The sequence below is a fragment of the Lontra canadensis genome, unplaced genomic scaffold, assembly GCF_010015895.1.
Source record: "Lontra canadensis isolate GAN:19392208 unplaced genomic scaffold, GSC_riverotter_1.0 scaffold502, whole genome shotgun sequence".
Taxonomy (NCBI): domain Eukaryota; kingdom Metazoa; phylum Chordata; class Mammalia; order Carnivora; family Mustelidae; genus Lontra; species Lontra canadensis.
The window spans coordinates 1-64,570 of NW_022631493.1; the positions used below are offsets into that span (position 1 = coordinate 1).

The 64,570-nt window shown below is 51.0% G+C and overlaps 2 protein-coding genes and 1 long non-coding RNA gene across 4 annotated transcripts; 2 read left to right on the forward strand and 1 right to left on the reverse strand.

The window, feature by feature from the left end:
- Positions 1-13,907: 13,907 nt before the first annotated feature.
- LOC116863068 lies at positions 13,908-42,763 on the reverse strand. Of its 2 annotated transcripts, XR_004381760.1 has the most exons (6): positions 42,555-42,763; positions 34,791-34,864; positions 33,699-33,805; positions 24,397-24,560; positions 16,621-16,708; positions 13,908-13,926 (listed from the first exon to the last, which is right to left on the reverse strand). It is a non-coding gene; the product is annotated as an uncharacterized LOC116863068 (long non-coding RNA). The 2 variants fall into 2 exon arrangements; XR_004381759.1 differs by lacking the exons at positions 34,791-34,864; positions 42,555-42,763 and having other exon boundaries at positions 33,699-33,915.
- A 1,417-nt stretch (positions 42,764-44,180) lies between these two features.
- Positions 44,181-50,600, forward strand: LOC116863069 (LIM/homeobox protein Lhx1). The gene is made up of 5 exons (XM_032850565.1): positions 44,181-44,383; positions 46,177-46,403; positions 46,500-46,777; positions 48,217-48,382; positions 48,725-50,600. Exons 1-5 carry the CDS (start codon positions 44,214-44,216, stop codon positions 49,102-49,104), a joined length of 1,221 nt encoding a protein of 406 aa, XP_032706456.1. The 5' UTR covers positions 44,181-44,213; the 3' UTR covers positions 49,105-50,600.
- A 4,263-nt stretch (positions 50,601-54,863) lies between these two features.
- Positions 54,864-59,494, forward strand: LOC116863070 (protein AATF-like; the record flags this gene model as incomplete). Its single annotated transcript, XM_032850566.1, has 4 exons — positions 54,864-55,109; positions 56,102-56,293; positions 58,355-58,786; positions 59,241-59,494. Coding segments are annotated over exons 1-4 (963 nt in total), but the record flags the coding sequence as incomplete, so codon positions are not given.
- Between the last annotated feature and the right edge of the window lie 5,076 nt (positions 59,495-64,570).

Here is a 64,570-nt window from a genome sequence, read left to right on the forward strand (position 1 = left end):
TTGCTCTCCTCTTCACTATCAGTAGAATATGGATTTTTTTTTTTTTTTAAATGAGAGAGAGCTCTGGAATTTTGTGAGGGCCCTACTTCATGAGGGACGCTGCCTGTGGTGGATTTGGGGAAAGGGAGCGTCTCAGCCGCATTTGCTGTATGCGGGGGTGCTCATGGGTGTGTGAACTTAAGAGCCATCTCCCTGGGCTGGAGGGAAGAGAGGGGGAAGGAAAGACTTGCTATGAAGTACTGCGGGCTCTATGTGCCGGGTCGCATTGGCTGCTCCCGTCTATATTCTTGCCTTTAATCTGCACAGGAAACCAGAAAAGTAGGTGTTCTTATCCCCACTTGAAAGATGAGGAAACTGGGGTGCCTGTGTGGCTCAGTGGGTTAAGCCTCTGCCTTCGGCTCAGGTCATGATCTCAGGGTCCTGGGATCGAGCCCCGCATCAGGCTCTCTGCTCAGCAGGGAGCCTGCTTCCCTCTCTCTCTCTCTCTGCCTGCCTCTCTGCCCACTTGTGAACTCTCTCTCTCTCTCTCTGTCAAATAAATAAAATCTTAAAAAAAAAAAAAGATGAGGAAACTGAGGTATTTGGTGAAGTCCTGGATTCCAACAAATGACTCCAGAGTCTCTCCTCTTTCCAGCATGCTTCCAACTTCATTAGGCTCTCTTCACCTGACTGATGGCCATAGAGCTAGACTGAAGTCATTGGGAGTGGAAGAGTGGGGTGAGAGATGCAGAAAGGTGGGTCAGTCTTTGACCATGAATCCTGAAGGGGAATTGGGGTCTTCACATGGAGGCTGATGGCAGGAAGAGAAAGAAAAACAGAGACCCTAACCATTAGCGCAAAAACTGACACACAATAGATGTAGCAAATGAATAACTGATGGAATGAATGGACCAAAGCCCTAAAATAAAAATCAGTGTCTTTATTCAGGTTTGGGTCGTAGAAAATATCCAGATACTGAGAGTGGAGAATCAATCAATGTCCCAATGTGGGATCAATGCCTCAGTGCAGAGTTGGATGGGAAAGGAGTGCACATTCCAAAGTAGGGATCAATATCCCAGTGAAGATTTGGTTGATCAGTGTAATCTGGTAATCAGGGTCCACTTCGGGAATCAGTGTCCCAATAGAATTGGTTGAGAGGAATCGATGTTCCACCATAGGAATGGGTAAGGGAATCGACATCCCAGTGTCTAGATCAATGTCCCAATTCAGAGTTGGTTAAATGGAATCAATGTCCCAGTTTGAGGATCAATGGCAGGCAGTGATATACGACAATGGGTGTGACAGTCAATGTCCCAATTGAGATCAATGATAGCCCAAGTCCTGCTGTAGGAATGGATGAGGGTTCGTGTCCCAGTGGGCATACCAGCTTGCCAGTATGGAAAACAGTACCTGTTCAAGCCCCCTACACTTTTCTAGGCGGCTTTTCCTTCTCTTATTTGATTGGCACTTACAGTTCCCAGAACTCCCTGGCCCCTTCACCATCCTATCTAAGTCCTCCACTGCAGAAAAATTGGGGATGGGGTCGGTGTTCTGTCTGCAACCTGGCCCAGTCTGGTTATCCACAGCAGTTCTCCTTGGAGGACTCCTGTTCCCCAACCTGTCTCCAGAGCCAGCTTGCAAGTACGTCCAGAGCTTTCCAGCCCAGAAGAGGATTATTTCCCACAGGGAGACCAGGCCTTGGGCTCCCCAGGGCTGAGCCCAAACTCATAGCAGTGAGATGCAGTCACAACCAGTCGGTTCTGGCCTCATCGGTCAGACATGTGTGGAAAAACCTGTATCCATGTTATTTAACATTATATCTGTCATTTGAATGATTGCTTCCCCCATTTAACAGATGAGAAAAGTAAGGCCACAGAGAAGTGGCAGAGACAGAACTAGAAGCCTGATTTCCTGCCTGCCAGCCCAGCCCTTTTCCAGCTACATCCCCTGCCAGCACCACCACCCCCTGCCATAGGTGGGCTCTGGGAGTTTATCACACAATTTGGGCAAAGGGTTTGAAAACATCCCCAGCCCAACCCTTCACTTTCCTACATCTTCCCCATTACCCTTCAATTCCCAGAAGCTGGGGGGGGGCGGGGGGCACAGGATGAAGGCCCCTGTTGCTTTCCAGAGTTGGAGATGGAGCCAGAGGGTGAGATGGGTAAGCCCCCCAGCCTCAGCCGCCGCAGGGGCTTAAGGGGAGGGTGTGATTTTTCTCTCGCTCAGACAAAAGCCTGGCCGTGGCATCTGTCGGCTGACTCTTGTGTCTAGCAGCTGCTCAACAGTCAGACCCAAGGCAGGTGCCAGTTTGGGGAGGGAGGGGACACGGACACAGGCACTCACACCCCACTTCCTCCTCTCCCACACTCCCCTACACGTGCAGTCCCTCCTGTTGCCCATCCCACCCTAGGAAACTCACCAGGCACCTCTAAGACCCAGGGCTTACTGGGTCTTAGACAAACTCCCATCCTTCATGGCCCCACTGCCCTTCCCCCATGTATGTGTCCTGCCAAGCCTGCTGCCAGCGCCCTTGGGCACCTTTGCCCAGCCAAGGAGGAGCTCAGAGGAGGGGGTGTCTGGCAGAATACGGGACCCTTGTGCCTGGTGGGATGTCTCTCACTTAAGCTACTCTTCCTGGGGCCAGAGGGCTTCCCAGAGACCTCCAAGGAGGCTGGAGGCTCCAGGTCTTCAGAGCAGGGAAGGTGGAGGCCTGATACAGGGGCTCACTGAGAAGGGCAGACACTGATGGTGGCAGGGAGAGAGGGAGGGTGTGGTATATTGACAGACAAAGCAAAAAGAGAAAAGAGTTATGTGTGTCTGCGTGTGCAGCAGTTACCCCTGTGAGAGAGCTCACCCAGACAAACATGTAGATGTGTTCAACACTTCTTTGCACCCATACATATGTGTGCGTGTGCATACACACACACAGCCGTGTGACAAGTTGGAAAAGTGTTTCAAATGCCCAAACGCTCAGAACTCTGCACTCTCCCTGTTTTCCAAAACATTTATTTATTTGTGTACTTATTTATGTAAATTGCGTTACCACCCATGCCCCCTCTGGAAAGAAAAAATGTGAAGGTATAAATGAGACCCCTCCAGTGAGGCAGCTAATTGTAAAATCTATTTTTTTGTCCACATATATATATTTTTTTTTAATTCTGCAGGCAGAGGAGAGTGTGGTAAGGGCAGTGGGGAATGGGGGTGGTGAGGGGTTGCCCTATTAAGAAGATGATACAGGAGGAGAAGAATATTTCCGTGAAAGCCACTCAGAGGGGGAAAAATATATAAATTTTATATGGAGATGCTTCTGGACCCCTCCCTGGTGCAGTCCTCTTGACCTCTTCCTCCCCACTCCCAATCTCCCGGCTGCCTCCCTCTTCTCCTCCCTGCCTGCCCAGGCTTTGCCTTCCTCCCCCTCTCCCCCCCCCTCCAATGCGGCCCCCACCCCTCCCCAGGGCCCCCTCCTCAGATGCAATCCCCCTGCTGTAATTTCTGGGGGAATTGCTTCATCTCGGGTGCAGATATATTTGTGTCAAGGTGCAGCTGCACAGATAGCCTTCCTCTATGCATAGTAAGAGGGTTTCAGAGAGAGAGGTTGTGCCCAGAGCAAGGCCTTATCAGAGCAAGCTGCCTGCCATTTATCTGATTCCCCATCAAATAGGAAAACGGGCCTCAGGCTGCTGCTTCCACTTTCCTTGGGAAAGCCATGGGGGGAATAATAATTTACTCCAATCTTTTTGTTTCCAGCACTCACCTTCAGCCTGACACAGCCCGGGGTCTCTCTAGCACCCCTTGCACCCAGCAAGGCTAGCCTGGGAGTCCGGGGTTGGGCCCTGGGCCCCAAGGGCCCACCTCGGGATGCCCCCCCAGAAATGCCCTTGCTGGTTGAGTGGACCTTCATAATGGATTGGCACGAGCTGGAGAAAATAGCCTTTGGCATCAGGGAGTGTAGATGCAGGAGCAGAGAGGCGGGGACCCAGTGGGGAGTGGGGGAGGCTTGGCCTGGCTGCGGGGGGCCTGGATCCCTTCCCAGCCCCCACACATATGCAGATCCCCCACGAACACTCCGTGTGTGTGTGTGTGTGTGTGTGTGTGTGTGTGTGTTTACACGTGCATGTGTCAGACTTGACCCTCTGAGCGTCCCCGTAGGAGGACCTACCGATGCCTTGCCTTCATCTGTGCGTGTCTGTCCATCTGGCTCTCTGTGTCTGGGGCGGAGAGGCCGGGAAGACCACGGGCAGTTTCTGTTCTGTGTCACAGACTCTGACCTCCCACCTCGGTTCACAATTCCAATAGCCAAGAACAAGCCCAAGATAGGATGACGGACATTTGCCCGCAAGCGGGTGGGCAATGGGCGAGGGACGGGTCGAGTGGCGCCCGGCGGCAGGCCTCTTGCCTCTCCCTCCCCGGCGGAGCTTCTCCGGGGGCAGCAGGCCTCCCATCTGGTGCAGGAGCTGCGAAGAGGTGGGCAATGGGGTGGGGGCCTCTCCCCACAGGCTGGCCATAAATCACAGTTATGTGGCCAGGGAGCAGGGGGTGGGCAGAGGCCAAGGGGCAGCCGCAGCAGCACACACGGGATAGGGCAGAGAGGCCAGGGTCAGGTGCAGCTGTAAATTGTCACCTAAATGCTTGCAAGCAAAGGCTAATCAGGGCGCTGTGACGGAACGCACCTGGCCCTACCCAGACCCAGTGGCCATCATGCTCCTGTCTGGGCAAGCACACACACATACTCGCAGATACAAAAACACACCTGGACATGTCCCGCATGCAGAGCTGGGTGCGCAAAGGGGTCACACCTATACCTGGAATCACAAACACGCATGCGCACACCAAACTTACCGCTGCCGCGTGCGTATGCATACGTGCGCGCGCACACATGCTCACACAGCCAGGCAGCTCTGCTCATACTCTTTCAGACCCAGGGATGCAAAGATCTAGCTAAGATGCCTCAGCGTATGCATACACACACAGGGCCGGGCGTGCCCAGCGCTGGGCAGCTGGACAGCACAGAGAGCAAGTACAGCTTGGAGGGCAAGCCCCCTGCAGGAAAGACACACGAGAGAAGAGAGGGAGACCTGCCTAGTGGGGCCGTGCCACCCCCAGCCCTGCACCCCGTGCCTGGATTCACTCTCCTCCCAGCCTTCGGAAGTTCAGCCCTTATCTGTCAAGAGCGCACACCCTTGTTGGCACTCTCCCAGCACCCCTCCTCTACCAGTATTTATTAAGCACCAACTGTGTCCGGCAGAGCGTACCATGCTAGGCTCTGGCAATAGGATCCCTGCCATCCAACCTAAAACCCAGCAGAGAAGCAAGGTAAATGGGCAGACGATGACAGCACACGGGGATACTTGGCTACAAGAGAGGCTAGCACCGGGCAGTGGGGGTGTGGAGTGAGGGCATCCAATCCAGTGCACAGGGGGAGAAGGAAGGCTTTCTGGAGGAGGCCGCATCCCAGCTGAGGCCTGATGACAAGGAGGAGCTGGCCAGGTAGAGAAGCAGAGCAGAGGAAAGGATGTGCCCAACCCCCGCCAGAGAAGAGCAGTGGCAGTGGGTAAATGCTGGAGGGGACAGAATGGACTCTTGACCATGGGGTGGTGGGGCACCCCATAAAGCACTTTCTCCAGAGTCTTCCTGCCAACAGTGAGACCTACTGCACTCTGTCACCTGAACTCAGGAGAGAACTAGAAGCTGGACCCAGCCGTCCCAGCGGGTGCTGCAGTCAACATGTACATGGGATGAGGGCGCGGGGGCTCACAAGGAGGGCTGAGGATGAGGACACTGAGCCCTCCCTCCCACTCTCCTTGCTCAGGCCTTCTGGTTCTACTCAGATTCATTCTCCACTGTGGAGGCTCAGAACTTCTCAATGTTGCTCCGTGGGTTCCATGGAGCCCTTCCTAGGTCCTAGGGGGTGATACAGACAGAGGTTGAAAAGCAGGACCCTGGAACCTCCCATTCTCAATCTAACCAATTATCTGCTTACCCTATTAGATAGACTTCCAGACAGGACCTCATTTGAACAAAGGACTCCAAGTGTGAAGACAGTTAATCCCTAAGACAAAGTCCAAAGTTAGCTTGGGATTCAGAGCCCTCCTCAACCTCTCCCTGCCCAGCCCCACTCCCCAGATGCAGCCTCCTGCTCCCCCAGCCCACCAGCCCACCCCAACACTATACTCTTTCCTCAACTGACTCCTCCCTGAATACCAGCTCTGTTCTCTCTCCTGTCCAGCCACCCTCCAACTCACCATTTTTATTTTCAAACCTTCCTTGAGTGTGGGCAACATAGCCATAGACACATGACCTCATTTCATCTCCTTTATAAAATTCTGCAAGGTGGAGCCTCATTTTACAAGTAAGGAAACAGAGAGCTTCAGTGATCTGCTCAAGGTCACTGTCACCTTGAGAAAGATAAGGGAAAGGTCATTCTAGGTCCAACCTTAGCCTCCAGTCACAGGATCCCTGCCCCTCTCTTCCCTCCCACCCTACAATGACAACGGAACAGGGGGCCTTCTGTCCTCAGTCTTATACCAAGACCACAGCAGAAAAAAAAAAATGGCTTTCTGGGGGATAAAGTGGCCAGAAGGAGAGGAAGAGGAAGAAGAGGACCCAGGCATCCTTAGAAGCAGAGAGAAGGATAGGCAGTCCTGGCCGAGGACTGTTGTGGGCAGAGGGTGCTTGAGGATCCCACGCTTATAACTGGAGGCTATGTCTGGTTACATCTTCAGGTGTGTCTTGTCTCCTTCCTTGATGGGGTGGCCTCCTGAGGTCAGGCATCAGTGCTTTAGGGCCGCAGAATAGAAGAGAAAAGAGCCGAAGCTCTGGGCTTTGGCCATGCTTCTGAACTTCTTAGACCCTCAGCTTTCCCATCTCCTAAATGGGGATGATAGTGTCTGCCCAAGATTGTTGCAAGAATTAAATGTGACTCTGCCAGGAGCCTGCCCATGGTAGATCTTCCCCAAAGGCCGACAGCTTCTCCTACCCCAAAAATCACAGGGTGGGCTGCATGCTGACTGATGGATGGATGTGGCTGGAGGGGGAGCACCACATCTCAGCGTTGCTGGGACTGTAAAGAGCCTCTGATCTGGGCCTGACTTGCAGGTGACATGGTGGGGTGAGGGGACAGTAACTCATTTTCCCTCTTTTTTCCCCACTGGCCAGCCTCTCTTGCTCTAGGAAAGTACCAGGTCCCTTAGAGCTGAAGCAGATTAATAGATCAAGAACACTGGGGCAGACCTCTCCTGGAGGAGTTCATCTGGTTAAATGCCTATCCCCCCATGTCAAGCTGTTCCTCTGCCCATCCCACAGCTGTACAGTGGCCTCTAGGGCCTGGGACTTGGGCCCCACCCCTTTATCAGCTTCTTTACTAAAGAAGCCAGTTCGGCCAGCAGCCAGTGGACACCCAGGTAGGGGCTGTAGCCTCAATCTTCTGCCTTACCCTGCTTCAGAGCCCTGAAGGGTTGAGGGCACCGATGTGTAGGGGAGGCAAAAGAAAGCAAGGAGGGGTGGGGGAGTGGGGGGGGCTCGCAGCTCAGCCTCAAGCCCAACTGGCTTCACCCCATCTCCAGCCCAGCGAGTTTTCTTAGTGTTGAGAAAATGGTCAGCAGCTTGTCACAGTCCACTGGCTCCAAACAGCTCTCTGGAAACATTGTTGAATTTAAATCCAAACACTCAGATAGCCGCATACATGCCTGTCACTTCTCCTGCTCCTTCCTCAAACACAAACATAGTTATCTCATGGCTACACACACACACCGGGGGATTCAATTCCATCCAAAAGCATTTATTGAGTACCTGTATGTGCCAGGCACTGCAATGACAAACAGATTCAAGCCCTAAAGGAACATTAAGAGGAGGGACAAATGTGGAAAAAGGTCACTCACTATAGGGCAGGGGAACAGGTGCACTTAAGGAGTACAAGCCAGGTACAGAGGAAACAGCAATTAACTCCAGGGTCAATGGAGGGCACTTTCTCAGCAGGGTTTTTAAGGATGAATAGGAGTTTGCCAAGTGGCCAGAAGGGCACAGAGATTGTCATGATTGCCTGCCTCCTGCCATCTCTGGCCACGCATTGCACTTCTCATCATTTTGCTGATTACGCACTTTCCGTTAGGAGTTTCTGTTACCCCAGCACTCTCTGTGCTGTTCCAATGGCCTGAAATGTTCTTCCCCTCCTCCCCATGACTGTTCTTTATTCAACCCTTAAGACTTGCCTTAAAGAACTATCCCTTCCTCCGTGAGACCTACAGCCCCCTTCTAGATGCTGCCATACTGTCCTATGTCTCCCCTTTCCTAGTTCTCAACACAGTGTTCACTTGTTTTCTTCATGAGGGCAAGGACTTGTGGTCCCTCTAGCATCAGAGATGGTGCCTGACATATTTCAGGAGTTCATTGGATGGGTGGGTGGATTGATAATATAGCTGGCTGGCTGGCTGGCTGGATGGATGGATGGACAGATGGATGGATGGACGGGCGGATGGATGGATAGATGTGTGGATGGATGGGTGGATGGATGGATGGATGGATGGATGGACTGACAGAGAAATGAATGGATGGACAGATGGATGGATGGATAGGCAGATGGACGGATAGGTGGATGGATGGATGGTTGGATGATTTGTTCCAGGAGCTACAAGTAAATGAGAATGTAGGACTGCAGAGGTGTATGGAGTACAAGGGGTAAAGTGGGCGGGGGAAGAATTGTGGGAGATAGAAGGGGAGAGGCTGGCAGGAGTGTGCACGTGGAAGACCTTGCGGCCCATGCCTAGTGCACATGAGCATACAGAGTGAATTCTAGAGCATTTTCAGTGCAAGACCCCTTTGAGATAATATAGTCCTAGCCTTCGTTTGACAAATGAGGAAGCTGAGGTCCAGAGAAGTGGGGCTTGCTCCAAACCACCCAGAGGATAAATCTGTGGTTCGGCTGCAGTTACACACGATCCCTGATCCAGGGTGCACCCAGTCTCCTATACCCCTGGAGGGGTCGGGAGGTGATGAGACCATGTCACTGGGGCCACTGCTAAAGGACATGTACTGAGTGCATGCACATACAGCACCTGGGCCCATCAGAGTGAGTGACTGAAACCCACGTCCCTCTCACTCAATCCCAAAGGGCAGGTGGAAGTCTCACTGAGCCTTTATCCTCCGCTTCTCTCTAGGTGCTGACCACATGCTCCCTCCTCCTGACAGGCTTCCTCCATGTTGTGGGGGGCAGCGTGAAGTGTGGCCCCCTTGCCCAACTGGTAAGGGAGGGAGGGGGGGAATCCTGGCCTGTCTGTGTGTCTTGGTGGAAAATCCCAGCTCAGCATTGTGATGGCTCAGGTCTGAACCCTGGGGTCAGAAGGCGGGCGCAGTAGGGCTGAGTAAGTCTGGACCTCACGTCCCTGCCGGGGAGCAGAAGAGGGCATGGCACAGGGACTGACAGCTCATCAGGAGACATGGAAAGGAGGGGCCGTACTCCAAAGGCGAGGGGTGCTGTTACCAGCAAACAGGGAAGGGATGCTGAGCAGTCGAAAGTGACAGATGGCCACAGCAGTACTACCACAGGACCGGACAGCTGGGGCCTATTAGAAAGAGTACTTAGAAATAATAATAACAGCGACAAGAGTAATAATAGTTTCGAGTATGCCACGCAAGTACTCAGCATATATTGTCCCATTTACGCCCAGAATCGGAAGACTCGGGTTTGAGACTCAACTTGACGATTTACCAGCCCAGAGTAACCCCCCGAACCCTCTGACTCTGTTTCCCATCTCTAAATGGGGAAGAACATAGCCCCTCTTCCAGGAGCTGTTGGGGGCTTCTCTGTCAACTCGGAAAGACAGAGAGGTAGAAGTTCTCGGTCCTGTTTGCACACTGGTTCCAAGTGGAGACAAGGAACAGGGAGATGCTTGGAGCGAACCAGAAGGTGTTCAAGGCCAAGGAAGCAGCAGGCTGGCTTCCAGTCTAACTTGGCAGCAGGAAAAGGCCCCCCTGGGGCACAGGAAGCCCTGTTCTGGGACCACCCCCCTCCCTGGCATGGCCACTCTCCCCGCTCCCCTCTGGAAAAGAAGGTGAAAAGAGGAGTTAATGGATTACAGGGCCAGGCAGGAAGAAGAGAGGATTTTTCATCTTAAAATGTTCTGAAATAATTCATATTTGCTTTGTAGGACGGCGTTGTGTGCTTGTCAGCGCTGTAATAACTTCTGGGCCTTTATTTATTGTTTTGCCTTAATGATTTCGTGTTGCTCTGGTGTGGAGAATTTGCAGTGTCTTGTAACACATAATGGCAGAGAAAGCCCAGCCCGGGGAAGGCCCTGGTGGGAGGGGGTTATGCTCCCACCCCCACCCCCAGCCCAGCTCCTCCCCCTCCCCCTGGAGATGGCAGAGTCTCCTGCGGGAGACAGCCATGGTCAAGGTCTATGGAAGGTGCTTTGTCGTGGAGAGACAATTCTCAAACCCCCTGTGGAGTTGATCCTGTAATCCCATTTTACAGAAGTGAAAACTGAGCTCTAGAGAGATTGCAAGGGTTGCCGCCTGACTTCGCGCGATCAAGCTAGGATTTATACACGGGGTTGGGAGGCTTCTGGCCGGCTCAGTCCATGGAGCGGGCGACTCCTGATCTGGGCGTTGACAGTTTGAGCCCCAAGCTGAGTGCAGAGATTACTTAAAAATAAAATCTTTTTTTTTTTTTTTTAAATAATAATAAAACAGGGTTGCCTGGGTGGCTCAGTGGATTAAAGCCTCTGCCTTTGGCTGGGTCATGGTCCCACGGTCCTGGGATCGAGCCCCACATCGGGCTCTCTGCTCCATGGAGAACCTGCTTCCTCCTCTCTGCCCACTTCTCTGCCTACTCGTGATCTCTGTCTGTCAAATAAATAAATAAAATCTTAAATAATAATAATAATAATAATAAAACACAGGTCTGTTGTTTTCCAACCTTGTGGACGGATCCTGGTGGGTCTTCAACGGTGGGATGTGTAGGAGTCGCCTGGGGAGGATTTCTAAAATACAGGTTCCTAGGACCCAACTCTGGAGATTGGGCTTGAGTAGATCTCGCATGGTGCCAGAGGCTCTGTATTTACCCAGCTGCCCAGATGAAGCTGGAGGACTCTACTGGTGGCTGAGGACACACTAGTCACACAGTTGGCCCCTTTTCCTCAGGAGTTGTAGTCCCACCCTCGTCCGGCTCTCTCACAAACATTCCCATCAGCCGCTCCAGTTTGCCTGTCATTCTCCATCCTGTATCACTGAGAGCTCAGACTCCCCACCAGACCCCTAGCCCCTTCAGTGAAGCCAGGAAAGGAAGGGGAGGGGAGGGAGGATAGGCTTTCTTGGTTGCCATGGTGATTCTCCTCCTCCCAGTCTGTGGGGGGAGGCAGTTTCATTGTGAGCCTCCAGCCAAGGCCTGGAGGGAAGCAAGCTGTCCTGGGCAGGGAGGAGGCAGAGGGGTGGGAAGAAGGCTCCAGTCACTGGGGAGAGGACAAGAGGGGAAGGAGGGGTAGGGAGCAGGGTTGGGGACCCTGGGCCCAGGGCAGCCAGAGCAGAGAGCCAGCCCCTCCAGATTCTGGGGCCTCCAGACTTCAGCTGGGGGTGGGGGTGTGTGCAGGAGCCGAGGCTGACAGGGCCTGATGCTTCCTGAGCCCAGAGCTGGCAGGAGCCCCCAGGCAGGTGGTGACAGAGATGCAGGGATGGACGAGACAGCCAGAGGCTGGCACAGACCAGAGTCCGAGCCGCAGGGCTGGGGAAGACCGGGGCTCTGAAAGCAAAGAGGGGATACGGAAAAACCAAACGAAGTGGCAGAGCCCTTCGCAGACCCCAGGCTGCAGCCTGCTCCTACCCCTAGGCGGGCCAGGGCTGGCACAGCCTGGGATCCCAGGCTGCTGGGCAGGGCTGGGCTGGGCTGGGCTGGCAAGCAGGATGGCACAGGCTGTGGCTGAGGCAGATGGAGCGAGGAGGGGGCCTGACCCCAAGCCCACCAGGGAATAGCTGGGATTGTCTGTTCTTTGGAGCCCTCCCTCTACCCCCCACCCCCAAACCTCCCAAGCCTCTGGGAGCGTGGCTAGGGAAACGGGAAAGAAAGAAGCCACATTTCAGAGCCAGCGTCTCTACCTCCTCCTGCTCCCTTTGGCTTTCTTTCCCTGCCCATGGCACGCACTGCCTGCTCCCAGCCTGGCTCTGGCAAAGACCAGGATGCTGTGAGGTGCGGAGGGAGCACAATGGGGCGGAGAGGGAGGAGGAGGGACAGAAGCCTGGAGCAGAGGAAAGAGGCCCGGGGCGGGGGGGTGGGGGGCGCCAGGCCCCTCACCACCACGTGGTCATGCCAGGCTCCATGGAGCACTTTACCTGTATTCACTTACTCAGTCCTCACAACGGTCCCAATGAGTGGTGCTGGTCTTCTCAGCCCCGTCTTACAGATGAGCAACTGAGGCAGAGATATGGGGAGTGACCACCCTGAGTTAGTGAGCTGGGAATCGGCAGCGGGAGGGTTCAACCCATGAGGGGTTCAAGTTCATGCTTAGCCCCCTCACTCTGTCGCCTTTTACCCCTCCCTCACATTTTTAGTCTTTACATGTCTTTTTCCGTTTTTCCCTATCTTTTCTGGTTGTCTCTCTACCCAGCCGTTCTTCTCTGTGACAGCACGTTCTCGTCGACCAAGGTCACCACGCCGATGCTACCATATGAATGGCCTTAGGCAGAGACATCCGTGTATGAGTACATGGACAGTCACGGGGACGCTTACATGTGTGACCACTGGGGAATGCGCTGGCATGTGAGTGGATGTGCACGCCTCTCCATGGTAAGCACACACCTCCATGGGTCTGTGTACACACGCACAGTCCGTTTGCATGTGTATCCATCATATGCCCCACACCCTGGGTAGGTCTCGAGTGTTCTCACCAACAGAGCATTAAGTGTGGCAAAATAATCCCAAACAATAGTTGGGCCAAAAAAAATCTGTTTGGCTTTGCAGTAAAGAGCTGCTTGGCATATGGGGTTTTTGGCAATACATTTACCTTTCTAGGTTTAGCTAGGGCTGATGTGACTTCCCGAATGTCTGCGGCTTGGCAGGCCCGGGTTCTGGGTAATCAGCCCCGGAGAACTTGCCAGATGCCAGGTCCACAGCAAGGCACCTACCAGACCTTCTCGCCCATCCTCAGAGCGACATTTGAGGCAGGTCTAGCTGTTCCCCTGTCATAGGTGAGGGCCTGACGCTCAGGGACTTGCCATTTGCGCGGTCACACAGCAAAAGGGAGGACTCGAACCCCAGGTCAGCCTGAGGGTCTGTAAAGCTTGAGTGCCTGCAGGTGGGTTGGTGAGCCAGACATGTGACTTCCCAGGCGTGCCTCATCCGTCTGGAATGCGGCTGCCTCACCGTCTGGTCACGTCTGGGCCCCTCTTCTGCGGCCAGGCTGGTGGGCGTGGATGGGCTGCCGTGGGCTCGTGCAGAGAGCCACTCTCCAGAAGGCCCCACACAGGCTATGCGCAAGTAGAGCTGCGGAAGTCTTTCCCCCCCGCTGATGATGAGGGTAAAAATGATGGCTTAGATGATACAAACACTGGACAGACTTACCCACCACCTAGACTTAGGCCTATGTATTCCTTTAGCATTTCTTGAATACCTAGTATGTGTCTGACACTTCCCCAGGGCTCTGAGGACAATACAAACAGGAATCAAGCGTGAACCCTGCCTTCCTTCCAATAGCTTAGGAGAAGAGTTTTCAAGTATGGAAATGGCTTTACTATCAGGTTCAAAGAACCTATGTGCTGTAAAAGAATTGCAGATAAAAAGTGAGAGACCACTTCCAGCTCGAGACATCAAGGACGCCCTCCTGGAGGAAGAGGTGTGTGATGAGGCTTAAAGAGTGCCAATGACTTGTGGCCGTGGAGGAGAGCGGTTCTTGATTTCCCAGGAAGCACAGTCCCGGGCACATCGGGATAGCGGCATGCAGGAAAGCGAGTAGTTCCATTTTCCTGTGGGGAAGACCAGGAGCAGGGAGGGGTGGGAGGTAGATCGGGGTCAGAAAATAGGAGATCCTGAGACCAGGCCAGGGAGTTTGGACTTTAGAGACAATAGGGAGCCATCAAAGATTATTGAGTGGGGGCGGGGGACGCGGGGGAAGGCCTCAGGAACTAGGTTCATCTGGGAAAACAAAACGGCAATTGTGAGCAAAGTAAATCGGAATCGTCCATGTATGTTGGCCTATGCATACGTGGGCATCCCAGGACATGTAATGATACGTGTGTACGCAAGTGGACAGGCCCAAAAGACTTCTATTTTTTTTTAAAGATTTTATTTATTTGAGAGAGAGACAGAGATAACAACAGAGATAGCAAGAGAAGAAGGATCCCCACTGAGCGGGGAGCCTGATGTGGGGCTCCATCCCAGGACCCTCGGATGGTGACCTGAGCTGAACGCAGGCACTTAACCCACTGAGCCACCCAGGTGCCCCCAGCTCCTTTTAAATTGTGAATTGTATTTGTTTATTTGAATAGGTAGTAACTTCGTCTGACCTACAATTAAAGGAATCTAAGAGAATACACAGAAAAGTAAAGCTACTCCTAACACCATCCTCCACGATCCCAGTTCCTCTACTGAGAAGCAAGCATGGTGGCTGCCTTGGGAGCTTCCTTCCAGAGATGTTCTTAGAGAGACAAGCAAATATCTAGATGTGCTCTTTATTATGCACACTTTTCTACACCCTGCTTTTCTCACTTAATAAGATTAATATCTTGGAGGTTCTTACTGATCGGTACATGGAGAGCTGCCCTGATCTTCTTAACACCGATACACTATTCCATGGTAGTTAGACATCTACATTATTTCTGGGTTTTGGCTCTTACCAAAAATTTTGCAACAAATAATCTTGGATATGTGTCCTTTTCCATATTCATTCATTCATTCATTCATTCAGTAGACATTTTTTGAATATCTACTATGTCCTGGGCAGCAATCCAGGTGCCAGAGAGAGAGAAGTGAACAAAATAGGAGAAAGTTTCTGCCCTTGTTGAGCACATCTTCTGAACTGCGTGCGTAAGTCAGTCTTCAGGATACATTCCTAGAGGTGGAATCCCAAATCAAAACATCTCTGCATGTTTAAATTTTAGCAGATAAAGCCACATTTCCCCCCAGAGAGATTTCTCCAGTTTGCCCCTGCAATATAGGAGAGTGTCTGTTTCCTCTCCCTTGACTGACAGAACGTTATCACACTTTTTGATCTTTGCCAATGTAATTTGACAGGTGAAAAATTTTGCATTACTCTTATGATGAATGAAGTTAAACATCTTTTCATATATTTAAGAACAATTTTCAGGTCCTTCTCTGTCAATTTCCTGCTATCCTTTGCTCCTATTTCTTTCAGGTTGTAGATCTTTCTCATATTGATTTGTGGATTCTCTTTATCTATTAAGGAAATTAGCCCATGATATGAGTTACAAATAATTTTTCCCTAGCTTGTCATTTGTGTTTGGACTTTGTTTATGGTAGGGTTTTTTTTTTTTTTCAAAGATTTTATTTATTTATTTGACAGAGAGAGATTACAAGTAGACAGAGAGGCAGGCAGAGAGAGGGAAGCAGGCTCCCTGCTGAGCAGAGAGCCCGATGCGGGGCTCGATCCCAGGACCCTGAGATCATGACCTGAGCCGAAGGCAGCGGCTTAACCCACTGAGCCACCCAGGTGCCCCTATGGTAGGGTTTTTTGAACAGACTTTTTTCCCCTTATTTTAGAGAGAGAGTGCAAGCAGGGGGAGGGGCAGAAGGAAAAGGAAAGAGAATCCCAAACAGGCACCACGCTCAGCACAGACCCCAACTCAGGACTCGATCTCATGACCCAGATCATAACCTGAGCTGGAATCAAGAGTCGGATACACCAGACTGAGCCACCCAGGTGCCCCTTGGCAGACTTTTTTTAAATGTAAAACAGAATTTAAGAAGAATTTTGCTCATTCCCAGCTTTGTCTCCCATGGTGAAATGTTTCCTAGGGTTGAGATATGGGCCCCAATAACTTGGTCTTGGATTCCAACCCGGATTCTAGGTTCTAGGCAAAGGAAGGTGATAGTCTTATCCTGTTCCAATACCCCATCTCAAGAGGTCTTTGGACAAAGGGGAACAAGCGCAGAGGAGGGCAAGAAAGAGAGTGAAGAGGGTTGAAATTAAGTCACATGAGGGATGGTGACGGGAGGGTGTCTTTGTGCCTGAAGCAGATTATCTATGAATATCGTCTTGGGCAATAGGCCTGGCCGCATGATACAGAACCTGGGTGGCTCAGTCAGTTAAGCATCCAACTCTTGATTTCAGCTCAGGTCATGATCTCGGTGTTGTGAGATGGAGCCCCGCATCAGGCTTACTGGAGGCAGGTGAAGATTCTCTCTCTCTCTCTGCTCCTCCCCACAACTTGAGCATGTACACATGCATGCTCGCCACTCTGCCTCTAAAAAAAAAGAAAGAAAGAAAGAAAATTTCCAGGCTGATGATAAGGGAGAGTTGGGAGAGAGGGAAAGGTGTTCCAAGCAAAGAGAATGGTATGTGTCAAGTTTTTGAGTCTTGAAAGATCTTCCTGTCTTCAGATGCCCAAAGCAGATGTAAAAGGCTTGAGGGTAAAATGCCAGGGTGGTGGGCAGCCAGGCAGGAGGTGAAACTGACAGCCAGTCTTTTAGGCAGGACCTACCGGGTTTCCAGATGAATGGGGTGTTGGTGTGCACTAGGATTTAGCAGGCTTAGCAACCTTCTTTCAAAGCCGCGCCCCAGATTGAGAGCTGGAAGAGAAAAGTGTGAGCTATAAATCCCCAGCTCCTCCTGCTGTGCCCGGTGCTGCAGAGCCGGAGTCTCCACAGCTCTCCAGTCCCACTGCTGCGACCCCGGCTAATCCAGCCTCCTGGCCCATCTGACACACACTTCCACTTAACATTTTGTTAGCGACTCTATAAACGAGCTCTCCCTGACCTTCAATCCCTGGCTAATTGCTGGTTTCATGTACAAGACTAGCTTAATTTTACGTGATAATTACCTGAGAGTGGCAATACATATGGCATTGCATGTTGGAAATGTCAGGCCTGGGAAACTACCAAGTGGCCGTAGTCGGGGGGGCAAAAGGAGGAGGCAGCTGGGTGGCGGGGACCTCGGAGAGGCAGCCAGGGAACAAGGCCACGAAGAGAGAGAGGGAAGATGCCGGGTGCAGTCTGAGCTCTGGAGAACCGGGACCCCAGCCTGCAGTAGGGCTCAGAACCCACTGCTGGCCCCGGACACCTAGGGGCACAGATCAAAGGAGCAGCTCATGCAATGCTCAGTCACACAGACACACACAAAGACACACACACGCGTGCGCGCACACACACACACACACATGCACACACACAAGCACGCACGCACATCATGGACAAGCACCTACCAGATTGGAGGCACCGCACATCCACGCTCAGTCGCCCACTCAACAAAGGCTCACGGAAGACCTACCATGTGCCAGCCAGTGTGTGGACACTTGGGCTGGTTTCGAATCCCCACTCCACTTAGAGGAAGTTGGAAACAGGAGAAGGGCGTGTTTGGGTTGTCACTGTTATTTGGAGATATGCTCCTGGTATTAAATAAGCAAGCCAGGAATGCTAAAAAGGCTTGCAGTTCCCGGTAGAGTCTCATCCGATAAAGAATTGGCCCACCCAAACCCAGTTAAGAAGCCCCACAGCTAAGCCGGGGCCATAGCCCTGAGGAAGCAGAGGGGACCCTGCCCTCTTGGGAGTTTACAATCTGGGGAGCACAACCTTGGCAAAGGGGTTGCTGTGCATGGGATAATAGGAGTCAGGAAAGATGACTCAGAGCATTTAGCAGATGAACTCACAAAGTCCGGAGCTCAGAAAAGACCTCCTTCAAAAGGGGCCATGCATGCCCCCAGTGTCTCCAGCTCGTGCATAGAGCAGTCCTTGGCATACCAGTGGTGTCTATACCACAGGCGCTATGCCTGGGTGCACACAGGGGTGCTCTACAGAGGGATGACCTGGGTTCCCTTTTTTCTCATCATCCTGGGGGATGGGGCAAGGAAGGTGGGCTCCAGGGCCCTGGGGTGGTGGGACAGGGGAGTGTAGGCCGAGAAGGAGAAAGGGTATCCCTGGCCAGCCAGAGAGGCCTTTCCACAGGAGGAACAAGTGCCCACCCACTCATGTGCACACCCACTCACACACACACACACAGGCCACAAGACAAAGCGAGAAGCACACTCTCCAGATTAAGGCAAATTTTAAAAACCCCTTTTGCCTCCTCACCCATAGAATTGTGGACTCCTGAGCTGTGTTGGAGTAAATTACTTGCTTAATGAGATTTCAATTAACAAAAACAAATTAAAATCATTTTGGTAATTAAGCTGCTGTGAACCTTGCCAGCAGCTCTCCCTCAGACCTCAGCTTTCCATGGTGAGGGAGCTGGGAATGGGGGGTCCACTCCACAATGCTGCTGAGACTGAAACAGGGCCAGGAGCTCCCTGCCTTGGGGACATCACCCCAGGAGCCACAGCTTCCTGGAGCCATTCTATGGGCACCAAAAATGTGGGTGGGAGACAGAGGCAGCACAGAGCATCCAAACTTCAGTTCAAATTGTAGCCCTGCCACTTGGCTGTGTGAGCAGGGACATGTAATTGACCTCTCTGAGCCTCAGTTCCCTCATCTGTGAAATGGGTATAGTAATGGTGCCTGCATCATTAGGTTATAGGAGAATTTAGTGAATGAATGCATGTACCCCAAAGGCTTTTAATCCACTTTTTCCTTTGTGGGGGGAAAGCCTCTCACAGGGCAAACTTTCCAACCTTGCATTTGCATTGTCCTGAATCCCAAAACACTCCCTCCCCCGCCTCCACACCTCCCTGCTCTGTCCAGTCCTGTTTTTCTCTGTTTAGGTAAGGAAGGATCTACCACCAAGGTCCCCTGGGAGGTGAGGATTCTGTCAGGTTCTGTCCCATTCAGGCCCTTATCTCTTTACATCAGAGGCAATAGCTAGGATCTGGGAGTTAGACATTTCTTCTCAGGTGGCCTGGAGAATACTCCTTTCCTGGGGTTACCAAATCACCCACACTTCCTACATGAACAGCCTAGAGAGTTAATACAAGTACCCATAGCCACATGGCACAGACGAGAAAACTGGCTTCAGGATGTACCCAGTAACAGTTCTCAGTGCTGGCAGAAGTATACATATTTAGTCTCATGAATTTTTAATAATAAACTTTTAGTTTTAATTTTTGAGTCACTGTTTGCTACCTCCATTCAGAAGGACTGAAACAGACATTTAAATTAAAACAGTATTATTCAGGGGCACCTGGGTGGCTCAGTGGGTTAAAGCCTCTGCCTTGGGCTCAGGTCATGATCCCAGGGTCCTGGGACCGAGCCCCACATTGGGCTCTCTGCTCAGCAGGGAGCCTGCTTCCTCCTCTCTCTCTGCCTGCCTCTCTGCCTACTTGTAATCTCTGTCTGTCAAATAAATAAATAAAATCTTTTAAAAAAAAACAACAGTATTATTCAACGGGGCACCTCGGTGGCTCAGTGGGTTGAGCCTCTGCCTTCGGCTCTAGTCATGATCTCAGGGTCCTGAGATCGAGCCCCGCATCCGGCTCCCACTCAGCAGGGAGCCTGCTTCCCCTCTGTCTCTCTGCCTGCCTACTTGTGATTTCGCTCTCCCTCTGTCAAATAAAATCTTTAAAAAAAAAAAAGTATTATTTGAAATTCACAAAAATAAATCCACAATAGATGTAAATAATTAAAGTTTTAAGTGATTTCTTTGGTTTTTAAAGTTTGGAACACATAATTTTGAAGTTGCTAGAGCAAAAATAGCATTAAGATTTTGGGATAGATATTCGTGTTACATGAGTGCATTTGATATATATAACATTTTATTTATACACACACACACACACATACACACACACCACAAATGTTGTTTCCTCTGTGGTGGCTGAAATTAAAGATGGCCTTGTTTTATGTGTTCATTCATTTGTTCAACAATTTTTTTTCATCCCATCTATTATTTAACTCAACAGCCCCTTGTTTAATGCCCGTGAAGTGCCACAATGAACAAGCCAGCCTTGAACCCTGGTTTCAGGGAACCTGTGGCCTGTTGATGAAGATGGACATGGGACACGATGCAGTAAGGTGAAGATTGCAGAAAAAGAAAGGTAGGGCCTTGGAAGCTTGTTACAGAAAAGGCAATCTTAGATGGGGGAGGCGAGGGGGGAAAGTCTGCCGTAAACACTTAATTTTTTGTAATTGGACCAAAAAGAATTTATATACATACTTTAATGAATCCAAGAGTCTCATAGCTAGCTAGTAACAGAACTGAAAGTAGACTGAAAGCCTTATGGTTCCCAGGCAAATTATTTTATTTTTTTTTAAATCTGACACCAATCCTCTGGATAATTTGAACAGCGTCCCGGTCTTGAGTGAGAGACATCCTAAGATGGGCAAAAGAAATCGGAAATCTCTGACTGAGATGGTCCCACCATCCATGTCAGACCATGGAGGTATCCCCATTCATATATCAATGTCAGATAGAGGAGGTCAACCTTGACATAACTTTGTTAGATGGAGGAGGTCAACATAAACATAATTTTGTCAGATGGAGGAAGAGTGTGTGTGTGTGTGTGTGTGTATGTGTGTGTGTGCGCGCGCGCGCACACGCACCAAACAGGACTCAGGCTGATGGGCGTCTCAGTCTCCAGTATCTTTGAAGGAGGAGGCTTAACACTGCTTGGTCTCAGCAGCAGCACCCTCCCCGCTAGGTGGCTAGGCCGATCTCTAGGGTGCCATTTCAACCCATGCTGGGAGCCAGGCCCAGGGAAGAACCTCCCAACAATCAGACTCTCTCGCTAACCTCACAGCCTAGACCCCTGCATATCCCTCTGCCCCTGGGGACGGGAGAGGACAGGGTGCCATTCTCCAAACACCCAGCTTGGGTGCAGGCTTTCCCCCACCTGGAGATGTCTCCAGAAGGGGAGTCCTCTCCCTGCCCAGACTTTACATGGTTTATTTTGCGCTGACTTCAGGCAACCAAGGGAGGAGGACACAGAGTTGTACTTTCCAAGTAGCTGGAAACCCTTAATCAATGTTAATTGGTTCTAATTAGCATATGTTAATTAATGATATTTACTACAAATTAAAGGTATGAGTGTTCCCAGAGGGTTTCCTGTTCATCCAATTAGTGCCAATTAGTTGCAATTAACACGTGTAAATGAGATTCCATTGAACCCAAAACAAACAGCACAGAATCTCTCAGATTCCCTTTTGCACCTTTTCAGTCAGCCAGGGAGCTCGGGGTGGAGGGTGAGAAGTGAGGGTGGGAGTGGGCAGAGAGACCCTTAGTCTGACCTGGAGTGAGATAGTGACTCTCTCTGCGTACCAAGGAGGAGAGAAGGAAGAGCCAGGCAAGCTGCTGGACCAGCTTGGCTGCTGAGGCACTGACCATGCTCCCAAGCGCCAGGGGCCATGCCTTGGGCCTCCCTGCACCTGCCAGGACCTAACCCAGTGCATGGCCTGTAGTAGGTGCTCAGTAAAAATTGGCTGAATGAAAGCTTGGTGCCTTTGCATCATCGAGGTCCCATCTCTGAAGTCATAAAACTAAAGGATGAATTGATTACGAAAACGTGTGAAGTTCTCTTCTCCACAAGTTCTTCCCAGGGACTCTCCCAAGGAGCAAGATAGTATTTCCCTCTGTGACATCATCTGAACGTCTACAGAGATATGACTCTACCACCAGTGTTGCCATTTCTGCATTTTAGTTCCTTTTCCCTTAACCACTGAGGCCCCAACCTCTGGCATGATGATAACTGGATAGAAAAACAGCCAGAAAGGGCTCCCCGGAACAAGGAAATGCTACTCCAAATTCTTCACTGTGCAGAGCCTTCTGTGAAAACTGTGATGTAAGATAAAGCCCCCAGTAAGTTTATTGCTAACTCGCTTTTGCTACACCAAACCTTCTCTCCAAGTTGACATTCATCATTTAATAATATTTATTCATCACTGTGTACCGGGCACTATTCCAGGGGCTGAGGAACAAGTCGTCTGCAAATTCCTGCCCCTCAGGGAGCCCATATTCCACTGTGAATTATCACGGATCCAGGGCCAGACACACTTGGGTTCCTATCCTGGTTCTGCCTCTCAGCAGCTGCGGAGAGGGAAGGGCTGGGTAGGGAATCTATCTGTGCCTCAGTTTATTTCCCTGTAACATGGGTAGAAGAGACCTGTCAGCTATCTTGCAGTCATGTTGTTAGGAAATTAAGCTTCCTCCTTTGTCCTATCTTGGTAGGCGTGAGGCAGAATTTGGAGTTAAGCCACAAGGAAGGTAGGAAAAAGGGAAACAAAACTCCCTCGGAGCCTACAAATCACAGTTTGATTACATTATCTCTATATCTGGATCTCTACACCCAGGCCGGCCACAAAAGTCCCTGCCATCTGTGTGTAGCACAGCCATAGCTTGTGGCCAGCCCACTCATCACCCCAGGGCAGGGAAGCAACGGGTTCAGGGAGGGGAAGTGCTTCTAGGGTCATATGCAGCTGCCTAGGCGGGAGCCCAGACCCTTGGCTCCTTTGGCACATTGTCCTTTATCCATGGCCTTTCTGAGTGACGAGAAACACGAATGGGGTCCAGAAAGGGTCACTCCAGCTGGCCAGGAGCAGGGACTGGTCCACCCCTGCCGGTACATGCCTGGCCCAAGGTCAACATCTACACATCCAGGCTCCTGCATGCCAGCTCAGCCAATCCCTCCACCCCACACACACGCACCCAGCCAGAGACCACAGCACCTATAGCTTGTGTCTCCTCCCTCACCATCTCGACTCTGCACCCCCATGGACTCTCAGGCAGAGTGTTTGATCATTTCACACTGACTCAGGGTCCCCTTTATAAAGCCAGAGAGTCTGCCTAGATAGTTCCTAAAACCATTTCAGAGCTGCAGTTCTAGGATTCTGGATATCCTCCGAAGAATACAGGTCCCACGGCTATAGTAAATGCCCCTACATTCACAGCTGATGGGCAACAGAATCAAGCCATCATTTCCCTCTTCCTTAGGGGATCCCTCTCACCTGTAATGGCCTCATGGGTTCCCCCAACACCACCTCCAGGCCTGTGCCATCACTCTCCATCATCCTCCACCTCCACCCCAACCTTCTCCTGCATAGTGATGAACCACCAGACATGGTCCCCAAGTCACCAGGCCTTGGAGAAAGTTCTCCTTCACTCTGATCAAATCTGAAGTCAGTTTGGAGGCCAGTGGGAGGAATGGAGCTGATTGAGTTTAATAAAAAGAGCTCAGCTGGGTGACCCTTCGGGAGGAGTGTGTGGAAATGGAAATCTGTGCTGGGGCTTCCTGGGGCTCCATATGTCTTTCCTATCACTGCATCCCACCCTGGGGGCCAGCAGGATATATTGTGGGAGTGGGGGTGGGGGGTTCTGGGAGCAAGTGAAAAAGACTTTCCTGACTGCCCTTCCTTCCTGCAAAAAATAAAAGCCCCACTCTTGTGTGCCCACCCTGCACCAGGCACAGCGCTAGGTCATTTACTCAACTTATCTATAATGAGAGAGGAGGGAATTTGCTCTGAGATCATCTCCAGGGGCCCTGAGCATCTTGGGCGGGGTCTGGCTAGCTTTGGGACCAATAATCTGCCCACAAAAGGCAGAGCAGATAGGTTGGGGTGAAAAACAAGGAAAGCGTGGCCAGCTGAGTCCAGGCCCCTCCTCTCTCTCCACCAGAGGGACACAGGCTTCGGGAGCCCACAGGGGACATAGACCCCGGGGGAGGAGGCTGACAATGGAAGTTTGACTGCAAGAAGCCAGAGAGGTACAGTGAGGTGAGGTGAATTCTCCGCTCTCAAGGACAAGGAGGTTGCCTACAAACAGGAGTAGTGGGGGCCCCAGAAACTCTGGGATGAAGCAAAGGGACACCTGCCCAGCGTCTCCTCTTTATCCCACTAATACCTCTTGGGAAGTGATATCTCTCTAAAGCCAAAGTTTCTGCGATGAGACTTAACATGGCCACTTTGGCGGGGGTGGGGGGGACCTCTGCTCCAGGAATGTAACAACAGAAAATAATTAAGGTCTAATAAGGTCAGCGTTCCACCTTAACACCTTTTCAGTTCCAGTTAAAACCTCTACTAATTTGCCAAGAAAAGCCAGCCTCACTGGGGTCTTATTATTTGAATCACGTCCTGTCTCTTAATTTAAACGAGAGCCTCACATAAGGATTTTTTTTATTTTAAATTACAATGCCGACTTTCTTCCAGTTGATTACGGTATATGACTCTCTGTTGGAAGGCCATTATTTTTTGCTATGATTTACAAAGCATTTAAAGTGAAATCAATGTAATAAATATTGAAGTATTGTAATAGATAATTCCATATATTTAACTAGAGACACAGCACAGCCCTGGTCTGGGCAGCAGGGAGAGGAGCAGGGGAGAAAATGGGGTGGGAGAGTGACCTGGTATTAATGCGAAGGGTGACGTCTCCGCTTTTCTCCTGGATTCAGTTGGCAGGATTCACTGAGTGCTCCCTGAGGTCCTGTACACTGGATGAAGGACTGTGGCGAGTTGTGGGGTGCCCCGGCCATGTCCTCCGGGCACCACAGACTCTGGAGAAATTCCCCTGCAATGGAGGGGACCAGAAGTGGAGAACATCAGAACCTGTGTAAGAAGCTTGGGGATGGGAAGGGGGTTCAACAGAGAGAAGAGGCCTCTGGGGAAGGGAGTGGTGGGAGAAGTCAGGAAAGGCTTCCCAGCTTCTCCCCTTCTTCCCATCCCCTACTCAGCTTCTTCCCTCTCCTTCCCCTTCCCCATCCCCGTGTCCTCAGGTCCAAGTCCTTCTTTGGGTGGAGCTCTCTCTAGACCTCTGGCTGTAGCTCTGCTTTGAGGAAACAAAGCAGCATTCACAGCCCTGAAAGCTCAGGATGGGGGGAGAGGAGTGAAAGGGGAGAGGGTGCACCAGTGTGACCTCGTGGGACAGACCCTCCAGCAAGGAGATGGCCACATGCGGAGCTCTGTGCACAGATTGAATCAGCTTTGCAGCTGCTTGCTCCCTGTCCTCAGGGAGCTGGGCTGGAGCATAGCACCCACAGTACAAGCCAAGGCAACGTCCCCAACTGGGGCCTACTTTACCCAGGGACAGGAGCTTTGGTGTCTCTTAAAGGCAGACTTTAAGCTGTCCTCCTACCTGCCTCCCCAATTGCAAAAACTACCCACAAGCAGGTTCCTTTCCAGCTGCCCCATGCCCCATGGGGAGCCCCCTGCTTCTTCCCATCTTTGGAGGGTCACACATCTGCTCCCAGGAAGGCTCTTGCTCCCAAGTTCCTGGATTGATTCAGAAATTCACACAGCACCAGTGAAGGAAGCACACAGGGGGCACCAGCGTGTGGGTTTGTCCCCATCACATGCCTCAAGTGCAGGTAATACACTCTGTCCACAGAGCCATTCAAGTGCCACGGAGGTCTTAATAAAGATTTTGCGGTCTATACGCTGCAGGCTTGCGATGGAGCGTGGCTAGTGCTCACGCACGCACACACACACACACTTACACGTGTAGCGGGTCTCAGAGGAGGAAGATGTATTGTCCCTTGCCTTCCCACCCCAAGCCTGAACCCAAGCCCCAAGTCCCTAGCTCTGTACATTTTCCACCATAAATCCCAGGAGGGGACATGCAAAGGAAAAGGGAGCAGAGAAAAGAGATTTACAGCAAACTTGCTTCCTGGCACCTCTTTGGTCCATCCCATAAAATAACAATATCACCAGATAAATCACACAGAGTCTCAGGGGACCTTACCTTTGTCCTTGTGGGGTCTTTGGAGGAAGTCAGTGGGTCATGGTCAGAGGATCGTACCCAGCTGGGTTCTCTTTGGCAATATCAGCCCTGTACAACATGGGGCGGTGGGGGTGGGGGTGTGTGACTCAGGTCGAATCCCTGGAGCATCGAGGGGAGGGGCTAGAGAATAGGGTGAGGGTAGAGAACATTGGCTGTCATCATCCAAGAGAGAACGTGGCATGAGCAAATCCCATCTCAAAACCCTAGCTGTGTGACTTTGAGCAAATTACTTAACATCTCTGGGCCTTGATTTATGTCTCTGTAAATGCAGGCCATAGAATATCCCCCAGACAGGATATGTGTGAGGAGTTATCAAGAACAACATACGTCAAAGTTGCTGGCATACACTCAGAATGTAGTTAACTATTGGAATCACAAGTGTTTTCCCTCCGCTAAGATACAAACCACCGTGGCGGTGTTCCCAGCAGAGGGGATCGAAGGTTGGCCCTCTCCAGAGAGACACCAGGCTGCCCCCAACCTTTGGCTGTTGTTTCCATGTTTGCCTGCGATATTAGAAAGGCAGGGCTCCCCGTTAACTCACAACGTGACTGTGAGCAAGTTTCTTCCCGTCTCTAGGCCTCAGTTCCCCACTTGTAAAGAAAAGGGATAGAAAACACTTGGTCTTGTGGCACCTGAGTGGCTCAGTGGGTTAAGCTGCTGCCTTCGGCTCAGGTCATGATCTCAGGGTCCTGGGATCGAGTCCCGCATCGGGTTCTCTGCTCATCAGGGAACCTGCTTCTCCCCCCTCTCTCTCTCAGCCTGCCTCTCTGCCTACTTGTGATCCCTCTCTCTGTCAAATAAATAAATAAAATCTTTAAAGAAAAAAAAAGAAAATACTTGGTCTTTAAGGCCCGGTCCAACATCACATCACCAGCCAACAATTAGGACCGATTCTCAGTGGGCACTGGAGCCAAAGAGGAGCAGGCAGGACAGAGGCTAGCCGTGAGGCCAGATGAGGTGGGCATGGGCATGTGGGCCGGAAAGAAGCAGTCACCACTGTGTGGAAGGAACTAAAGGATTTCAGCAGGCTGGTCATCGCAGCCCTGACCATCACGAGCAGGAGACCCCCTGGTTACAGCCCAGAGCACCGGTCTGTGTCCATGGCCTCCTAGTGCTTACCCTTCAGCCTGAGGGAGGGCTGAGTTCCTAGAGGTAGAGCTAAGTGGGCAGGAGGCCCCCTCCAGCCTCATCCCACACACCTGGGGAGACCTGGGCTTTCCTGTATCAGGGTAGCCCACCCCCACCCTCCTCCAAACCCCAGCCCTGTCTGGCTCCCCCAACCTCTTAAGCATCTCCCTAGTTCTTCCCAATTCTCTGGCCCCAGCCCTCCCTCCTCCTTTCCTTCCTCTCCCTTCTCCTATCCCAAGTCCCCTCTTTTCCTCTCCAGTGCTGCTGCTTGGCTTTATTTTCCTTCCTCTTCTTCCCGCCCCCCTCATTTCTTCCGTTCTCATCCTTCTCCTGGTTCTCCTACCTGCCCCTTCCTTCCTTCATTTTCTTTCCTTTAACTCTCGTTCTTGGAACCAAAGGTGCCACTATCATGAGGGAGTGACTCCCTGGGGGGCTGGGGAGCTGGAACAGAGTATGCTCTGGCCTGACCGACCCCCCACCACCACCCAGGGTCTCTCCAGCGGCAGGAGGATCTGGAGTTCACCCGCAGGGCAGCTGTCAGCAGCTCCAGAGACGGATGAGTGTAGGGGGTGGGGAGGCAAAGGTGCTGGGGAGGGAGACATCTTCAAATAAAAATGTGAAAGGAACATGCTGGATGAAATGATGGGCTGTTTTACAGTAAGCCCTGCCCAAGGCACCTCTGCCCTAAGACCCAGCCGTCCTGCCCCTGTCCCTGGCCCTGAAGTTTCCCTCAGCACACAGGCCCATCTGTGTCCCCAATCCTTTTGTTAGGCCAGAGAGCTGGAGACACTCTCCCCCACACACACACATACACACAAGTCCCCAGACCCCTGCCCCTCTCCCAGCTTCCCCATCTTCCACTGAGGGACAGGGATGAAAGGGACCCCTGGCAGACTGTTCTCAGAGTGATGTCTGGGCTGATGAGCGCCCCAAGGCTGGCAGGCCTATTAGGAGGCCTTTGTGGGGGAGGGGGAGTTGGGGGGAGGAGAAGGGATTTTCCATTCTCCAAACAACTGGATTACACAGTCAGGAGATCAGGGAATAACTTGCCGCTTAAGCTGCCTCTTCACAGCCCAGCCTCTGCCCTGGCTCTCACCCTCCCATTCTCAGCAGTGGTCTTAACCAGCCTAGCCTTGTCTGCTTTTGAGTTGTCTTTTTCATGGTCTGAGTCAGCCTTGAGGGCAAAACCAAGTCTCATCTCCTCCTACCCCCCAGAGCTATGACACCACAGAGGAGCTCAAAAGGGAACAGCTTGCCACTACCTCCACCACCAACCCTCACCTTCCATGAAGATCTCAGGTCTAGAGATGGATCCGGAGAGTGTGGGTCAGAGAGGTGAAATAACTTGCCCTGAGTCACACAGCAAACAAAGGGCAAGGTTTCCAGACTATGGCAGGATTTATGGGAGCATGTTCTCTACAAAGTGAGCCAGGTCTATGCCAGGGACTGGAAGGAGCCCTGGACTCTGATGTTCTTACTAGAAAGAGGTTTGCTCCTGAGCTTTCCTGAGCCCCTACCATGAGCTTTAGAGGGAAGGGAGCCCAGCTCTCATTTGGTTACTTAGGACCAGACCAAAAGCAGGTGGTGGAGGGGAGAGGAGGTGGTAAGGAGATTAGGTTTAAAGAATGCGAAGTATTAAGATTTGGCCCTAGCCTTACCACTAACTCGCTGTGTTGCCTTGGGCAAACCACCTCCCCTCTCTGAGCTTCAGTTTATCTTCTCTGCAAAATGGCAGTAACTTCTCTTTCAAAATTGTTTTGCAGGTACTGGAAGAGATCAGGCTTAGCACCTGGTATCTACTAGCTGCTCCAAGCAATGATAGGAGCAAGATTGTATTTCCTTTACCCTGAGCTGTGCCCACTCCCCAGAACAAGGAGCTCCACTGCACATTCGAGCAACTGGTTCTTCCCACTGGGAGGGCAAATCCATCATGTTTAGCAAACTAGTGCCCCACCCCGTGTAAGGTTATTGGGGGGTCATGCCCCCACAGCCTGTGTCCACTTTCTAGAAAGAGGCCCAAAGCTCCCCCCCCCAGCTCCATGTGGCACCTAGACGCCTCTTGCTGACAGAGGGTCATCTCTGACCTTCCTAATGGCCAACGTTCCTGCCAGCCAGAAAATTCTATGATCCTTTGACCTCTAAAAGCCCTGTCCTGCTAATGGTTTTATGATCTTCCCTAGGCATCCTCTCTGTGCCCTCCCTAACCCCCAACCCCCTTTCAGTAGGTCCTAGTCAAAATAAACAACATTTATGACCAGAGCAGGATTCAAGGTCTGCATTGCAAACAAATGCGGAGCCCTTTGAAGGTGCCTGGGGAATCCATCACATCCTGGGGTGTGATGCTCCCCAGGCCCAAGGGGAGGTAGGCCCTGGGAAGGGGCGCAAGCGTGGGAAGCTGGGCTCTGGCTCTGCATAGAGAATCTGAAGATCCTGTGCGGTGAGTGGGGCTCCCTCCCTAGCAACAGGCCTTCTGTCAGTGCAGGGGAGGTGAGGGGGAAGGAGGAAGGGTAGCTGCTGAGATCAACCACCTTTCGCACTGTATGTGCAGGCCTCCCTGGGGGCCAAGACCTGACTTGGCATGTCAGCAGGGGGGAAGGGGACAAAAAGAAAGAAGGGGGGAAAATCAAGAGGCAAATGGAAAAATAGCACGCGTGGACTGGAGACGTTAAGCTGAAACCACAGAGGTCTCAGGCCCCATCGCAGTGCCCACCTGGCACACTGGAGCAATTTCCCTAAAGAAGACTAGTCGGGGGCGCCTGGGGGCCTCAGTGGGTTAAGCATCTGCCTTTGGCTCAGGTCATGATCCCAGGGTCCCGGGATGGAGCCCCATGCAGACTCCTTGTTTGGGGAGTCTGCTTCTCCCTCTCCCTTTCTCCTGCTCTCTCTCTCTCTCTCAAATAAATAAAAGCTTTAAACAAACAAATAAATAAATAAAACTCGTCCAAACACCTTCAGGAGAAAATCAACCCAGCCGAGCCTGTCTTGTCAGCCAGCTGGTGGAGCTGAGGAGAGAGAGTGTGAGAGCAAACCGGCCACGGCTGATTTTCTCTGGGGGCAGGCACCCCAAACATCAACTCTGGGGAGTGATAGCATGGAGGCAGAAATGGAGGCTCTCTGTCTAGAATGAACTCTCCTGCTCCACCCTCACCCCCAGGTGGAAGGCTGAACCCCTGCCCCTACTCTCGTCATCACCCTTCAACCGGAAAAAGGGACCCCAGGCTGGCAGTCCATTCTGCCCAGCTCTGCCTTCCACCTGCCACGTGGATAAGGCACCCCAGCTAGGCTCAGCCTCCTTCAGCAGGTGTGGGGCCGCAAGCCGATGTGTTTTCAAGGGGGACTGGCTCTGTCTGGGGAACTGCTGTTGGAGAATATTAAGGTAGGATTCCCAAAGGCCCAAGTCTGACAGCAGCTTTCTAGGACACGCAGCTCAAGGCTTTCTTCAGCCACCTCGCCAGCCTCTAGAACTGGGGCATGGGCCGAGGGGCGGCTGTTCCCAGACTTAGAGCTGGGGGAGGGAGAAAACATTCCCCCACCCCAACCCTTTGGGGGCCTGTGCCTTAACATCTACTCTACTAACAATACTCTGCCACCCGCCTAGTTGGGTGGGAAACTAGACATAAAATATGGGCAGGTAACAAGGTTTCTATCACAGTGATCAGGCGCCCGCTTACAGCATTTGCATATATGGCATATAATTAATGTTTGATGAGTGAGGGTGTGAGAGATGGGGGATTGGAACAAAGATAGAAGGAAACAAAGAGACAACTGGAAAGGCGGACGTGAGTTTTTCCAGGATAGATAGTTTGTTCAAAAATTTTCCTTCTTGGGGCGCCTGGGTGGCTCAGTAGGTTAAAGACTCTGCCTTCGGCTCACGTGACGATCCTAGGGTCCTGGGATCAAGCCCCACATCGGGCTCTCTGCTCGGCAGGGAGCCTGCTTCTCCCTCTCTCTGTCTCTGCCTGCCTCTCTGCCTACTTGTGATCTGTCTGTAAAATAAATAAATAAAATCTTTAAAAAAATTTTTTTTTCCCTTCTTCTGGGGTGCCTGGGTGGCTCAGTGGGTTAAAGCCTCTACCTTTAGCTCAGGTCATGATCTCAGGGTCCTGGGATCTCTCGCATTGGGCTCTCTGCTCAGCGGGGAGCCCGCTTCCTCTTCTCTCTCTGCCTGCCTCTCTGCCTACTTGTGATCTCTGTCTGTCAAATAAATCAACAAAATCTTTTTTAAAAAATTTTCCTTCTTCCTAAATGGAAAGAAGAGTGATTTTAATGGCTTTGTAGGATCTTAAGCCAGTGAATCAGAACTTTCAGCAAAGTGCCCTGGTGCCCTGCATGGTGCTTTATATATTAAAAAGGTCCTCCAGAGCACAGAGTTTTAGGGCTAGAAGGGCCTTGGAGAGTATCTAGGCCAGTGGGTCTCAACATTGGTTGAATATAGAATCACCAGGGATGCTTTTAAAAAAAATAAGATGCTGGGCACCACCGCCACCCCCCCGCAAGAGAGTCTGATCTAATTGGTCTGGGATGGATCCCAGGTGTCTGTATTTTTTAAAAAGCTCCCCAGATGATTCTACCGTGTACCCACCATGGCTGAGAACCACAGGTCAGGGCCAATACTTCACTTTACAGAGGCAGAAAGTAAAGCCCAGAGAGCAGGTTACCTAAGCTCACAGACAACTGGCAACAGAAACAGGACCACAGAAGCCACTCAGGTATCCTGACATTTAAATGAGCAAATATAAGATTGATCTTCTTTTGGAGGCACCCCTAGCTGCAGAGACCAGCTACACAACCCCTCATCCCATCCCCTGGGGTTTCATGTTATTTTCATCAGAGGCCGGGCAGGCTGGCAATGTTGACGTTCCTTCTGGCCTTCCATTCTGGAGGCCTCAGGGCTCATACAGGGCAAACACCCAATTCAAATACTGTCCCCCAGGTCTGGAGCCTCCGAGAATAACAGGGCAGCTGGGACACTGTGGCCATATGGGGCTTGTCGATGGACACCACAGGTGGGAGGACGTGTGTACAAAGGTGCTCATGTACACAGATGCACACTCAGGTAGGAGGCTCCGTACAGGGGTGCTCGCATGTGAGAACACTTGTATCTGTGCATGTAAATATCATAGCTGTGTAATGTAAATATCCACCCATGGGATGGTCTGCATGTTCACAGCGGCGTCTGTTTACAGAGGGGTGGGAGACCCAATGTGTGACTCTAAAATGCAGGTGTGTGTGTGTGTGTCGTGTACACGTGCATAAACCTGGACCTACACTTATAGCATCGATGTTTACACCTACCAGTGGAGGCCCACCTGTGACAGTGTGTGTGTGGCCGGCCAGCCCTGGAAATATGTATGACTGGCAGCCTGTGGGCGCAGGGGGCAGGTTTACATGGCAAGAGAAGAGGTTTCTACTGCTTGCATCACATTCCTTCCAAGTAATCGCTGAGAAATACATGCGTCCAAAAACTCTATCTTTCATGCTTAAATATATCTCGGTGTATATAAATGAAACACGATATTGTGCCAGCTGAGATGCTACCCATTAATATTGTTTATCACTGATAGGATTAAATAACCCATGCAAGGCCCAGTAGCATTTCTTACAATTTTATTTAACACTGTTTCGGCCAAGCGGCACTTGGCAAATTCCGACCTATACACTCCAGATGACTGCAACCAGTGCATAATGTGCAGACCTTCATATACGACACACAAGAAGTATAAGAGAGGAGGGTCCCCCAACATTCTCACCATCCCCATCTTTCTTTGAGCTCGACTTATTCCCTCTCTTTCCCCAAACCTGATTAAGACCCCGCCCTTCGCACTTCCCTAGGAGGTCCCTGCCTGTGCCTTAAAGATAGATAACATGGAGGGTGAGGATTTGGGGTAGGGGAAGAGATAACGCCCTAAGCCCAGGTCTCTGGAATGTCTCTGCCCCTCCCTGGTCTGTCAGAGGCAGCCCCAGCCCCAGAATGTGTTAAAATCGGGAGACCAAAGGAAGCATTTTTATAGGTTCTGCAGACCCTCGGGGTTGACTGACAAAGTTATTCATTCAGAATGAGGGGGGAAAAGGGCATTGAACTTATCAAATTAGTAGTAAATCCTTCATTAAAAGAGTCACAGAAATGCTTCTTTTTTACGGGGAAGCCGTTATCATCCCTTGAGCCCAAATGAGAACCAACTCCCATGTAGTTAGGGGCCTGCCAAGCTCTCCTTTCAAAATGTGTGCCGCCCCCTGTCCTAGGCTGTTGGCTAAATTATGAATGGCCTGAGGGAAAAGAAAACTCAAGACCTGGGAAGTCCAAACTTGGAACATGAGCAAGAAAATGGCAGAACCCCAAATGAAGCTCATGGAGGCCGAAAATGCACCTTCCCAGCCACTAGGCAGTGAAAAGAGGTTGCATTTACTTCCCAAAGCTGATGAATAAGTGGAATTTGTAGGTGTCTCCACAGCTTGCTAAAGCCGTCTCAATTTCCCAGGAACCAGGGCCAAGATCCCACGTGGAACGTCCAAACCCGGTTCTGTAGGATCTCTGTTTACCATCCCCGGGCTTCATTTTGGCGTGGCACCAAGACTGAGCCAAGGAACTCCCTACACCTGCTTCCTGTGTTCTAAGTTTCTCCAACTTCTCCCCTACTGAGATCCCCAAGGCCTGTAAGGTAAAGACAGCCCAAAGGAGTTGGGACAGCAATTCACTCAGCCCTGTTCCCCAAATCCTCTGCCACCCGCAATGAAGCAACCATCAGAGCTGTGTTTCCATAAGCCCCCAGCCCCTTTCCACCAGCAGGGATATCAGCCAACCTGCTTGGGGGACAGCTGCTTGCCGGCACCAAAAACTTATTAGACCATCTTCACATCGCCGAAGTCAGGAAGTTGGCTCTCCAGAGCCTGGTGCCGTGGGCTGCTTCCTGAGTTAAATACAGAAAAAGAAGTTTCCTAATGTTTGGATTTAGAAGTAGGAATGGTGAAAAGTACCCATTAATGTTTGTGCCTCTCCCCAACAAAGACACACACACACACACACACACACACACACACACACACTGTCCATGCAGACAAATCATAAATCATCTCCGTGGCTGAACATTTTAGCGTTCAACAATATTCTTGGAGGCCCGAGGTTTTCAGGCAAATCCCAGGTCTGTGCACAAGGACACTGCATAAATCCCTCCCCTTATGAAAGGCCAGTCTGAGCAGATGGGACCAGTCTTAAGTAAACAGTAGAGCCCTCCCTCGGTCCACCTCAGGAGGAGTGGCAGGGGGCTGGCCCTTACAGCACAGGAGAGCAGAGAGTGGCGGAAGCTGCTGGTTCTGGGGCTCATGTTCATATCCCCAACTTATCTCTCAGAGGGAATCGTCCATTTGACCACACAATCCTCCCTCCCCTCCCGCAAGGGGAAATCAGACCTTGAAGTCAGACTAGAGGAGGCCTTCGCAGACCAAGTGGTGGACAGAGTTAAGAAAGCAAACCTGACTGCTGGAGAGATTGGCAAGGGCTCGGAGGAGGGAGAGGCAAAAGGGCCCCCCTCGTGCCCGGTGGCTCTGCGCGCGGAGTGTGGAGAAAATAACCTCACAGCTCCTCCACTTTCTGATAATCTGCTTCATTAATATTTATTAAACAAAAGATTAAAAAAAAAAAAAAGGAAAGGCCAGATAATTAAACACCCAGTGGTGGTAGAGGATTCCTCTGCTGTGTTCTCTTGCTGGCCCCCCACGTGCGGCCCAGGCCAAACGTGTGCACTGTGCCGTCTTCCTCTTCAGCCCTGCCCATCTCCCCAGGTGTGTCAAGAAGACAGGAGGCCGGTGGTTGGAGAGAGAGACAGACCCGGGCGCCCCAGGTGCTCACCAGGAAATGCACGGACTATGAAATTACACCAGGGCTGGGCAACTTACCACCACACCAGAACCCTTGGGATACTGAAATAATTAACTTGCTAATCAGCTACACCTTGCTCTTTCCTTTCGTGCTGGAAAAAAAACAGTCGCAGATTGCCTTCACATCAGGTTCTTATGTCAGTCACTTGGAGACAAATGATGCTTGAGAAAAAAATACACTCTCAGCCTCCACGTAGACTGCAGTGGGTCATACCGAGTCAGGCCTCCTCTTCTTCCCCACCCCTCCCACCAGGCACCCCGGGAGGCACCCAGACACAGAATGTTTCTGGAGATGCAGGGTTTGTTTTTTTTTTCTGTCCACGCCACAGAGCTTTTCCATCTCCGCTAAGCTCTCTCGCGTTCAGCCCTCTTTAGCCTGCTTGCTGGTGCTAAACAGCCAAGATCCATGTGGAGAAAGGAGGATTGATTAGAATCGTAATAATAATCCCTGGCATTCGTCCGGCTTTAGCGTTTACAAAATGTTTTCACACATTATCTCATTCGGTTGGAGCTGGAAGGGACCTTAGCAATCGCTTATCCCAAGGTGGATGAGGAAACTGAGGCCCTGGAAGATTAAATGACTTCCCCAGAGGCCCCAGCTAAGGACAGTGTGTGGTTGGTTCCCCCCATGTTCATTGTCTAGAGGTCCAGTGCCGCCTCTCCTCCCCTGGAAAGAGGAAAAGAGCATAATCACCTCTTTGGTCCACAGTGGTTACAGACCAAGAAATCACAACATTAGAAGAGGAGGACCTGAGAATGAATAGAACTCTTGGAACTCTTGGAAGAAACGGTTTGGGGGGGCTGGGAGTAGGGAGGCTAGTCCAAGTACTGAATGGCACACATCAATTAACACACTTCCCTTTCTCTCTTTGTCCCCTCATCTCCCCCTTCTCTCTGGGTTCAAAAATATGAACACTGTGCAGTTTGGGATCGAAGGCTTAATTCAGCCATAGGTCCCAGGGGGAAGCGGGGAGTGGGGCATGTTTCTCGGACTCCAATCTGGCACCTCCACTCCCAGGATTCTCAGCATGACGGGCTCTTGTGTGCATATGTGTGTCCACCCAAGACATTGGATTTAGCAGTGAAAAACAGGCATCTTGATCCTTTCACAGATCAGATGATTTGCAAATTAATAGCTCTTTCCCCCCCAAGGCTCTAAGGAGGTGGGGGGGAAAAAAGATTTCTGGTGAAGAGAGGGAAGAAAAGGGTAGAGAAATATAAAACGGGGAAAGGAAGCACAATGACAGTGGGTTCTGTAGGAAAACACTTCCTTGCCAAGGTGTGCGTGTGTTTGGATGTAGGTCTCTGCTTTTTCCACCGGGCCACCTTGCCCCCCGGTGCCCCAGCCTGTCGTAAGGGAAGCGGCTCCTTTGTGTGTTCATTTATTTCTAAGCCCAACTCTTTTCCCTCTAAAACTCCTTCTTCTCCCTGTTGAGCTGACCATGCTTCTGGATTTATGAAGAGAGATGTTTTAGCAGAAATCCCCCAGAGTGTCCCATCAGCCCTAAATCCCCGGCCCGCTCACCCCCCCAAGACCCCATGACACACAGCATGCCAACACGGCCTCCTCTTGCCTATGCATTAGCCATCCATTGTGGTAACCTGACATCTCTCACACATAAAACCGTAAGAGAGAAATAAAATATCTGTCTCTTGGCGAAAATAAAGCTTTGCCTCCCTCCTGATGTATAGGATATAAAATAAAGCCACGGCTTCAATAGTGGCTTTTCCTTATGCCGGAGTTGCCTTTGCACACACGGAGACAATGAAGACCGATGGTTTGGGACGAGGCCCAGCCTCCTGGGGCCGCCTTCACCCTTTTTTATTAGCGCGTCTTCCCCCGCCCCATCTCTCCCCACCTTTTTCTTTCTTCTTCACTTTCTTTCCTTTCTAGTTTGGATTTGCCTTTTATGTGTCCTTCTCTTTCTTTACTCTGGAACTTTATTCCTCTTGTTCACTTTCTCTCTACGGCCTGACAGAGACAGGGAGAGAAGAGCCAAGTTTCTCACCTTCTCAGACATGCCTGCCATGTCTCCCCGTCTTCCCCCTTCCCAGACCCCTAGTTCTCTCAGGACTGCCAGCTCCTATGACGGATTTTGCTGTTACTGCTTGGGGATTTGCTTTGGTCAAATGTACAAATGTTCCCAAGGGACAATTAAGAATGTGTTTAGTGGGGGAGGGAAGTGGGTTTTCTTTTTTTTTCCTGGGGAGCTGCCCTTCCCTGCTCCTTCTTCTCCCTAGGCTAAGTGGTTTATGGATCTCAACAATTATTTATTTAGCCTCTGAGGAGGGCAACAGAGCAGAGCTGCCACCTCAAAGGGGTGACAGTTGACATTCAACTCCCAAACCCAAGCCTTGAAGCTGCATCAGCAAACCAACTGTGGGCCTTGGGCCCTTTCTGGCCAGCTCAGCTACCAGGGAGTTGATCCAAGACCAACACCCTGTTCCCTGCCTCTTTCTCCAGTCCTGAGAACTGAGAGTGCTGTGGGAGAAAGTAAGAGGGTCCCCTCCCCATGACAGCACACAGAACTGTCCCCCTCAGGGTCACTGAGACAGGGTCATCTGTCTGCCCTCCCACACACTTGACATTGCATGCTCTCTACTTTTTTTATCCTCCTCTGTCCCTGGAGGCCTCAATCTTGCCAGGTGCACTGCTCTTTTCTGTGCTTCTGCATCTCTCCACCTGTGCATGAGTGGGTTTGTTTCTAGAAGCTTCTTTCCATCCTTGCCGTGGCCTTCCCTTCCGAAGCTTTCCCTCCTACCTACCCAAGGCTGCTTCCCAGCCCATTCAAAACTTCGCCTGCTCTATTAGGGGCTGCAGGACACATCCCAGGCCCCGGGAAGACTAAGTCATGACTGAGAGGAAGGGGTGCAGGGGCTGGGCTCCTGGGGAAACAGCAGGGAAGGGGGAACTTCTCTGCCCACATCCAACAGAGGGGCAGTGGGTGGCTTCTAGTCTCTGAGGTTGATGAAAGACTTCCATGTGTACGTGGACAGTTCCTGGTCATCTGTAAGATGAGGAGATCTTAATGAATGCAAATATGGAGAGGCTGGTGAGGCAGCCATAACTATTGAATCCAGCCCCCCCAAAAGGGGAGGGGGGCTTAGAGCTGCCAGGTCCAGAAAAAATCGAAATCTCAGTCCCAAACATGTTTAGTTTTGGGGGTCTCTCCCCCACATCTTTGCTATCTCTCCAGATATGGGCAGTGACCACTACCATTAGGTAAGGGGAGAGAGTCAATTAGTGAGAGGATTAATTACTCTGAGGCATGAGCCCCGTTTGTCTTCCTTACCGGGTGTGAGTGTGTGTTCAGGCGGAGGAACACGGGCACGCACCCAAATACACATTGTTGTCACGCCGTCTTAGACGTTTTATTTATTTGTTGGATTCCTGCCCAGAGCCGCTCACACGCTTTTCCACGGGCGCTGAGTCGCCCACCAAACATGCCGTCTCCTTTTCTCCCGCCTACAAACGCGACTGTCACACACGCGCGCACCTTCCAGTCCCGCCAGATGTCCCCCCAGCGCCTGCAGGGTGCCCCGCTGTGCGTGTCTCCCTGCCGGCTCTTACACTGCTGGGTGTCTTTCTGGGTCTCTTCTGTTTCTCCTCCTCTACTCTTCCACGCATTTCCCCCAATGCGTCTTCCCTCCTTTCAGCCCTGCTTACTTTTCCGCATTCCTTTTTTCCCCACTGGTTTTCTGTCCTTATTCCCTTTCCCTGTCCCTCTCCCCTCACTTCCCTCTCTCTCTGTCTCTCCTGCCTCTTCCACTCACCCTCTCCTTTCTGCGTTTACCCACACCGCTCTCTGCTCAGCGGCACTGCGGCGCTGCCTTGCATCTGAGACCGCCGCGCTTGACCTTCCCCCCTTTCCAAGCTCAGGGTCCACCCCCGCCCCCAGTCCCCGTGGGAAGCCAGCCTTGTTTACCCAGACGCTGTGCACACCGTGAAGCCCCAGCCGGATGCTGCCCTTTCCCGGCCTCGAAGTCTCCCACCCCCTCCCATCCCCAACTTGGAAACTACTGCTGGAGCAAAGTACACAGCGGTGCAACGTGACAAGCCCCCACCCCAAATTTCTCACCTTCCACAGTGCACTGGCCCAGGGATCACAGGTCATCCCCCCCCTAACTTGGGTTTCTTTCGGGGGGGGGGAAGAGGGTAAGACTGATTCCCCCACCCAGTGTGATTCAGGGGAGACAGTGATATTAACCGTAAAGTGGTGCACACAAGTAGGTCATTTCCAGGAGTGAGTGATGGAGTGAGATTACGGCAATCTGAATCAGGAGCAAAAGCAAGAGGGAAAGGAGAGAGGAAGATGCAGGATCAGATCCAAGGGCCCAGGACCAAAGTTTACTGCGTCGCATCTGCTGCGTCTGTCTACAGAGTCTGTGGGGAGTTTGTGTGGCCTATCGGACCCCTCCAGAAGACCCGCTCGCTCCCTCCTCCGTCTCCCTGCACCCACGAGCCTGGCTGCCCCCGGTGCCTGAAGCCCCGCATTGTTAACCGCCTAGAGTCCGCTCTGCCGAAAGCGCCTTCTTCCACAGCCTCACCGTGCTTTTCTCGGGGTGGCGGGCTGCATAGGAGCCCGCTGGGCGAGGAGAGGAGCCGCCAGGGGCGGTTGCCGCTCTCGCATCTACAGCAGCTGAAGGTGCCGGGCCAGCTCTGGTCCTTGGGCCACTCGAGCCACTGGGCAACGTGAGGGAGAAAGCAATCTGGGGCCGGGAACCACGGAGGTCACGGGAGGAAATCGGATGCAGGAGAGGGCGCCATCAATCCCCCTGAACAGCAGGGCATCTGGGGAGGGCTAGCAGAATCCCTCCGCCCCCAGTTCACCAGCAGGGTGCTGCTTCTCAGGACCCTCAGGGCGATTCTTAGAAAGGAAATTTCGTATTGTATAAACCATTTCCTGGCCCCTCTGGGGCCTTTTCCAAGAGCGCCTGGGGATGAGGCGGAGAGGATTCCGTGGCCACTGAGTGCAGACTCTACTGCGAAATTGACCCTCACAACATCCCGCCTAGAGCTTACTCGCCCTAGGGGAAGTGTGTGTAGTTGTGGGTCTGTGCTGCTTGGAGCTCCTTCCATAGGAAAGCTCGGTGTACTTCAGGACTGGCAGTAAAGTGTGGCGCTGAGGATGAGAAGGAAAGATTGGTGCTCTTCGCCCAGCAGCCATTGGTTTAAAGACAGAGCTGAGAGCTGAAGGTGCTGAAGAGGTGGCTAATTTGGAAAGCTGCGTCAGTTTTCTCTCCATGACTGTGCAACCAAATACATTTTAAAATAAAAGCTCAATGGAAACGGAAAAAAAAAAAAAACATTAACAGAGTGTGCTGTCGCAGTGGAGGCGTTAAATCTGGACTTTAAACCTACAATCGAGCCAAGAGGCACGCCTAGAGCTGCGCTCCAGGACTCCCTTGTAGACGCTGGGGTTGGTCCCCGCAGACGGGTTTACTGAACCATCTGGACACAGGGACAAGCAGAGACTGATGCCCCAGAGCCTGCGTCCCGTTCTCGTCTTCAATTCCCCTACCGCGTGGGTCTGCCCGCAGGGAGGGGACCTCTTTCCACCATGTCGAGATCACAGCACCCCCAAACGGGTGGAGCAGCCCCCTCCTGTCCACCGGAAAGAAGGCAGCGGGCCTTGGGTTCAGGAAGGGCCGGCAGCCGGGTCCAGCTGTCGCCCGGTAGGTCCCCGACAACTGCCCTCCACCCTCGCGGCCCCTCTGCTTTGCATGAGAAGGAGCCCAGCTGGGACGGGGGCGGGGGTTGAGCCACTCGGGACTCCGACGGCTTTAGATTCCAGAAAGGGGCGGTTGGGTCGAGGGCGCTAGCGGCGAGAACCAGGACAGCTGGGGGCGGAGGGGGGGCATGGGGTCCACTTGAGTGGACCAGCCCCTCCGCGCCGGTCTCACCCAGCGCAGGGGGCTCGGGAGGCACCTCGGGCTCCGGGAGGTGGAGATGGGGTCCCCCGAGCCAAGCAGTTCCTAGCGCCTCCGCGGGAGCTGGAGTACTGGCTAGGGTTGGGCTCGTTCGTCAGAGCTTCCGGTCGGCAGGAGGAGCGCAAAAACCTAGTCGGATCTCGCGAAGCCGGCTGCTGGGTTGGAGAACCATCCTCCCCATCTTACTCCTGACCTGAGCCCTCAGAGAGGCCCACGGAGGGGGCTGATGAGAGAGAGAGAGAGAGATAACTAGCCTCAACACTCCGCCCGCCCCGCAGCGGGGACCCGCAGCCCAGGTGTTTTTGGAGAGGGTGCGGAGAAGATGTTAGAGGCCCCGCACCCAGAGGTCAGGATGGGCGGAGCGCCAAAGAAGCGCACGCGGGACCTCGGCTTTGGCTTCCAAAGAAAAGGTGATGCGGGAGGCAAGGTGGAAGCTGCTGGCGGCCTCGGGGTTGCAGGGTGGTTCCGGCAGAAGCCTGAAGGCAGGAAGGGGGCGTTGGCAGAGCCCTAAAACTCCACTTCCGCCGAGCGTAAACCAAATTTTCTGTATCCGCTTCCCGGTTCGTCCGAAGAGGGTATTCCGTTTGCAGAGAGCTGGATCCCCCGCCGGCTCAGGTTCATCGCAATTACGTTTCAGCGCGCGTTTTCCCCAACTTAGTCGCGGGCCCTTGTATGGGATGTCTGAGTCCCGCACCATGAGTGGGATCGGAAGGCCAGTTCCAAAATACCAGCTAGACCTGGCTAGCCACCCAACCTTATTTTCTTCCACACTAAGGTTGAATTCGCCTTCTTAGCACACACTCCCCCCCAACCAAAAAAAAAAAAAAAATGAGGAGCAAAACAAGACTGCCCTCCCTGCCACCTTCAGACCTCAAGAGAAATCCCGGTTTAGCACAGAAATGGTGCTATCAAAACGGAATTTGGTATTTGAATGGCTTTAATCCAGGAAACCAGAGTAACTCTTGGAGACGAGGGTTCTCAGGACCCGGACCTGAACTCCGCGTTTGGAATAATCTGTCTCCAGGCAGTGGTCCCGACGTTATATTCGGGACTAGGGAGGTAAGAGCTCCCTGAGGAGAGAACTACAAGGGGGTATGGTCTGCGGTTTGTCTCCGGAAGGTGTTGACAGCCCGGAACCTGGAACAGGGGAGGAGGAGAAGCCAGCCCACTCAGCCCGTGCGCTGCACACTCGAATCCATTGCAGCCTTTCTGTGGGGCCCCAGACGTCCCTGCTCCCCACGGCCACTACCACCACCCGCCAGCCGCCACTGATGCCCTGCGGTTTCCCGCCTAGTCGTTTGTTTTTGTATGTAAAAGGTGTCTCCGGATCACAGTTTTCTCACAACTTCTCGCCTGGGTTGCAACTCCTCACCCGTGGCGCTTCCCCACCCACTCCTTTTCCCCCTCCCCGGTGCCGCGCCTCCGGTCTCCCCCGCCCCCACCAGGAAAGCGCCGGAATCAACTTTCCAAGACGGCGCTGCGGGAACAGACACCTAGGTCTCCCGGAGACCGAGACCCTGTGGACTTTGGATGGACTGGGGGAGGAGAAACGGAGGAACCAGAGGAGGAAGATCCTGTGGCCCTCCCTCCCCCAGTCCCGCTAAAACGCGCGCTGTGCTCGGGACAAACTTCTAGGCCAAGAAAGCACGAAGAAGGGAAAACAAAAACAAAAACCAACACCCGCTGAATTGCATAGTCAAACAGTTCACCAGGGCTCCCGGACCCAGCTGCACCCCAAGCTTCAACAAGGCTCCACCTTGGATTAATCCCACCTTCCAACAGTACTCTGCCCTCCGCCTGCGCCTTACTGCCGCGCGCTCTCAGTCCTTCCCATCGAAACCCAGGCCTTACCGGAGCAGGAGGGGCTCGGGCACCTCGCTGCCCGCCGCCCGCACCGCGCCGGGCGGCGGATGCGGCCGCCACTGATCCTCTAAACGCGGTCTCCCGGCACTCTCCCCGGCCGGGGGATGCAGAATGGTTTACAGAGGGACCGCGAGCCGCTGATTGGTCGCAGGCTGCGGTGACGTCGGCGGGCGCTGCATTAAGGCGAGGGGGCTTCCAGAGCTCAGCCAACAGCCAGGAGCAGTGACCGAGCCGCTGGAGCTGGGGAGAGACGCGCCAGGGCGGCGGACTGGGCCAGGAGACCAGGGACAGAGGGACGCTTGTCCGGGGACAGCCAGCAACGAACTGCGGCCTGGGCGGCGACAGCAGCGACCCTTGCTGAGCTGTTCCAGCCGCACAGAACTGTAGCTGCTGCACCAGGACGTTTTTTCAAAGCTCTCCAAGCTACTCCCCCTCCCCCCGACTCCTCCCGCTGCAAAAGAAAAAAAAAAAAAAAGGAAGGAAAGAGGCTAGAAAGGAAACCCAGATTTGCCACCACAGCGACAAAAGGGGGAAAAGGAAAAGAAAGTCCAGCGACTGTGGGGTTGGACGCAGGCCCCCGGAGCGCGGGCCGAGCGATGCGGGGCTGCGCGCCCAGGCGGCCGAGAGTTGTGACTGGAGCCACGATGAACGGCCAGGCGCGGTGAGGAGCCAGACCGTTTCACCTCCCCGAAGGAGTCCGGGAACAGGGAGGGCCGTTCTGAAAACACGGAGGCCGCCAGGCAGGCCACGGGCCGAGGTGACGGGGCTGGGGCGGTGGGGAGCGAGCAAGCGCACCTGGCTGTGTCCGCCTGGAGTTGTCCCTCTGCGTTCACGATTGACACAAACACTTCTCCAAACGGGGGAAATTTAAGCAGCAACAACAATCAACAACAAGATCTTCCTCCTGCCTTCCCCTCCCTCCCTCCCTCCCTACTCCCTTGGCCTACCCCCTCCCCCTTCCCCAGGCCCACGGCCGGCGCCCTGCGCGTCGGGACCCGCTGCGAGATGCCGGCAGTGTAGGATCCAGAGCTTCTCCACTGGTTCTGTTCTTTTCTTAAAAAAAAAAAAAAAGAAAAGAAAAGAAAAAAGAAAGAAAGAAAAAAAAAAAGAGGAGGGGAAATCCCGGTCGGTGGCAGGCAGCCTGGCACACACACACACCCGCCCTCACACCCCGACAAAAGCAGATGCACTTTGACTTCTGACAGCTCTACCTCAAGCCCAAGAGAACTCCACGACGCTTTCCCTGCAACCCGAGCTCGCCGTGTCCTCCTCTTCCTTCTCCGACTCCGACTCCGTTTTATTTATTTGGGTTTCCGTCGCCAATCTCGGTGACCTTCACTCCTCCGTGGGCTCTGGGCAGAAGAGTTGCGTTCTCCTGCCCGAGACTCTTGGCCCCAGGAGCTGCGGCGGCGCTGCTGTGTCCCGGGGCCCTGGGACTCCCAGGCTGCACAGTCCACCGAGGTGCCCTCTGCTCCCCATCAGCCTCATTTTCACCCCCTTTTGATTTCCTTGTGCGGGTTTTGGCTTGCACCCCCAGTGTGTCTCCTCTTTTTGGAGGGGCTGGGGAGCTCTTGCTGAGGTCTTCAGGAGTCATCCCCTAGGCTCTACCTGCTCTTCTCCGGGCCTTACCCGACCAAACCAAAGACCATGGTGCACTGTGCCGGCTGCAAAAGGCCCATCCTGGACCGTTTCCTCTTGAACGTGCTGGACAGGGCCTGGCACGTTAAGTGCGTCCAGTGTTGTGAATGTAAATGCAACCTGACCGAGAAGTGCTTCTCCCGGGAAGGCAAGCTCTACTGCAAGAACGACTTTTTCCGGTGAGTACTTCCCTGGCGCGCCTCTGCTGCTCCCACCCCGTGGGTCCTTCCCGGCCAGCTTGGGATCAGAGGTCAGCGTGGCCGAAGCATCCGTGGTAGGAGCAGCGTTGGAGAGGGCAGCCAAGTCCCATGGCACCCGCCTCTTAGCCAGCTGGCGCGCAGGGCGCAGGGGACGCGGCCCAGCTTGCGTCTTGGAAATTGTGGGTCCCGGCTTAGCTGCACGTGCCTGGGGAGAAAGGGTGTGAGTCCGCTTGATCCCAGAAGCCCAGAAGCCCCTCCAAGCTTAGAAGGAAGCAGCACAGCCCCAGGACGTTGCAACCCCAAGCTCTGTCTTTACCGGGCTAGATCCATGCCAGTGCCTTTTCCTCTCCAAAAGGTCTTGGCGGGAACCGCGGAGGCTTTTGCTTTGGAGTGTTTTGAGTCCCTCGCTTTGGCGGCGAAAGGGAAAAACTCTGCCCTAACGCCTATGGTGCACATTCCAGGGTGTTCTTGAAACCCCGACTGGCCTCCAAGCGCCGGCCTGGGCACAGTGAACCACGCCTGTGAAATGCCCCAGGACTCCAGCCTCCGGGAAGACCTTTTCCCACCGCTTCCCGGCTGCTGGGTTGGCAGGAGTATCTGCCTCCGCCCAACGCGAACCTCGGCTTTGTGGCGCAGGCTCCGCTAGGAGCTCTCCCAGGCACTGCCCGCCATCCCCTTGCCCCACCTCCTTGCCGAAAACGGGAAAAACCCAGGCCTGGCTCATCTGAGCCGGGAGACTTCTCCAGACGCCCTTCCTTCGTTTAGCATTTTAATGTATTCTCTTGAACGCACTATCTTGCCTCGAAATCCACACAAACACGAAAGTCAACCGAGAAGAAACGGGAGCAAATGCGAATTTTAATTCCTCTGTACTGGTTTGAAACCTCCCAGTTTACTCGGTTGACTTGCTCTCTGCTCTCCTCTGAGTTTTGGTGACCGATCAAACTGGGAGTGGGAGTGAGGGTGCGAAACAATCCGGGTCGCTTTGCTCAGAGGCCCAGGAAGCGTGTCTCTGATTGCGGGGAACCATGGAGAAAAGCGCTGTGAGGCTAGTATCGCCGGGAGGAAGCGCGGGCTGAGCGTCTGAACCTCGGCCGGCTGCTCCTGTTGTCCCCAGTACTGGCTGGAGCCGAACCCGAGAACAGCGAACGGTGCCAGCTGCCAGCGGGCCCCAGAGGCCTGGCTCCCGTAAAGCGCAGCCCGGCATCTAGAGCCCCGCGGTGGCCAACCTGCCCGGCTTTGGGCTTGAACGTGGCGGCGGCCCAGCTGCAGCCGGAGGCGCGCTCCGCGGCTGTTTCTTTACCCGCGTGGGGACTGGACCTTGCCAACCCTCAGCCTATGCGCGGGTCCTTTTGCGGTGAAAGGTGACGCTAGGAGAGAAAAGCGGCGCTCGGGACGCTTTAACATGGAGCTGATTAGATTTTGACTCTTTTCCGAATCAAACAGGAAAATAAGTGCCTCCCTCCCCCTTCCAGTCACCACCTTACCGTCTTCCCAAGGCGCTCTTTTCCTCTGGGACAACCCCAGCATGAGGCTGGGGGTGGGGGCAGCTCAGGCCCTTGCTCTCTCATTCTAACCATGTGTATCTCCTGGCTGACTTTTCACTGGTGGCCCGCACCCTGTCCTGCCTTCTTGACGGTTCCATCCGCTGTCTCTCTTCGTTTTCCCCCTTCCATCTCTTCCTCCACTTTCTTTTTCTCTCCTCTGTCCTCTTTTTCCTGGCCTCTGTTCTCCCCTTGCCCCTCACCAACTGGTTCTCTCCCATCCCGCAGATGTTTCGGTACCAAATGCGCTGGCTGCGCGCAGGGCATCTCCCCTAGCGACCTGGTGCGGAGAGCACGGAGCAAAGTGTTTCACCTAAACTGCTTCACCTGCATGATGTGTAACAAGCAACTCTCCACTGGCGAGGAGCTCTACATCATCGATGAGAATAAATTTGTCTGCAAAGAGGATTACCTAAGCAACAGCAGTGTCACCAAAGAGAACAGCCTACACTCGGGTGAGGCCCCAATTCCCAGCTCGTTAGGGGCGGGCGGGTCCTGGGGGAAGAAGGCCCCGTGAAGCCCCTGCTCACCTGTCCCTTCCCTCTCCTCAGCCACCACGGGCAGTGACCCCAGTTTGTCTCCAGACTCCCAAGACCCATCACAGGATGATGCCAAGGACTCGGAGAGTGCCAATGTATCGGACAAGGAAGGGGGCAGCAATGAGAATGACGACCAGAACCTGGGCGCCAAACGACGGGGGCCGCGCACAACCATCAAGGCGAAGCAACTGGAAACTCTGAAGGCGGCCTTTGCTGCTACTCCCAAGCCCACGCGCCACATCCGGGAGCAGCTGGCTCAGGAGACTGGCCTCAATATGCGTGTCATCCAGGTCAGGGCGTGGGCATGCCACTCAGTCCCACCCCGCATCCAGACCGACATGGCTCCTCTAGGCAGGCACCCAGGCCTAGCTGGGGAAACCCAGCCCCAAGGAGGGGAGTGAGTCCTGGGAGGCTGGAGGGGGGAGGACTGGAAAGGCCCAGACACATCCCTACCCTGGTGTCCTGTGCTGTGCTGCCCCATTGTGGAGGGCATCTGGAAATCCCTAGGCTCCCTCCATTTCCCAGTTTGTAGCTGGTGATGGTCTTGGCAGAGGGGGAGGGATGGGGAGCTCGGCCGAAGCTGGAGGAGGGGACATCATTGGACGCCACTAGGGAGTTGGGACCCTTTCTTCTGCAACACTCACCTTGTTTGGAAGGAGCCCAGAGGTCTCTGAGCATGCCAGAATTAATCAGTTCCACGGACTTCTCCACAACATAGATCTCCCTCTGTGTCCCCCACCTACTTTGTGGGTCTCTTACTTCAGTTAGACAAGCCCCAGAGCAGAGAGACAGACATCTTCTCCAGAGAGAGATGGGGCATCCTGGTTTGAAAGGGAAGAGGCCTAGGCTGGAGTCAGCTCAGGCTCTGGCAGTCTAGAGTGGAATACGGAGGCGAGGTAGACATCTGGGCATCTGTGCCATTGTGTTGTGAGGACTTCAGGCTGCATGTGATTTGGGCCCCGGGATCCAGCGGCCCCCAGTGAGGTGTGTGGTTCACCTGCGGAGGCTCTGGAAGGATGTGCTGGGTGTGCCTGGAGGCTGAGTGTGCCAGGGAACACATATGCAGGCTGCCTTCCAGGGGAGGCCTTGTAGCCCCTGGGAGGCTGTGCCAACCTGCAGTGAATGGAGGGTTGCATGTCTGTGTCCTTGTCAGTGAGAGGCTGTGGACAAGTATATTTTGCACTGGGAGATTTGCATGGCTGTGAAAAGGAGATTGTGGGTTTTGGTGTCACTGTCATTGGTAGACTGAGTGTCAACAGGAGACTGTTTAGTTCTCTGTCACGATCATGCGGGGGAGGGAGCTGCCAGGGACCGTGAATGGGAAGCTGTGTGTGTCCAACACTATTTGGGGAGGTTGTCTATGTGTGTAGAGCCCCCAGGAGCTGAAACTGTGACAGTGTGACTGTTGGAAACAACTCCAACTGCCTCACGTAGGGCAGGGAGGCTTGCCCAGGTCCCCAGTCGGGAATCCCGTGTATCATTGGCTCTGGGGCCGTCTTGCGCGGCCCACTCAGAGACATAACCTCCCCCCCCACTACACACACACACACAGACACAACACAACGCAACGCAACACAACACAACCCAACACAACACACAACACGCACACACTTGGGAGACATGAGTCTTGCTAGCGGTTGGAGGGGTTCGGGACGATCAGCCGCGCACCCGAAGTTGGGGGGGAGGGGAGGGTCTCCGGGGGCCTCACCTCGCCCCGTGTGTGCTTCAGGTCTGGTTCCAGAACAGACGTTCCAAGGAAAGGAGGATGAAGCAGCTGAGCGCGCTGGGCGCCCGGCGCCACGCCTTCTTCCGCAGCCCGCGCCGGATGCGGCCGCTGGTGGACCGCCTGGAGCCAGGCGAGCTCATCCCCAACGGGCCCTTCTCCTTCTACGGAGGTGAGTGTGCTGCCGAGTGGCAGGGCGCGGCCAGCCGGGGTTGGCTTCGTTGGAAGCGGGTGGCAGCAAGGGAGGCGCTCCCGGTTTTCTTTAGAGAAGTGCCGAGCGGGGGAGAGATGGAGAAGGCTGGGGAGTAAATCAAGGGTCGGTAGTCGGCACCGAGTGCTGAATTCCTGACCGTGAAGGACGCGGGTGGGCTGGTAGGGAGCAGCTCCAATGTTTGCACCAGGCCTCCTCCCTGCTGCCAGCCCAGCAGGGGAGCCCCCCAACAGCGAGTTCCCCCTATTGCCTTTATCGTCCTTCCTCCTCCGCCCTGACATCCTCTTCCCTGCCGCTCCGCAGATTACCAGAGCGAGTACTATGGGCCCGGGGGCAACTACGACTTCTTCCCGCAAGGCCCCCCGTCCTCGCAGGCTCAGACACCAGTGGACCTGCCCTTCGTGCCATCGTCCGGGCCCTCCGGGACACCCCTGGGCGGCCTGGAGCACCCGCTGCCCGGACACCACCCGTCGAGCGAGGCGCAACGGTTCACTGACATCCTGGCGCATCCCCCAGGGGACTCGCCCAGTCCAGAGCCCAGCCTGCCGGGGCCTCTACACTCAATGTCGGCTGAGGTCTTCGGGCCCAGCCCACCCTTCTCATCGCTGTCGGTCAACGGCGGGGCGAGCTATGGGAACCACCTGTCTCACCCCCCCGAAATGAACGAGGCGGCCGTGTGGTAGCGGGATCTCGCACAGTCCGCGGAGTTCGTGGTTGTACAGAAATGAACCTTTATTTAAGAAAAATAGAAAAAGAAGAAAAAAAAAACATAAAAAGCAAGTCACCCTCCCCCCCCCACACACACACACTTCCCTCAGCCTCGGGGACCATTTTCTGTCTGGGGAGTCCGGATGGGAAAGGGGGACAAGAAACAGGATCCAAATCCGCCTGGAGGCAGAACTGGGATCCATGCGCTGGATGGCGAGGTGGAGAACTGGGGCTCCCGAAGGGAAATGCAGACCTCTCCCCATCTTCCACCTGGACCCGGATGTGGGGACAGACGCCCCAAGTGTGCACGCCCGTCTGGAGGGCGGCACAGGAACACCCAAGGAGGCCGCGGGGACGCACAGCCAGTGGTGACGCCGGGAGCCGCAGGGAGACAGACAGAGAGGCACAGCCGGTTGAGGGAGGTGGAGCAGCCCGGGGCACTCCCGGGCCAGCCCGGAGGGTTCTGGCTCCGGGAAAATATCTCACTAGTGTTGTCTCAGTGTTCAGGAACAGCGACAACAAACTCTTATAGCTTCAGAAACGCCGACCTGCTGTGCATCAGGTGGGACTATATATATATATTTTTTGTCTATCTGGGTTTTTGGTTTTTTGTTTTTGCCCAAATAGCAAAATTCTAAATGTAAAGCCCTCAGTATCAACTCTTCTACCTTCGCAAAGCTCTACACACACACAGATACACACAGACACCCTGGATAGGATGGTCTCCAGCCAGACCTCTCAGTAAAATGACTTGAACATCAACTGTACAAGAAAGTATTCTACCTTCACACATACAAAAAAAAAAAAAAAGTTAAAAAAAAAAGACTATTGAACTAAAAACAGTCAACTGTTTACGTATAATGTTAAATTCAGGAGTTCAGTGTTTTATTAATATATCCTGTTTTGAAACCTCTTGTTCAAAAACAAAATGTTTTGAGCAATCAACCAAAATTGTTCATTTTCTTTTCCTGTAGATGTTCTGACAGATTTGCAGGGCTCGCAGCTCACTGTGCTAGTATGTAAAAAGGTGTTGTTTACACAAGGCAAAGAGAAAACATGATATTCAGACACTTGCCAAATAGAATAATTATAGCACAAATACTGTAAAGGTGCCTAGCACCACAACCTGAGAAAGTGTTAAAAAAAAAAGTGTTACAAGGTTTAAAAAAACATCTTTGCTAATTTTTAGTCCTGTTGAACATTCATGGAATTGTTAATATGACTTATATAGACCCACACAGGTTTTATTTTTGTGTCTTTAAAATAAAAGTCCAAAATATTTAAATTTTATGGTCAAATATGCAGTCAACAGCTGCTACTTTTTTCTTTATATATTAAATTTCTCATATGTCTTTTATTGTTCTGATAAACCTAAGCTTGTGTGACCTCCAGTGCATATTAGACCATTCACTGTATGAAAGAAAACATGTTGAATAAATTTGTGAGTTTTTAATAAAAATAGAAAATCTGATGTTTAGATAATTGGTGTGTTATTTGATGTTTTAACTAGTAGAGGGGAGGCTGGTGGGGAACTGAATGGCCCCTCAGAAGCCAGGAGGAAGAGAGGCAGGCCTCGGATATCTTTTTACCCTGGCTGTGGCTGAATCCCCTTGCTAATGCCAGCCTTGCTTTTCTCCGTGGCTTTCTACTGTTATTAACTACGGATTTGCATTCTGTGGCTTTAACTGATATAGTTGAAGAGATATTTGCTGATAAGTTAATATCGAATTTGAAATAGAAATCAAATCCAGGGCTAAAAATGAGTGTTCCCAGTATGATTAGGCATGAGATCCCATGCACTCTCTCGATCCCTCATTCCGCACATGTGAAGGTGGGACTTGTGAAAGTCAGTTACCTGTAAATATATATAGTTAGAGGTGGTCCTTTTCAGTTTCAATTCACTTCCCATAGATAATCCTGCTCTTTAATTTGACGGTTTAAAAGATAATGTAAAATAGATGTACAGTACAGCTAGAAATTAAATACTTTAATCCCTTTCAGAGAACTGACAGTGACGGTGATGGAGTTGTTTTACAGTGTTTGTTACATCTGAAGTTTCCTAAAGGAAAAACTTGTGCCTGGCACAAGATACATACTACCTTTCTCTGAAAGATGAGCAAAAAATAACCAATATAGAAATCAAATTTCATCTGGGAGCTGCCAATAGGTTCTGAAAAGTACTTCAATCCCTCCCAAGCCTTCATTAAACATGGAAGGAATTTAAATATTTATCTACTATGGAATACGTGTGTGTTTAATATAAGATGCTATTAGAGTACCAGAATTTCTAGATTTCAGTCTGGATTATTTATTTCGTTTTAAAAATTGAAGGTTTTACATTAAATGGTATGTGATTTCCATTGTCGTTTTCATATTTTGTTAAGACACAACCAAGTGTATCTTTCCTGCAGGGAAGGCTCTAAAATGAGCAATATTTCACCGCATCCATATGATGGTTTGTCTAATGGGGAGGACTATCAGGAAGGAACCTGACAGTGTTCTTTCAGAAATCCAAATTTATGAAATAGAGAGAATTTTGAAATTCCTAGCTTCTGCATGCAGCACAATTCTTGACCTGCTTTTATGCAATCCCTGATCAGCTGTTTTTGCCCTTTTAGCATGTATATACATTAAATCACAGCCAACTTATTCATTATAGCCACCCCCTTTAAAGACATTCATTTAACTGAACGTATGCGCACGGGAAGCTGCATTTTCCTATCAGGGCTGCTGAATTATTTAGCAGCTTTATTGTGGAATCCGGTACTTGTTAAGAAGCGTTTTGAGTTGGGCGCTCAGTGTGGACTCCTTTCCTCTCTCTGACTCCGTGACAGCGTAACAGTCTTTAACAGTCTTTCCCTCTTGGGTCTGTAGAGTGAACCCAAAGAAATACCTGGACAGGTGGCAAAGCTGAGCAGTCGGATTGGGAGCCGCCTGAGAGGAGGAGGTCTAGAAATATCAGGGACTATTCTCCTTCCTAACAGAGCAGCGCTGCCCACCTCCAGCCCTAAGGTGCAGAGAAGTGCGGCACCATGGGCAGGCGGGCTGGCTGTCTGGGGGAGCTCCCAGGAGAAGCTCAAGGGCCACAGGGAGCACAAACTGTCCCCTCCCTCCGAGAAGGGCAGTCTCCTCTCCAGCTGGGCTTGGCAGTTAGCTTTCTCCCTGCGGCCATCTTAAAGCTGCCACCTCCTGCCTCTGCCATCTGCCCTCAGGGTTCCAGCCTGCCCTGGGCTAGGGAGTTGAAGCTCACCCACCCAATTTCCCCAGGCTGGAGGAGACTGAGGGCTGCTTTAGGTCTAGACAAGGTCAGAGAGAACAAGCATGGAGAGCCAAGACAGGCATTGGCAGTGACCTGGGACATGGGGATTGATGCATCTGAGAAGAGAGGCAGGCAAGAACCTGGGTTCCCTAAACTCCTGAAACACCAGGTCATAGGACAAGTTGATTGGGACAGTGGTGGGGGTGAGGGGTAATCTAATGTCACTCCTGCCCATCAGCTATTCCTACATCTGTCTCTCACTTTGCAGCCCATAGGTAGCAGGCAGTGAACTGCGAACCAGGAGACCCTCTGACCAGCTCTGGAGAGGACTGTTTTTTTGGAGAATGCTCCCATTTATTCCCATCCCTCTGGTCATCAAATCTGCTTAAGTTTCTGGTAGGAAGTAGAGTCTTTGAAATATCTTCTCTTGTAGTCCACCCTCCATCTCCAGACCCTTTCCCAACAGGAAACCCCTCCTTCAACACACTAGAATGCAAGCAGGGAGGGCCTCATAGAGAGAGCATTTAGGAGGGTGCTTCCCTGCCCTGTGCCTCAACTTCTCTCAGCTGCATATTAAGTCTTAGAATTCTTTCCTCTTGCCTCCCCCCCAACCCTCAGTATGGGGTAAGAAAGCAGGAGGAGCATTTTGGGGGCCCTGGAATGTGTGTGACTGGAGTAGAGTAGCCTTGATTCCTTCCTTCAAAGGCTTCCCAAGTCAGTGGGGACCAGGATAGAGAAGGGAGAGTAGGTAGGCAGAACTTGGGCATTTTCTGCCCAGAATCATCCACCGGTGTCCGGTTTACGAGTTGGTTTAGAAGTGGTCTCTGAACTATCTTGCCTCCCTTTCCATTTTCTTCCTTTTCTTTACCCTGAAGGCAAGGATTCTAAGTACCATTGTTCAAAATAGGAAGGGAAGAGGATTGGGGGAGGTAGTTTCCTAAATGCGGATAGAAACATTTTGTCCTTTGAAGCCCAAGGCGATGGCTCCTGTTGCAGCCTGAGGGGCCTTCTTTGCTCTGGGGGCTCCAGAGTGCAGGCACCATACTGCAATAACAGGGGATGTGTTAACAAAAACAAACAAACAAAGCTGTTTTCTAGCCTGAATTCTCTTGCTGCTGGCAAAAAAGCAGTTTTCTTTTGCCTTAGTCTCCTGTTTAGGGTGCTTCTGTCCTAGCACCCCTCTCTCCCTTTCATGTTCGAGGGGGTCTCCCCTATGATGGGTTCTCCTTCCCCTCTGCAGCCACCTAAGAAGGGGACATGAAACAAGCCTCACTAAAGTGATTGGCCTTTCATTGCTCTTGACCCTGAGGGCATATTAAAACTGTGAAAGTCAGGGACCCTCACTTCTCTTAAGTTCTGCAGGAAACCCTGGTAAGCTGAGGGTTCCTAGGCTGTTCAGCTGTGGGATCCAACTGGCCTGGAAACCTTAACACTATTTTCTGCACTCTTTTGATGCTCTGTTTATGGGGTTCTAGGTTACTACAGGTGACCTCAAACAGATATTGGAAGGAGAGACCACTTTGAACTCACCCTTATCATCCCCTTATTGCTGTTTGTGTTTACAAGTTTGTCTGCCCCCCTGGGCTGATCACTTTCAGGAGAGAATTTAACTTACTCATCTTTGTATCTCATCTAGCAGTGCCTGCCACACAGCAGGCAGTTAGGGAATGCTTCATGAAGGAAAGAGAATATAAAGGGATTGTATCTTTCCGTGTGGCTGGGTGTAATTAAACTGATCCTATTAAGTCTTTATATTCTGAGTCTCCCTGTGCCCCTCTAATGGTAGACATTGAGGTTTTCTGCATTTGTGCACCAGTTTCAAGTGTCTGAGTATGCCTTCACCTTTGAAGAGATATCAGTAATGAGTGTATGAAGTAATCACCACCACCTCCTTTTCCTGAAGACAAGGCTACTTGGAGAAACCACAGAATTGATCTTTATTTATGAACAGTTGGAGCGACTTCTAATTATTCCTATTAATAACGACACCAACAGTCTGCCGCACAGTTACACATGTACATCCCTGACGTAGGATTCTTAAATCCTGATCACCACGGGGTCACAGGTATGTGCCCGGCCCCCGACTCCTCCAACTCCTTAAATGCCAAACCTGTTTTGGTCCCAGTCTCTGTGTGCCCCAAAGCGCACCTGAGGCTGGAGAAGCTTATAGTTTACTCCCTTCTCTTTTTCAAATCAGCCACCATAGGCCACGGCCACCCCACACTTTATTTCTAATCGAATCTCAGACAAATCTTGAAGCATATTTTATGCAAGGGGACAAGGGCCGCGCGCACTGCAACGTCTGTTCAGCGCCAAAGGAGGCCACGTGCCCTCGCGCGCTCCCGGACCTCCTCACACACCCCCTCCACGCACGCGCACGCGCGCCGGGACCGCGATAGTCCCTACGGCCTTCCGCGCGCTTCCGCCTTCTTCCTAGCAACGCCCGTAGTGACACGCAGGCCCCGCCCCCTCCCGCGCGCCTCCCGGAAGTGGCCGGCCCCGAGCGAGAGCGGGGTTCTGCGCGGTCCCTGGCTGTTCTGGGCGCTAGTCTCCCGGCAACAGGGCCCGGCGGGGAGAAAGCGTCCAGGCCGGGGCCGCACACTGACGAGCGCCGCGCGGAGCGAGACCTGGTGACGATGGCGGGGCCGCTGGCGCTGCAGCTGGAACAGTTGTTGAACCCGCGCCCGCGCGAGGCGGATCCTGAGGCGGACCCAGAGGAGGGTGAGGCCTGACTGGGAAAAAGGCCACGTGCGGAGCTGTGGGTCCGGCCCAGGGCAGACCCGGGCGGCGCGAGCGGGGCCGGCAGCTAGGCCTCGCCGCTTGGCCTACTCGGCTCGCCCTGGCGCAGAGGAAAACAGCCTCCCGGGAGGGTTGCCCCGGGCTCGGGCTTCTTTCTGAACCGCTCGCTAGACTTGGTGCTGGGGAGGACGGAGCATCCCGGCGACTCAGGCTTCAAGGGCTGTTGGAGGCTTTAGGGTCTGGTAGATGGCTGTAAGTTATCTTTCAGCGTGCCCTTACTGGTATTGAGTTAGACATGAGAAGGGCGTCTCAGCTGTTTTTTAAGTCGGTCTTCCCCTAAGAACTTAACTTGGAGATTGAAGGAAGAAGTGGGATTCCGTGGTGCTGCTTAAGCCTCCTTAGGCCTCAAGACACTTGCTCAGGGGCTGACAAATGAGACTCTGTAAGCTGGTGTTCAAGGTCTAGTTGGGAGTAATCCTGCTTTAGACCTGAATCAGAGAAGTGTGAGGAAGAAAGAATAAGGAAGGATAAATGTGAGTGCTGGACCGTGTCTTGGGAATATCAGTTGAAGAAGCTGAGCCGGGGGCCGGGCACATACCCGTGACCCCGTGGTGATCAGGATTTAATATATATATATATATCTACCCCAGGATAAGCAAACTCCCTTAGGGATGGGATGGAGTGAGGAGAGATGGTTGACTTATCATATTTGAGCGACTGTCACAAATGGAAGAGGAATTAGGTTCGTTTTTATGATCCAAGGCATAGAAATATTTCCTACTAGTTAGTGCAGAGGTCAGCTTTCTGTTCAGGAACAGCAGTAAGGTAGTGGTCTTATCTTGAGAGGTAATGAGTTTCCTGCTCCTGGAAGTTGGTTGGGATTTTGTAGAGTATGAGTTAAAAGGGTTGGATAGGGTTACCATTAAAGTTCCTTCTAACCTGGAGATTCTGATTACTTTCCCCTTCCTCTACAGCCACTGCTGCCCGAGTGATTGACAGGTTTGATGAAGGGGAAGATGGGGAAAGTGATTTCCTGGTGGTGGGTAGCATTAGAAAACTGGCATCAGCCTCCCTCTTGGACACAGACGAAAGGTATTCTGGCAGGGCTACTTCTAGAAAAGCTTGGAAGAAGAACCATTGGGAGCAGACTCTGCCAGATTCATCTGGTGAGTAGACATTTGCATAGTACTTCCTATTTCTTCCCTACTTTTTTAAGGTTAAAGTTGTGGTTTTTTATGGGTTTGGCTTTTTTTTTTTTTTCCTTTCGATGATCTCTGCAAGACTAGCCTGTGTGCCCCCACTTACTGTCCCAGGAGACACCATGATTTTCGCAGCACAAAGGACCTTAAGAGGTACTTAATTTCAGGTCATAAGCTAAGTTCAGAGCTATTAAGTTTCTGTAATCCTTATGTTTAGCCTAATGGTTCACCCTAAAATGGAGAGAAAGGCAATGTATATTGGATATTGGAGAGGGCTATGTGTTGAAAAAGAATTGCATCTGATGGACATGCTGCTCATGGATTTTGACCCCTTTCCTTTGGTTTTTCAAGTCTTGCATTGGGTCGCTGTATAATAATAATTTGTGAAGCTCATTTTTTGCCATTGTAAAAATAGCATAATCCTTCCCTCTTCCCCACAAGAGCCTGAGGAGGATGTGAGGACACGAGCTTATAGTTTTAAAACATTGTAAATTTCTCAATGGAAATAAGGGAGGGGCTGGATATGGTGATTACTGAGTGCATGCCATCTTTTTTTTTTCCTTTAGAGAGGTGCCATGTTGAGAATCTATAGATAAGTATAAAAGAAACCTTCATGGAGGTCTTGATACCCCTGATTTGGCCCTTGGTATAGTTCTGGGGGCTCCTGATAAGCTTATTTCACATTCTTTGTCTAGAGAGTGATAAAGGGCCCAATCGTGAGACAAATGTTATATTTATTGGCCTTTCACCATACGTCAGGCATTAAGCTCTTTAAGTGCTTAGAGACTGGAACACAGTAAGTCTTCAAAGGATGTTGTTACTGTCATCATTACGTGTATCATTTCATTTGGTACTCCAGTAGTTTATGAAGTTGGTAGCATTTATCCCCATTTTACAGGTAAGGAAATTAACGGACAGGTTGGTTATGTAACTTGCTCAAGATCGTACAGCTAGTAAGCAGAAGAACCAGGATTCAAATAAGGCAGTCTGACTCCAAGATCTATACTCTTAACTACTATTCTATGAATATACCTTAATCTGAGAAATGGCACACATTTAAAGAACTTAAATGATTAATTTCTGCTTACTATTTTTGCACTTCGTTTTTTTTTTTTTTTTTCATATTTTGACAGCCCTCTGTATGTCTTGAGTTTATATATAGTTCTTTAAAGCAATACTGAGGACCTATCACATAAGCTGTTACTTATTTTTATTTATTTTTAAATGTTTTTAAAATTTTTTCAAAGATTTTATTTATTTATTTGACAGAGAGAGACAGTGAAAGAGGGAAAACAAGCAGGGGGTAGCTGAAGAGGGAAAAGCAAACTCCCCAGTGAACAGGGAGCCTGATGTGGGGTTTGATCCCAGGACGCTAGGATCATGACCTAAGCTGAAGGCGGACACTTAACGACTGAGTCACCTAGGCGCCCTTTTGCTTATGTTTAATCAATAAAATTATAATGTCTCCTTCACATGAAGCCAGTTCCTCACCCTTTCAGGAGAGTTAGATGGATCCTTTTCCATATACTGTGTACCAGTGACACTCTAATGATAATAATGATATGAATGTTGGTATGCATATCTACCACTCCCACCAGGCTGTGAACCCCTCCCCACAGGTATTACATTCTACATTTTACATCTATTACATTCTGTCATTTCTTAGCTTTTTATCTATACCTGGCTCATAGTAGGTGCTTAATTTTAATTTTAAATTTAATTTTAAATCCTTTGCACCACACTTAAAATTTCTCCCTTCTCTGGGTTATCAAAACTTTGTCAAGTCTTATCTGTGTTACAGTTTCCCACTAGAGCCTTTCATTAGGGTGAGACCCATGTTTTGTTCATCTTTGTTCTCTCTTTAGCATTTTAGAGGTAGTAGATGTATAATAAATATTTGAGTTGAATTGAGTACAATAATAAACTTCATTTTTGATGGATGCTGTAGTCCTTTATTTGAAGTGAAAGATATGGCCTAGTGTTTGTCTCAAAGTGACATCCATCTTTTTTGCTGCTTCTTTTGTTTAGACCAGGAGATACCTGATGAGGAAGAGTCTGGAGATGGAGATGCAGAGGGGCTGGGTCTGGAGGGATCCGATGAGGATGCCATGAGTGCTGCTGAGGAAGAAGAGTGTGACGATGACAGGGACAGTAGTCTGGCCTGGAAGAAGAGCCAAAACCGCACTGGGAAAACACCGGGTTTTAGTGTCCAGAGCATCAGTGACTTTGAAAAGTTCACCCAGGGAATGGATGACCTTGGTAGCAGTGAGGAGGAGGAAGATGAAGAGGAGGAGGAGAGTGGCATGGAAGAAGGGGATGGGGAGGAAGACTCTGCGGGTGAGAGTGAGGAAGACAGAGCTGAAGACAGGAATAGTGAAGACGACGGTGTCGTGATGACGTTCTCTGGCGTCAGAGTTTCTGAGGAAGTGGAGAAAGGAAGAGCTGTGAAGAACCAGATAGGTTTGTACATGGTTTTGCTGTCAGCCTATTTTTCAAAGTGTCTGCATTTGATTTCTGTTTGTTTGTTTTGGCTGTTCCCTCAATCCTGTGTCCTTCCAATTAATTTGTGAAATGCCTCACCTACCTAGAGGCCTAAAGCCCCATGCTTTTGTGCTTAGCCAGTCATTTCTGCACTGAGCTGCTTAGCTGGTTCTGTCCTAGTACTTTGGCAGCTGTGGGATATTGAAGAGAAAACAGTTTTCTTTTCTCATTGGACTTCAGCATTCCCTGTCTTGTATAGCAAATATTGGCTTCCAAGATAGTGAATTTATTTCTCCTAATGGCGAGTATTTTCATGGTAAGAAGCTGTGATAAAGCTGTGCTTTGTAGAGACTGGTGTGATTTCCTATCCCCCCCAAGTCCCCAACCCAAGAAGATTTTGTAACAGGAATGAAATTCTTTTTTCCATTCTCAGCACTGTGGGACCAGCTCTTGGAAGGAAGGATCAAGCTACAAAAAGCTCTGTTGACCACCAATCAGCTTCCTCAACCAGATGTTTTCCCTATTTTCAAGGACAAAGGTGGCCCAGAATTTGCCAGCGCACTAAAAAATAGTAAGAATACTTATGCCACTTGGGGATACTTAGAACCACTGGGATACATTGATATACATTGTATTTGTAGCACCACAGAGTTGAAGAAGAGAAGATTTGATTTTAGTGATAATGTGGTACAGCATAGTTTTTACCTTTAAAAAAAAAAACAACCCAGCAATATAATTCTTATCAAATGAGGACAACTTTGATTGAAATTGGTTGGGTACTTGAGTCATGTCTATTCCACTTTTCTTTCTTTTCTTTTTTAAAAAAATTTTATATATGTACTTATTTGAGAGAGAGAGAATGGGGGGGGGAGGAGCAAAGGAAGAGGGACAAGCAGACTTCCTGCTGTGCATGGAGTCCAATGTCAACCTGACTCCAGGAGGCTGACATCATGACCTGAGCGGAAGTCAAGAGTCAGACGCTCAACTGACTGAGCCATCCAGGTGCTTCTGTTCCACTTTTCTCTTATCTGCCTTCACTTTCCTCCTCCCCTTTCCTTTGGCTTTCTGAGTTACTTCTTTAACGCTCAGAGAATTCTTATTTGCAACCCTGCTGGTATAGAACAAAAGAGAAAGAATAGAGAATGGTTGATCCCTGTTCATTTTGGTAGTATGCTTACAAGATGCTTTTGGGGGTTTCTAGAAAACATGTTAGACGTTCTTATTTATATCTCTCTTTGGGTTGCAGAGAGGGAGGGAAGGTGATGACTGCAGAGGGAGGAAAAAGTTTTGGGAGAGAATTGCTGAGCTATAAAGCCCAAGAATTGTAGAAGAGGGATTTAGAAATTGCTTGGTTTGCAGTCCCCTTATTTTACAAATGAGAAAACCAGGGCCCAGAGAGAATGAGTTACCCAAAGTTCTAGAGCTCACTCATGCACAGCAGACCAAGCTCCAGCTTTCCTGCCTTACTGTTGAGAAGTCTTTCTTCCGTACCACCTAGCCCTCTGTGGGCTGTGGGCTGTGTGTCCAAGGGCACCAAAGGTTGGGGGCAGAGAGAGATTTGGGCTTAGTGCACTGTGGTTAGAATTGCTATTCCTTATTTGCATGGTGAAACCTAAGTGTTTTCATTTGTTCTTTAAAAACTTTTTTTTTTTTTCAAAGATTTTATGTATTTGAGAGAGAGAGAGAGAGCGTGCACAAGGGGGGGGGGGGGGGGGGGGGGGGGGGGGGAAGCCTAGGGGGCGGGCAGGGGAACAGCAGAGGTAGAGGCAGAAGCAAACTCCTTGCTGAGCAGAGAGCCTGATGCAGGGTTCAAGCTCAGGACTCTGGGATCATGACCTGAGCGGAAGGCAGACGCATAACCAAATGAGCCACCCACGTGCCCCAAAACTTGTTTTTATTGTATTGTGGAGTTAGAATTGGAAGGAACCTGAGGAGGCCGTCTGCCTCCAGGTAGAATCACCTCAAACTCCAAAGTGAATATGTAGGATTTCTTGGGTAGGGGATTCTGCAAACCTTTCTTGTGGGAAAATACCTGCTTTTTTTTTTTTTTTTTTTTTTTAATAAATATGGACTCTCTGCCACACATGGGGTTTGGACTCACAGTCCAGAGATCAGGAGTCACGTGCCCTACCGACTCAGCCAGCCAGGTGCCCCAGAATACCTGCTTTAATTAGGAATTGCTTCCTACGGTCCAGCCTGTAGATTTTATGTCCTGCTGTACTTGAAGTCAGGAGCCCTGCAGATATTGTGAGGGTAGATCTTTTATATCCCCTCCATTAGTTTTTCTCCCTTCTTCCCTTAAATAAATGATGTTTGGCAGTTTTCAAAATTTTTGAGATTTTTGGAGCACTTAACTGCTATTTCCTTCCTTCTTTCTTCCCTCCCTTCCTTCCTTTTTTTCTTTTTTACTTTCTTTCTTTTTTAAGTAAATTCTTTGCCCAACTAGGGGCTCAAACTCACAACACCAAGATCAAGAGTTGCATGCTCTACTGACTGACTGAGCCAGGCATCCCATTTGTCTGCTATTTTTAATGCCCTGATACCCTAATTCTTGGTATGCTTCAGAGTGAGACCTAGACTGCTCTAGGTTAAATGTCTGAAGTATTTCATGAGGAGACCTTTCCCATCTTGTTATTACTCTTCTTCTCTTCTTGCTTGATACTTTCCTTTCCTTTTTTTTGATTCATCTTAAAATACTGCCTTTTTTTTTTTTTTTTGATTCATCTTAAAATACTACTTTTTAAAGGATTAGTCCATGTCAGGTTGACACATTCTTGGGTACAAGTTTCTTTCTTTTTTTTTTTTTTTAAAGATTTTATTTATTTATTTGACAGAGATTACAAGTAGGCAGAGAGGCAGAGAGAGAGAGAGGAGGAAGCAGGCTCCCTGCTGAGCAGAGAGCCCAATGTGGGGCTCGATCCCAGGACTCTGAGATCATGACCTGAGCCGAAGGCAGAGACTTTAACCCACTGAGCCACCCAGGCGCCCGTTGGGTACAAGTTTCTTTAGCTACTTTAGTATTATTTACTTTTTTTGCAACTGTACTGATCTTCTTATTCTGTGTTTTATTTTTTTGTACTTAACCAATTCTCTCTTTGTCTCACTGGTAAACTCCAGTTACTGTGACAGAAGTCTGTTACTGTCTGACAGGGTGGGTTGTGGTGGAGGAGGGAGAAGAAAAGCATGGTTGTTTAGTGTCACATATTCTAAGATGGGAGAGTGGAGAGTATTCTAATAAGTAGCATTTCTGCGCACCTAAAGGGTGGTTAATTTTTTTTCTTTAAATATTTCTTTTTAAAGATTTATTTATGTATTTGAGAGAGAAAGCATGGGGTGGAGGGCAGAGGGAGAGGGAAAGAGGGTGGGTTCCAAGCAGACTCTGCGCTGAACGCAAAGCCGAGTCTCGCAACCCTGAGATCATGACCTGAGCAGAAACCAAAAGTTGAACACTAACCGACTGCACCATCCAGGCATCCCTAATGTTTTATTTAAGTCATCTCTGCACCCAGCCAGGGGCTCAGAACTCATAATCCCAAGATCAGGAGTTGTATGCTCTACCAACTGAATCAGCCAGCAGTCCAGAGTGGTTATTTTTTGTTTGTTTTCTATCTTCTTATGACAGTATGACAATATGTTGTATACCTCCCTGTGTTGGTAAACAGTTTAAGAAAAACTGGGCTGCATTACTCAGGATATACCATTTATACTGTGTTACATGGCTGGTGTGGAACCCAGCCTGAATTTGTACTGACCCCAGAACACATGCTGGAACTTACCGTCTTTGATTAAATCTCTTGTCAGTTTGCTGGGTCTTTGTTTTGTTTTGTTTTAAAGATTTTATTTATTTATTTGAGAGAGAGAGAGAGAGAACATAAGAGGGGAGACGGTCAGAGGGAGAAGCAGACTCCCTATGGAGCTGGGAGCTCGATGCGGGACTCGATCCTAGGACTTCGGGATCATGACCTGAGCTGAAGGCAGTCACTTGACCAACTGAGCCACCCAGGTGCTCCCCACCCCCCCCCTTTTTTTTTTAAGATTTTATTTATTTATTTGACAGGGAGAGAACATAAGCAAGGGGAGTGGCAGGCAGAGGGAGGGGGAGAGGGAGAAGCAGGCTCCCTGCTGGATAGAGAACCCAATAGGGCTGATCCCAGGACCCTGGGATCATGACCTGAGCTGAAGGCAGACGCCCAACCAAATGAGCCACTCAGGCACCCCAGTCTGCTGGGTCTTAAAGGAGTTAAAGTTAGACCACCTGGCTTTAGATTCTATCTCAGTAGTAGATTTACTTATGTGACCCTGGGCAGGTTACTTAACTTCAGAGCAAGAAGGCGATAGTATGGTTGTGAGGATTGAAGGACAACTGTCAGTGTAAAGCATTAGCACAGTGTCTGGCACATGGCACCCCACAGATGTTAGGCATGGGTATTTTTCTGTTGATAGAGGCATTTGGTAATGATCAGCCATGTGAGTGGTGGCCATCAGTGTAATGACCATCACCGCCACTGTCTTCAATGTTTTTTGACTTTTTATTAGTATTCAGATTTCCTGTATAACTTGAATTAAGCATTCGTTCTAGAAAGTGTAGTATTACATTCTTCTTTAATGCTTATAATTTAGCTTTTGTGTTATAACTATGAAAAGATGACCAGAGATTTCCTTGCCACCAAAGCCAGCTTCTACCTCCTTGAAGCATTCAGTCTTTCCTTGAAATATTTGCCTTTGGTTTTGTTGACACTAGAAATGCTGTTTGGGTTCTTGTGCCTCTCTGATTTCTTCTGGTTTGGGACTCCTTTTATCCTCTCAACGTCTGTTTCCTTTCTTGTGGGATCCTGTTCTAGGTTTGTGTTTTCTTGATCTATTCTCTCCTTGTCACTGCTGTTTACTCTCATAGTCTTAAAATAGCCTCTAAAGAGGCAGAATTTAACCACAGTACACTGATGAGCAGTATGCCATTCTAATGTCAGCACCCTAAACTCTCTTTTTGAGAAACTACGTAGGCATCTTCTTGCTTCCCCAGCACACGTGCACTGAGTCCTCAGTCGCCTTGGTGTTACATGTTGGTAATTATAACTCTTGAAGTGTTAAGTAGTTTCAAAGACATTTTTTGATATTTTAGTAGTTGCTTAAGTAGTAAGTCATAAAGTAACCTTAGCAAAATTAGGGGATTTTTCTGTGCCAAAGGCATTTGGCTTACCTTTTCCTCTCTGTTTTTCTTTTTTTTTTTTTTGAAGTTCTATGGGCCTAGGAGGCCGATCTTTTATGTTGGTGGCAGTAGTGTATAAGGAAGAAGGGAAGTTACTTCAGAAAACCGGAGCATGAGTTATATAAAAATTGTCATGTTGGACTATATCAAACATATATAAAAGCGTGGAGAATTGTGCAGTGAACCCACGTACCTTTACCAGTGAAGCAGTCATCAGCTCCTGGCCAGTCTTATTTCATCTGTGTTTATACTAGCTCTCTCTCTACTTCTGGATTAGTTTGAAGCACACAGTAGAGATTCTGTCATTTTATCAGTAAGTCAGCATGTATCTCTAAAAGGGTTTTTTAGGGCCACCTGGGTGGTTAAGTGTCTGCCTTCGGCTCAGGTCATGATCCCAGGGTACTTGGATCGAGCGGGAAGCCTGCTTCTCCCTCTCCTACTCCCTCTGCTTGTGTTCCCTCTCTTGCTGTGTTTCTCTCTGTCAAATAATAAATAAAATCTTTTAAAAAGGGGGGGGGTTAAAATCACAATACTGGGGCACCTGGGTGACTTATTCG

Excerpts from the sequence above, each read along its gene's own strand:
- LOC116863069 (XM_032850565.1), top strand. The coding sequence starts at position 44,214 with ATGGTGCACTGTGCCGGCTGCAAAAGGCCCATCCTGGACCGTTTCCTC. Across the intron at positions 46,778-48,216 it reads TCAATATGCGTGTCATCCAG|GTCTGGTTCCAGAACAGACG; the intron begins GTCAGGGCGTGG and ends TGTGTGCTTCAG. Across the intron at positions 48,383-48,724 it reads GCCCTTCTCCTTCTACGGAG|ATTACCAGAGCGAGTACTAT; the intron begins GTGAGTGTGCTG and ends GCCGCTCCGCAG.